General features: G+C 39.1%; 2 protein-coding genes and 1 long non-coding RNA gene across 6 annotated transcripts in view; 2 read left to right on the top strand and 1 right to left on the bottom strand.

Annotated features, from left to right (window-relative positions):
* LOC117406824 (type 2 lactosamine alpha-2,3-sialyltransferase-like) overlaps positions 1–171 on the top strand; it is a 32,640-nt gene extending 32,469 nt beyond the window's left edge. For all 4 annotated transcript variants that reach the window (XM_059029200.1, XM_059029197.1, XM_059029198.1 and 1 more), the window contains one exon: positions 1–171. This exon is cut by the window's left edge and continues 1,037 nt beyond it. The gene's annotated coding sequence lies outside the window, so the exon portion shown is untranslated.
* Positions 172–14,494: 14,323 nt separating this feature from the next.
* Positions 14,495–52,302, bottom strand: LOC117407538 (collagen alpha-1(VIII) chain-like). The gene is made up of 4 exons (XM_034012675.3): positions 52,216–52,302; positions 45,678–45,789; positions 20,399–20,702; positions 14,495–17,095 (listed from the first exon to the last, which is right to left on the bottom strand). The coding sequence occupies exons 2-4, from the start codon at positions 45,687–45,689 to the stop codon at positions 15,177–15,179; spliced, it is 2,235 nt and encodes a 744-aa protein (XP_033868566.1). The 5' UTR covers positions 45,690–45,789; positions 52,216–52,302; the 3' UTR covers positions 14,495–15,176.
* On the top strand, positions 39,302–50,002 carry LOC131737791 (uncharacterized). The gene is made up of 3 exons (XR_009329415.1): positions 39,302–39,535; positions 40,476–40,569; positions 48,427–50,002. It is a non-coding gene; the product is annotated as an uncharacterized LOC131737791 (long non-coding RNA).
* Positions 52,303–72,089: the final 19,787 nt, after the last annotated feature.

Here is a 72,089-nt window from a genome sequence, read left to right as displayed (position 1 = left end):
AGTGCAAAATAATTGCATGGCTGCTAGGCAATTTTAATTTTGCATCCGCAATTATTTGCACTGCGCCTATTCTTACATCTACCCCAATGTGTTGATTTGGGGACATTGAAACTGATAGTTTAAATATAATTTTTCCATAATGACATACAAATGATCGTGACTGTACTTTAATGATTTGAATGGAAGACATTGTAAAAACAATTGTTATTAAACTCTATTCCTAATTTGATGTCTTTATTTTTACATCAGTTGCCTGCAGTCTGTTTTGTTCTACCGAACAGAGCAGTCAGTGTGATTACATGGATAAAAGAATGCCAGGACACCTATTTCAAAACTCATGTAAACACATTCGTTTTCAGAAGAAAACATAATACCAGTAATAAATAAATCAATAAATAAGAAAGAAGTGTCTATCCACCTGCCTTTAGATACTTGTTTTATAACATGCTTTTACCATGTTTGATAACCACTGGCGTCTGCTAAGAAATAAAGCAGTTCTCTAGACAACTATTTAAATGTGACATTCACCTTGTATCCCCAGAAACTTTCAATGACTTGCTAAATAATAACATAACTTAATTTTCATCACAATTAGATAACCAGTTCTCTATAACTCACACACTAATGTTTTTTTTTTGTTATTTGGTGTCATAGTAACGATAGCTTACAATATCTTATCAAGGTAAACTGAAAATCCCATTGTGTTCTCCTTCCAATCGTTACTCTTCATAGCACAGTACACATTCTTTAAATACATTTTCTTCAATGCTTTGTCTTTGTCTACTTTAACCTAATAATCAACCTATGTTTCTCATATGTGATTAGAACGTTAGTTTTAAAACAAATAACAACAGGCACCTGTTTTCTCATATCTGTAGTTTGACCACATTTATAGAAAGGGAACAAAAATCTATTTTACTTGAGTGTGCTTACGAGAACCTTAGATCTACCCCACTGAGTTAGTTTTTTTTGTTTGTTTTGTAAAATTGAAGAGGTATTATTATCCTTTCAATGGGATGGGTGTTAATTATAGAATGGACTGAAAATAAGCCTTTTATTATTATTATTATTTATTTCTAAACAGACGCCCTTATCCAGGGCGACTTACAATCGTAAGCAAATACATTTCAAGTGTTACAATACAAGTAATACAATAAGAGCAAGAAATACAATAACTTTTGTTCAAGCAAAGTACAAGTGTGACAAACCACAATTCAATAATACAGCAGATAATAGTGATAGTGACATCAGGATATGATTAAATAGTGATAGTTACATCAGGATATGATTAAATACAAAGTACTACAGGTTAAACACTTGGCAGATTACAGTATTCTGAAGTACAGGATTAAATGCAGTAAAATAGGGGGCAGATAAGAGCAACATAAAGCACATTTACATGAAGGGTGATAGTGTCCCAGTATACAAACAGAGGAGTTTTACAGGTGCTGTTTGAAGAGGTGAGTCTTGAAGAAGCGCCGGAATGTGGTCAGGGACTGGGCAGTCCTGACATCTGTAGGAAGGTCATTCCACCACTGTGGAGCAAGGGTGGAGAAGGAGCGGGCTCTGGAGGCAGGGGAGCGTAGCGGAGGTAGAGCTAGTCTTCTAGTGCAGGCGGAGCGGAGAGGTCGAGTGAGGGTGTAGGGAGAGATGAGGGTCTGGAGGTAGCTGGGTGCAGTCTGGTCAAGGCATCTGTAGGTTAGTACAAGAGTCTTGAACTGGATGCGAGCGGTGATCGGGAGCCAGTGGAGCGAGCGGAGTAGTGGAGTAGCGTGGGCGAAGCGAGGCAGAGAGAACTGTCGTGGAAATTCTAATAAAAGGAAGAGAGACTGCGAGTTCCAAACACACAGGCCTTTATTTCTTAAGTTTGCAAACTGAAAACACTCTCAACACACAGGGTGCTAGATAATCATCGAGCAGTGTTCCAACATACAGAGTTAGATCAGTTTCTTATATACCTTAAAACTGTCAGCAAGGCAGAGGGTTAGCCAATGATGATTCAGGTATTAGGAGAAAACTTATAACTATGCATACGTGGCATAAAACTAAGCAAGCAGATAAAAGGATGGGTGGTTTGGGTATACGTGTAAAAAGACACGTCTGGCTCATCCTTTTATCTCACAGCCGCATTATGTCGAGCCAGTTCTATTTTCTGTAACAGAACACCAGGCGGGCAGCAGAGTTCTGGATGAGCTGGAGCGGACGGGTGGCGGACGCAGGGAGGCCAGCCAGGAGGGAGTTGCAGTAGTCTAGGCAGGAGAGTACCAGGGCCTGGACCAGGAGCTGGGTAGCATAGTTGGTGAGGAAGGGTCGGATTCTTCGGATGTTGCTCAGGAAGAATCGGCAAGTGCGTGCCAGAGTGGAGATGTGCTGGGAATAAGAGAGGCAGGGGTCCAGGGTGACTCCGAGGTTCTTAGCTGAGGAGGAGGGAGAGAGTGTGGTAGATTCCAGAGGAACGGAGATAGAGATCAGAGGAGGAGGAGGAGGGAAAGAAAAGGAGGTCAGATTTAGAGAGGATGAGTTTGAGGTGATGCGAGTGCATCCAGAAGGAGATAGCAGACAGACAGGCAGAGATACGGGAGGGGGTGGTGGAGTCAGAGGGGGAGAAGGAGAGGAAAATCTGAGCATCATCAGCATAGAAATGGTATGAGAAACCATAGGATGTGACGAGGGGGCCCAGGGAGTGGGTGTAGAGAGAGAACAGGAAAGGACCCAAGACTGACCCTTGGGGGACTCCTGCTGAGCGAGGGCGAGGTGTGGAGGTTGCTCCATGCCAGGTTACCTGGTAGGTGCGGTTGGAGAGGTAGGAGGAGAACCAAGCCAGAGCAGTGCCAGAGATTCCCAGGTCAGCGAGAGAGGATGTAGAATAGAGTGATCGACAGTGTCAAAGGCAGCAGAGAGGTCGAGGAGAATTAGGACAGATGAGAGAGAGGCAGCTCGGGCAGACTTCAGTGAGTTAGTGACAGACAGGAGGGCGGTTTCAGTGGAGTGAGCAGAGTGGAAGCCAGATTGGAGAGGGTCAAGCAGAGAGTGGTTGGACAGGAAAGCAGAGAGCTGGCGGTGTACAGTCCGCTCGAGGGTTTTGGAGAGGAAGGGTAGGAGGGAGACCGGACGGTAGCTCTGGAGGGAGGTGGGGTCGAGGGTATGTTTTTTGAGGAGGGGAGTGATAGAGGCTTTTTTGAAGGCAGAGGGAAAGAGACCAGAAAGTAGAGAGGTGTTGAGAAGGGAGGAGATGAAGGGAAGTAGAGCAGGAGCAGCAGCTTGAAAGAGGTGAGTGGGGAGGGGGTCCAGGGCACACGTGGTGGGTTTGTGACCCTGGAGCAGGGAGGAGAGGTCAGAGTCTGAGAGGGGAGAGAAGGTGGAGAAGGAGGGTGAGTTAGTAGGGGATGCAGTGGGTGTAGGGGTTGGAGCAGGAGGGAGAGGTGTTAAAGAGTTTGTGGATATCTGAGATTTTAGAAGAGAAGAAGGAGGCAAAGTCATCAGGGGAGATAGAGGAGGGAGGAGGAGGGGGGAGGGTTTAGGAGGGAGGAGAAGGTAGAGAATAGTTTACGTGGGTTGTTAGTGGAGGCTTGGATTGCAGATTGGAAATAAGTACATTTAGCAGAGGAGAGAGTAGAGGAGGAGGAGAGGAGAGTGTGGTAAAGGTCTAGGGCAGCAGGGAGTTTGGTTCTCTTCCATTTCTTTTCAGCAGATCGCAGTGTGATTCTTGCTGAGCGGAGCGCAGAGGAGAGTCAGGGTTGGGGAGGGGAGGGGCGAACAAGTCTGGAGGTGAGGGGACAGAGAGAGTCGAGGGAGGATGTGAGGGAGGAGAAGAGGGTGGAGGTAGCAGAGTCAACAGAGAGTTGTGAAAAGGAGTCGATAGGAGGGAGGTGAGAGAGAGCAGTGGAGGCAAGGACAGAGGGGGACAGAGAGCGGAGGTTACGACGAGAGGTGACAGTGGGGGTAGGAGGAGCAGGGAGAGGGGGGAGAGACAGAGAAAAAGAGATGAAATAGTGATCAGAGAGGTCCAGGGGGGTGACAGAGAGGGTGGAGGGGCAGCAGGCCCTGGAGAAGTTGAGGTCCAGTTGACAGCCAGCTTTGTGGGTAGGAGGGGATGGAGAGAGACAGAAGTCGAAGGAGTGAAGGAGAGGGAGGAATCCAGCAGAGTGGGTGGGGTTGGAGAGATGGATATTGAAGTCACCTAACAGGACAGTTGGGGTAGACAGTGAGGGGAGGGAGGACAGTAGATAGTCGAGTTCATCTAGAAAGTGAGCGAGAGGCCCAGGGGGACGGTACAGTACAATTAGCAGGAGTTGACAGGGAGAGGTTAATTGGACTGCATGAAATTCAAAAGTATTAACAGAGAGTGAGGAGAGGTCGGAGGGGACAGAAAAGAGTAAGGAGGGAGAGAGGAGGAGACCAGTCCCACCTCCCTGTCCAGTGAGACGTGGGGTATGGGACAGAACGTAGAGAGAGGACAGGGCAGCAGGAGTTACAGTGTTATCAGGAGACAGCCAGGTTTCAGTGGGAGCAAGGAAATCGAGAGAGAGGTGGGAGGCAAAGGCAGAGATGAAATCAGCTTTGTTAGCAGAAGAGTGACAGTTCCAGAGTGCACCAGAGAGTGTGCGGGAGGGGGGGAGAGGCAGAGGGATGAGGTTAGAGGGGTTGGAGGAGCAGCAGCAGAGAGAGGGCAGAGGACGAGGACGAGGACGAGAGGACAGAACAGGGATGCGAGAGATAGTCATAGCAGGACAGGCAGTGGGGTGGAGGGTACAGACCTGACTAGTAGATGGCCTCTACCAGAGCTCTGTTAGGTTTGGATCTATTCAAACAGCGTCTCAGCGCAGGCCTCCCCTTGCTGGACTCCCACAGCTAGACTCCCGGCTCTTTTGTTGCTGGCTCTTCGGTTTGCTGGCGCTTCTTGCTGGCACCGAAATAGGCTGCTGGATTAATGTTACAGCTGTGTGGCAAAAGAACCAACTAAACTGTGTGGAGACCAATCAAATGGCAAATCAACATCTAATCAATTTAACCACTCACCTGGTACTAATCACACACTAACTCAGCTAATTCAAAACACCAGCTTACAATGTTACCAAATGGAGTTAATTTAAAATTACTTGAAGCAGGAACTTACCTGTCTGCCTCAGACCCTGGTTGCCTGTAGACTGATCACTAGTAGATTCCCTCACTTAAATAAGTTCCACCTTGCTTTGCAAGGGAACTGGCACAGCTGCTAACTGCTCTGGAGACAATAGTTTCACACACTTCAATGGGATCACACCACTACAGGAGTTGTGTGGAGACCAATCCAAATGCAAACTACTCTATTCAGGTTAATTAACTTATAACTGAGATGTGTTTATGTTTACACTGTTACAATCCAAAAAAAAAAAGCTAAAATCATTTAGTTTCAATTTAAAATAATATTTTATTTGCATTGTACACCAATGTGTTTAATGCAGCAGCATGATTTATTTTGTGTTACCAGTAGGCTAAAGTAAAAAGAAAGTGCACTAGGTATTCATTTGATTTCACTACTGTACTGTATACTGTGTAGGCCCACTGTACAGATTTATATTTTTACATAATGCAATGTGTAGCCTACCCAAAACACATTAGTGTTATTTCAGCACAATGATTTATATTTATAATAGATCGAGAACTGTAAATGTATGTGTGTGCGATTTTATCGTATTGTTTTCAAACCCGACACCTCCTTATGTCGGACAAACATGTCCGGTTTAGCGGGGGGCTACTGTATTATCTACTGTACTGATGAGATCCAAGGTACATGTTTTGCACCTGTTTCAGTCAAACCACAGAATTGTGAAAATGCCTGGCTTGGTCAGAATGCAACACTGTATCTCAAATATCTAAGCTTTCTAAACTTTTGACACTATTAGTTAAAATATCCTTTCATCCCTTCATTTTTGTGAGCGGAATATATGAGGTATTTGCTAAAAACAACAGGAAAGGCTCTCATCACAGTTCTTCATAATTTTGGTGTATGGTTTGATTTTTATTTAGGAATCAATTTTTTGTAACCTCGACATGAAGTTCTGCATACTTGACTGCAGCATGTACTGTAATTAATGTTGGTATTCACGGTACCAGCAACCGGATCATTCCCTGCAATGGCTATTTTCGCCAACATTGTGTCATCCTTTCGTAAAGAAGCAGCTTGAACCAATTTATCCTGAAATCTCAAGCTTTTAACAGTGAATAGATGGCAATCACCATGCTTTTTCAAACAGTTACAAACTATACATCTGTTGAAATCTTGTGTTCCGACCCCACTTGATCTGGTTGAGGGTGTTTTTCGCCTTATTGGATGCTTGCTAAAGCTTCTGATGTACTTGTTGTTATTTGGTCTTTAACATTATGTAATGTATAGGTTTTGTAGCAGCTTTTGTGCCAGAAAACCACCCTACTGGACAAATCTTCTTGCTGCAACCTAAAGAACGGTTCATCTCGCCTCTTTTCTGCCACCAGTAAAAACCTTTCAATTGCCTCCTTAGTTGCATTGCTCAGGGATTCCTTTGATTGTATTTGGCACCTGATACACCTTTCCCAGTTTGTTGTACTCTTCTTCTTTGCACTTGGTTCTCCACTGTTTGATTTCATTCTCCTACATATAAAAAATGTGTTTATTGTCACATCCATCAAAACAAAAAATAAACATTAAACTGCTTTTAGTAACTCCTAAATTAGCATCCTGCAGGGTTTATTATTGTTTGTGTGACGCTTTCAAACTTTTGTTTTGTTTTCACATTAAAAAAAAAACAACTTAAGTTTTATTAATATGGCCCTTAATGTCTAACGTACTGTATAAGTAGAATGGAAATGTAACTTGTTTGTTTAGTTTAGCACTGGCTTATTACAGTAATACTGGCTATCTTGGATGGAGATATTAGGCATTACTCTAATCGGAATTATATATATATATATATATATATATATATATATATTATCAAACCATAAGGAACATACTGACAGACTGAAAACCTCCTGAGCAACCAAATAAACCACAAAGATAGCAATTAACAAAATAAAAACTAATTGAGATATGATCATTTCGGTTTTATTTAAAACTCATCTAGTGTAGGATACATTTACTTTTTTTAAAGGAATGTCTTCATGATTAATAAGCATATCAATATGAAACAAACTTACCAACTCTTTCAAAATGTACAGCTGTCCCAGTTGTATGTGCTGGCTTGGCAGTTTCTTCAGTTTATCTTCAGAACTTTGAGAAATATAAATGTTTTGCTTCCACGTTCTATAGAACTCTGTACTGTAACACTGCTCACTTTCATACCTGGGTGATAGGCAGCTGGAAGGTTAAAAGTATTTTCCCTATCTAGTAAGAAACTGAACAGCAATGACAAATGTTTTTTAACGGTTAGATTTTGCAATCTGAATTGAAGACTTAGCATGTTACATATACAGGATGAAATACTTTATGTCCAAGAGCATAGATAATAGTATCTAAAAATGTCTTCTACCTCTGAAAATATTGAAAAGCATGAAGTTTAATATAATGGAGAAACAAAGAGTGTTTAATAGATGTATAACTTGCATAGATTTTAGGTAATCAGAATACTGTACATTTTCATGGAATGTTCATAAAATGACACATTCTGTTGTAAAAAAGGGGCAGTTTTGACACTCTAATAACTAATATTGTTAACCTTCTTAATCACTTCTAGCTCTGGCAGAACACATCTGAGGCTTATCTAAACTCAGAAGGTCCAAAATCAGCACAGAACATGACTTGATGTAACCTTTGACCCCTAACAACAGCACATGAACATATTACTCATAACTGTGACATATTAAACAAAAACACAGGCCTTGCTGAATGCATTGATACTACTTTTGTGTTAATTCAGCGTGTAAAACCCCAGTTATTGTCATTTGTAATACAACCTCCATATAGTTTTTAAAATATTAATTTCAGGTGATTACATGGAATATGGTCTGTATTTTTTTATTTTTCCACATTGCCAATGACGTACCCACCCTAGATGGATGTGTTAGGACCTAGTCTATCCCAAAAACACCAAAAGATTAATCTCTACCGGGGGTTGAGGTTCATCACCAGATTTGGTGCTCAGATGATCGTCTAAATCAGTTCTGTGCACATCAGAGATAATTGTTTTTATTAATATGTTATTTAGATTTAGGGTTGCCACCTTTTCCACAGACCAAACGCGGACATATTTCTCAGTCAGCCTAGGTTTATCAAAACTGCAGTATACTGTAATACAGTTTAGCACAATACCACCAGATCAATAATCGTGCTCTTGATATTTCTAGCAATCGAACTTGCAAGCAAGCGAAATAGTGGCTATATCATGGTACGTTAGAGCTTTCTATACCTGAGACAAAAGTAGCTGTGGTGATGAGTAACGCCGTGGTAAATCAATACAATTTCTGAAGCGACGATGCTGTCTGTTTATATTTTCACAAATAATGTTTCCAGACAGTCACCATAGAGCCCGTTTTTGACGGTCAGAATTATTTTACAGCCGTTTGTTAATAATAAATATTAACAAACGTTATTAATACATGTTACAAACTAAAACAAACAACGACACTGTCGTTTTTTTGTCGGTAACAAGACAAAGTGAGTCCAAATGTACTCAAATTTGGCTCGGGTTTTTTCAATGTTACAAATGGCTACAGCTAAATATTCAAACATACATACATACACAGATATATATGTGGTTTAATTATCATTATATATCGTAAGTAAACCATATTTTATTGTAAAGGTTATGTATTTATTCACACAGGTAAATTTAATGTAAATCATTATTCAAATGCCTGGGGCACAGTAGAATATACAGATCAGTAACTTTTGGCTGGTATTAAATTTGGCGCATTTTCTACCTTGGTAGATTTTGACGGTTTTTGAAATCACTACCACGTTCACAAAATAAAATGCAACACCGTTTTGTATTTCTACTTTTAATTTTTTTTTTTTTTTTTTTTAAATTCAAATACATGTTTACTTAATGAAATCTGTCTCCTAAAACAATGTCACTGCAGCAACTTGGGAGAACAAAGCCTTCAAATGTAGCTGCAGTATACTGTTTATCGTTTTTATATGGCCCTTAATTTTAAGATACCAGTAATTGGAAAGGATTACTAAATACAGTACGACAGTAATTTGCTAACTCTCAGTTTTAAAACTTAGCTATGGTTCACTAACATGACGCAGTGGAATGATCACAGTATCATGTAGTAATTGTAGGACAGTATTGTCACGTGTGAAAACTTTAACCATTAATCAGAAACGAAAATGGTTTAAATTTAAAACTGGTTTATAGACCAGCAAGCACTGGCAAAATCAGATCAGTTTTATAAGGTGCAAAACATATTGTTTAAGGACTTTGCGATACCAGAACGGTGAGTGTTTTAATAGCATGCATCTACAATGTATCGACAGTAACAATCCAATGCAAATTTGCAACATTCTTCTTACAGACTTTCTAACAAGTCTGGCATAAACAATTTTGGCTGCTACTTAATTAACCCCATCTAACAACAACAACAAAAATACTGCTTAACCTTAAAAAGAACAGTCGTACAGGTACCCCAGTAGCAGGCGCAGTTTATCACATTGTCTCGGTTTCTGATCGCATCATCAATTCCAGATTTTCTAAATCCATTGATGGAATTTTTTTTCCAAGCAAATTGGCCTCATCACTCACTACCATTCTCATATTCACTTTGACATCCGACACTTTCTTTCCCTTGTCCAGCGTTTCATATCAGTCTGTCAGAGGGCGGGTTCTCGCACTGTATTACACGTTCTGATTGGTGGAAGCATTATTGGCGATCCAATCAAAACCGCCAATAAAACAAACATAAATTCCACGCCAAACTTTCCTGGTATACGGTATGTTAAAGAAAATATGAAAGGAATGTTGGTGTTTCTTATGCGTTTCACGTAAAACCGGTCAAACCCGGACAGGTGGCCACCCTATTTAGATTACATCAGCATTTAAAAAGCAATAGTAATAATAGTACTTCAAACTGTTTCATGATCTATTTCTTTCCACATAAAGTGTGTCGTTGTCGGTAATGGAGGCATCCTAAGAAACAAGACTTTAGGTGCCCTTATTGACACTTTTGATATAATAATAAGGTAATTGAGAGCAGCTTTATAAATGCCGGTAAGCAGTTGTCTGCCAACATGTACATGCGGCACTTTCTCTAAAGACCTGGTCACACCACGACCACAAGGCAGGCTTTGGAAATGGATATGGTGGAGTTGGTTGCATGCACTGTACAGTGTGCCACAATTGACAGATTCCATCATATAGCGGCAAAACTGTTTATCCAATTGTCATGAAACTACCGTAATAACATTGTTTAGAATACGTTATAAAGAGTATCATATTCTGGCGACGTAGGGAGGTGTCTGCCTGTCCTTTCATCTATCCGTGTGTACGTCACACTTACATTCATGCATATTTCTGGAGAATTGATTATCACATTGTCATGGAACTTGGTTAGTCGTATTCTATACCATTCTGTACATACTGTTGATAAAGGTCATGGTCATCAGCCTTTACATCGTACTGACAGCTCGAATGAATTTACAGCTGTGGCATGGGATGCATGTTACTGACATTCATGATTTGTCAGCTACAATCACTCTAATAGTTAAAGATCATGAAAAAATAAAAATTAAATGTATAATTTCCTTTTATGTGTGTGTGTGTGTGTGTTTTGTTTTTAATGATCTTTTTAGTTTGAATTTAACTTGCTACATAATACCATCTGGTGGTCAAATATTGTAATTTCACCCAGTGATTGAATGTGTAAAGACACATCCAAACACATGAAAACCAATAGGACAAGCAGACGAACTGGATAAGCTTGCCTGCATATTCTTCTGCATGTACAGTATAAATACATATATACATTTGTAGCACCCTAGCTCCTTTAAATATGTAAACAATAAAGGTTTGATTATGCAAACCACTTTTTTCTTTCTTTTTTTCTTTCTTTCTTTCTTTCTTTCTTTCTTTCTTTCTCCCTCCTTCCCTCCTTCCCTCCTCAGGATAAACAGTGGTCCTGTGCGTGGGTACGAGAGTGATGTTGGGAAAAGGACCACGTTCAGACTGTGCTATCCTGCTATCTTTAAAGATTCCAGAGATGCTGATCCAGAGACAACTGTAGTCATCATCCCATTTAAACCACATGGTTTAAGGTGGATGACTGAAGTACTACTACACAAACCAGTGGTAAGACATACAGCATATTGTAGATTACCAATGGAAGCTATCAGAACAAGTATGTTATGTGACACATATCCAACCTCTCCCAGCAGTATTTATGGTACATTGTTAGAGCGAGAACATGTACACTCCTAAACTAAGATACAGTTTTTGTTTTTATGTGCTGTGTCATTATTGTGGTAAGTATTAATCACCATGGTAACAGACAGCAGCTCTATTCCTATGCAGCCAATACAGATAGCCACTTGCAGCACTACAATTTACAACAGAAAATTGGTGTAAAATGCAGTAAATTGTTCTGTAAAATCCATTATTGACTCTGGATTTTTCAGAGGGCATGTTTCACCTTCTGTGTTCTACGACACGTAATGGAAAAACCCTATTCATGACATAAACCATACCACTTTCAGTTTTTTAAATTGAAAATGGACTAAATAAAGGTTGGTAATTAGAAAATAATTTTTAACTTGTATATTAATAATAATTAATAATAATTTACAGGACTGCAAGTGTTTACTTCTACTCGTGCTAATAATACCCAAATGCACAGATATTCGCTATCTTATAACCCTATGGCTATAGTAAACTGCAATATACTGTTCTCTGTTATCCATGCTGTAAGCTGGCTTTTGCGTTCTGCAGTATTTAGGTATAGTATACTTATGTCCCATAACAAAGGAAAAGCAAACATTTGCTAGGAGCAAGGAAAACATGTAAGACCTCTTTAATGTATACAGCTATGGACAAAAGTTTTGCATCACTTAGAATTTTTGGATTAAGACATTATTAAAAAAAACAAAACATAAAAACAACAACCATAATTTAGATATTTTATTTAACATAATGTAATCAAAGAAAGTACAAACTGATGTCGCAAAAGTCTACCGCAAGCCATAATAGTAATACAGTATTTTATGTTAGAGTGTCAGTTTTTTGTTAAGTATATGGAAAACTACAAAGCGGTATGTAATTCAATTTGTTAACGTAACATTATTCAGCAGGTTTCATTCGACTTTATGAAGCAAAATTAGGATGATGCAAAACTTTTGGCCACAGCTGTACATTGTTTTGTATTTTCTAGCACATCAGAGGTTTCTGGACAAGGCCTGCTACAAAGCTAAGGGTGCTGAGTCCTTTATACGTGAATAAATCAGCCCAATGAATATCTACACTTTCCTGTATATTTCCCAGCTGGCAAGGTAAAAAGAAAGATGCTAGTGCTAAAGCAGAGTGTTGTAGCAAGCATGCTGTATGCAAGTGTTAGTATAGGGGAGATGACACAGTTTAGGGGATAACGGAATTGCTGCTGTGTGTTACAAGGTAATAATGGAACCCCCGGGTCAGTGAATCCCAAGAGGTCGAGGGCATTATTTGAAAGAGGGAATTCCATTATTAGCACATAAAGCACTGGAAAAGCATGATAAAGAATACAGTTAGAGTGGCCATGTGTAATATATTCGGGTTTATGTGTCATGGGATATGAATGGTACTTTCATTTTTAATAGTAAGTTCATTTTGATATGTTTCATATGTTTTATTGTTTGTGTCTTCAGATACCAACACACCCAACATCAGGAATTATTGCAACTTATCTTCAAAATTACCTGCACTATTATGGAAACGAGACAATGTGTAAGATGACAAAGGTAGATTATTTTAGCATTGTGGGTAAAGGGGGTTGAAGTTTTATTACATTGAGTTCTGTTTGAAACAAATAACTTAAACCAATTCAAAATAATTGCGTAAAAACCAACAGTTTATCGGGTTATACCCAAATCCAATCCAAAAAGGTCAATGGGAGGTTAGATAGTCAGTGATACAAGTTTGGAAAAAGATTAAATTGAAGAGGTTGTGAAAGACTGACATGATCAGTGCATATTATAAATAAGAACTCTGAAACATATTCAACAAGGATCCTAAAAAGTAACAACAAAACTACTCAGGCTTAAACATTGCTTGACATATTGCAGGCCTTGAAGCTTTTGCTCACAGGGCCCATGGATTGAAATGTTCTTCCTTGAAGTAATTGTTGTGGCTCCCAAACCTGCCTCTTATTCATTAGTTAATCACTTATGGGGGGGGGGGGGGGGGGGGGGGGGGACAACAACAACAATACACAATGCACACCATAGGGTTAATGAATCCACTTTTAATAAAAAAAAAATGTAACTTAGTAATCCACTTGGTTATAAGTTTAGCACCATTGTAAGACATTAAGTATTATACACAGATTTCTTTCTTTTTTCTTTTTTTAGTTTTAGTTTTTATTTTGTCTTGAGGCCTATCTGCCCTTCTGCTCATATACAAATGTAGGCAATCAGTAGTCAAACAAATACATTACAGAGATAAATGTTGAAGCAAACCCTTTGGTAACTAATTTAGCATGTCAATGGAAATCTGGACTGTTCCATATCACTGTAACACATACAATTCTGCAACACTTAAATACTGGTGTAGTTTAACCCCCACCCACCCCCCACCCCCCCCCATCACAAAAAAAAAAAAAACAATGTTATTTGGCTGTGCTATGCACAGCAACTGCAGCCAACATCTTTCAACATTTTCTAGTATCTTTTTTAGGTAGCCATCGTTTGGAACATTTATATTTCAGAAATTACTAGCATCTTCTGGGAAAATGAAAAACACAGTATAAGGGGTACACATGTCAGCGTGCCATCATTCTTTTTGAGTAATTCACTAAATTTGACTTTTTTACATATGTGGCTGAATCGTAATCACAAAAATAACAAACTGAACAAAAAAATATTCTAGGCTGACTACACTGGAGTCAGCACGGTGCACTGTGATTCATAGCTGCTTCTCTTAACCCTGTTATTGATACGCCATGTTATTTCAGCTGTTACAATGTAAGTCTGCAAAACATGGTAGAGTCAGAAATGACTAATAATCACTGACGGGCATGAACAATGACACCTAATGCTTGTACTGCACAATGCAATAGCTCCTTGTAACCGCTGTTAATACGGCTCTGAATCTCTCTCTCGCATCTCATCATTTAGAATTACAGATTAAGGATTTATGACTATTGAACTGATGCTTGCCTTTCTGGCTTTGCAGAGTGAATCGTCATTGGTGTTCTTATTTTCTCTCTCTTGCTTTACAATAAATTCACATCTATTCTTCTGTGGTGTGACACTGAAAAAGCTGCCTTCCATGTTTTACTTTGTTTGACCAGAAAACATTTCCTGTACCCTATTGTGATAGCCACTTTAAAATACCTGCAGCTACATTATATATATTTTGGATTTCTTTTTTTTTGCACTGGACTATGTACTTCAAAATGTCTTTGAAAAAAAAACTATGCTTTTCCTTCTTCTTCTTCTTATTTTTAAAAAGCCCCATACTTTGTCCTTTTTTCTCAATATACATTTATGGAATGTTTTTAACTACTATCTGTCAGTTTGTGCCTTAAAAACAAATCTTGCTTACATGTATTATTAAATATCCAATGTCCACCCTGTGATGTAGTTTTTCATTTAATGTTTTTCACCATATTCTAGTTTGACTGGAGTTTTCAGTTGTTTTTTTTTTCCTACAGAAGCCAAAATGCATCTTTTCACAGTGAAACAGGATCTGGGATTTTACTTTCTTTAAATTTGGAAGTACTGTAGACTCTACAAAGAGTTTGTATGAAAAGTGAGATAATATGCAACTGATTAGATGTGCAGTAAGTATGTTCTCAGTTGAAATAGAGTATAATGTTAACTTGTAGTACAGTTTATGGTAGCATTGCGTAGTTTTACTTCTCATGGGATACTGTAAATATGTACTGAGTACTGTGACTATAAGAAGCTGTGCATATATGAACTTTTAAACTCGTACATGACATTGTAAGACATGGTCCAATCGTAACTGTAGCTTTCAACAGTATAAAAAATGACTTTAAAAATCTATAATTGTGTACATTTTAAACATTTTTTACATTGGGTATAATAAATACCCAGAAAAAGATGAGTGAACATATTGGCCTGCATAGAGTCCTGATGCCTGTTCTGATGGCATCTGCAAGTACACTTTGTCTCCTGGCCTGAGCGGGAGCACAGCACTGCCAGAGGCTTGGTCAAGGAAGCCCTTTTTGTACTCGTCATATGTGTACATCACTGGCTCATTGTTCCTGTACAGTGCTATCCAGATGTTGGCACCTTTGCAGTGGACATGGTAGGCAAAGTAGTATATCCCCGGGATCTCGCAGGTAAAGAGGCCGGTCAGGGGGTTATAATTCTGCCTGCCGTTATAGAGGAGTTTGTCGAACTTTACAGGGGACCCCACATGGGGGAATGGTGATGTTAGCTCAGCAGTAAAGGCAGGCATTTCCAGGAGGCCATCATTTTCCCCCATTACTGCTCCGTGCTTCCCTTTCTTGTAGCCCCCGGGTGGGGTTTTCACGCCGTCCAGGCCTGGACCCATCTCCGGCATGATTTGTCCGAAGCCTGGTGCTTGGGCAGGAGGGCCAGGTGGCCCTGGAGGGCCAGGTTGGCCAGGCTGACCGGGCTGTCCAGGCTGTCCAATGCGTCCTGGTTCCCCTTGAGGCCCAAGGAATCCTGGAGGTCCTGGTTTACCAACACCTGGAAAGCCGGGCTGACCGGGAAGACCTAGTTCTCCCTTTGGTCCTGGTAAACCTGGAGGCCCAATTGGACCACTTGGGCCCTTAAGTCCTGGAATTCCACTTGGGCCCTGCTGACCTTGTTCACCGGGCAATCCACTTTCTGCTTTTGGTCCTGGCAAACCAGGGGCCCCAGGAGGACCTGGCAATCCTTTGTGCCCATTATCCCCTTTGGGTCCTATTGGGCCCGGTAAACCCCTTTGTCCAGGCTGGCCTCCTTCTCCTGGGAACCCTGGTTGGCCTGGCAAACCTGGTGGGCCAGGCTCTGCTTTTGGACCCATTTGCCCTTGTGGCCCCATTGCCCCACCCTCCCCTTTTGGACCTGGAAAGCCAACACCTCCTGGCGGCCCCATAGGACCAGGCAGACCAGGTGGACCTATTGCTCCTAGGGGTCCTACCATTCCAGGAATACCTCCATGACCCTTTTCTCCTTTAGGCCCAGGTGCCCCGGGCATGCCGCCCATTCCTCGTTCTCCCTTTGGCCCAGGAAAACCTGGTTTGCCATAGCCAGGTAAACCAGGGCCCCCTGGCAAGCCTGGTGGACCAAGTTCTCCTTTTCCTCCAGGGAACCCTGGCCGACCTGGTAACCCATCATGCCCTGGTTTACCAACGCCGGGAAGGCCTGGTGGTCCTGGTTGTCCTCCTTGTCCTGCTGGTCCCTGTAATCCTGGCTCTCCTGGAGGCCCTGGCTTTCCAAGCCCTCCTGGGGCTCCAGGGAGTCCATTTAGGCCAGGTTTCCCTATCCCTGGGAGACCGCCTTGACCTGGTTGACCTGGTGGACCCACTGGCCCTTGCAGCCCTGGTAACCCTGGCAGACCAATGCCCTTTTCACCTTTCGGCCCTGGCAATCCTGGCAGCCCTGGTGGTCCTTTGTGCCCCGGCTCGCCTCTAGGCCCTGGTTGACCTGGTAATCCCTGGCCACCGGGTTTCCCAATCCCAGGCAGACCTGGTGGCCCTGGAAGTCCCTGTGGTCCTGGCATACCCATTGGCCCTCCCTCTCCACCAGGGCCTAACTCGCCTTTTGGACCTGGAAATCCCATGCCGCCTGGTTGACCTGGCAACCCCGGCATCCCAGGTTTCCCAATGCCTGGATATCCTGGGGGTCCTTGCGGGCCAGGTTTTCCTGGTTGTCCTGGTAAACCACGGCCTGGCATTCCAGGGGGGCCCTGTGGTCCTGGAAGACCCTTGTGGCCAGGTTCTCCAGGGGGGCCCATCTCACCCCTCGGGATAATACCTGCGCATGAAAAACAAAATGGTCAGAAAAGCAATTTTTGGTAACAATCTATCCTTTAACGGTGGTCATCCATTGGCTGTCCAATACCAGTCTCCCCGATTCGATTTGGCATCACCCTGATGTGGAGCGTATTCACCTGGTAAATCCTTGAAGGCCAAATGGGCAGATCAGTGTCACCCAAAAATGACCCTTTAATTAGTTCCATGCTATAAAGGGTTGCATTATAATAAGGGAACACTGGATGCCATACTATGCATTATACAAGCTATGTTGGTCTGTTCTATATAGGGAGCTATAGTTTCATTCCTGTGACCCAATTTGCCAAACTGGCCAAACATTCTTAAGTAAACCATATTAAACCCATTTAGTTTAAGATCAAACGTTCCTCCAGAGAACTGGATTCTGTATAGTTGAACATTCCAAGGATATCTGCTGAATTTACTGCAGTTTGGAGCCAAATTACACCTTCCAGCTTAAACAGGACATTTTACAAGAAGGGGTGGCAGGGTCTGGCATTGTCTAACACAACGCATTTAAAGTTGTTCATTGACCATACTGTATATATTATACAGTAGATGAGAATAACACAGACCATTTGTTGGCAGAAATATGGCATGATTGTAGCTGGATGTGTATTTACTTATTAAAAAGCAAGTAACTTCAAATGTGATTTTAATGTTTTTTTTTTTTTTTACATTCCCTAATTATTTTATGGTGTTGGCAATCGTTCTGCACAGTTCTTGGTTCTATTGCACCAATATTGAATTATTATAATTTTATCTATATTTGCCTTTACCTGGATTTGCTTTGATCTTGGCTGGAGAATCCTAAGGGTCAGCGCCGAACAGCCTTCCTCATAACATTCCAATCATGTGACCTATATTTTACACTGTTGGCAAATTGCCCACTCCACAGTAAATGCATGATGCAGGCAATGAACACCACTGTTTACATAAAGAGTATAGAGTGTATATATAGAGTAGGTGGGACTGGCAGAGTTAAAAGGTCACGTTGTCACATGGTTTGAATGGAATGAGAAAGGTTGTTCAGTGTTAGCATGAAGGATTCTTGAGACAAGCTCAAACCTGCTCAAAATCAGGTGCAGACAGATTTAGAGAAACATATTACAGCAAATGGTCCAGAACCACCCAGAATGAATACCATAAAATAATAAGAGAAATGTGTAAAAGAAATTGAACCGACATTTGAAGTAACTTACTTTTTAAAGTTAACGGTGGTGAATTTGCATAGAAAGCTGGAAAGGGATTACTGTAGAAAGAGCCCTTCCTGCTTATGCAAGTCAGTTTCAGTCACGATTGGCAAGACAGCAGATATCAGTCATATTGTCAGGTACGTCAGTCCCAAAGCTGCACAAATTACAGAGGAACAGTATAACCCTTTGCTGCCCAGTGTCCAGTATATTTGATATTGATAAAATAGGCGTTAAATAGGTATGGGAACAGTAAAGCAAGAAGTGTAAGGTGATACTTTGCGGCATTAAAGAACAGTACCCTCTATGGGGATGCCCATGGTAGTCCGACACCCAATGGATTGTCCAACCCTTGTATTTTCTTCTTGATTAAAAATCAACTTGGGGTATCTCCATAATGCATTAATTCACTGGCAAATGCACTGGACTTTATGCATATGCAGGTCCACAGTATGTGTCAGTAGCAGAATGGCCCTGCATGACTAATGATGCTGCTGCTGTTGAGTCTGTGCAGCATGCAGAAAAGATAGACAGTCAGACACTTCCATCCGACATCAAGAAACCTCTGCACTTAATAGCACATAATCCCTCAAGCTAAAGCAGGCCCCTAATAGCTTGAACAGTAAAATATGTACTAAATGACTGAATCCATCAACAAAATTTCTGTAAGATGTGCTGATTTACTGTAATAAAAACTCCAGTGTGCTTTGTAACCTGCAGAACATTTTCTTCTGACATTCTAATTTACTGCAAGAAAAGCACCAATAAGTTCTTCTCAGCTTGTCCTGGGCATTCTTTTCAGGCTCCATCATTGTGAATAATGACACTTGGCAGGAACAACCTTACAGATAAGGGAATATATATATATATATATATATATATATATATTACAGTACAGAATGTTTATTTTCCAGTGTGCCTTTTCCTGTAGCGCTTGCAATTGCACGTTTTACTTTTGTGTTTTCGTTAGCTAACGTACGCACTTCACTCCTATATCACGCTTAGAAAAGCCCTTGGTTTTTATTCTTCAGAAAGACGCAGGATAACATAACCTCCCAAAGACAGCACATTGAGTGAGCTTGTTGTTTCTGGGGGGTGCCCGGGTAACTGAGCCTGCCTCCCCGTATGATCGTGTCTGTTTGCAAACAGCACTTTTTTTCCCCCTCTGCCAGCTCTCATTTAAATAAATACAGTACATTTTTCAGGCTCTGAGTTGTAATGGAATAATCTACATGTATACTGCCAGGAATATAGAAGTTTACTTTTTGTTAAAATGCTCTAACATTAAGGTGCAACATGTCAGTAGCGACCATTCCATTTTTGGAAACCTGTCATTTTAGAAAAGATTGTTGTGGTGATGCTCCATGAATATTAAGGTAACCATCTGTATTTTGTTCAAATATCTACTTGAATTATTGATAGATTCAACACTTACCCTATTATTTCCATGATGTGTCACACAAAACTTTTTATTTATTTGTTGCTATTAAACGTAATCAGTTAAACTTGGAGTTTAATCCCCAAACCACACAAAGAAAGTTTCTCTATCTACAGAACCCTTAAGAAAGCTCCTATTAAAGAACACTGGCATCCCTCCTGTCTCGCCTTACTGTTAAACTCACACTCTTAAGGCTTACAAAATATTGGTTAGAAAATAAGAATAATCAAAGCTTAAGTGGAAATCTAATTACCACATTACCGTAATTTAAAAAGGCTGAATCAACAAATCTTCTAATACAAAACAAGCAACTCCTTTTTATGCAGGCCCAGTTCATCTTGAGTTTTGTTAATTTCATTCTACCCTCCACCTGGGACAATGGAAATATCTTCAAAAACAAAAACCATTGCCCATTTGTAATGGTTCACTAAAGCTCTGAATACCAGAGCAAGTGTTCTGTTCCTGGCAGACCTCATTAACTGTTTTACAGTAGAAGCCTGCTACAGTAAACTGCTTTCCTAGTGTTCTGATTAGTATAATATTTAGCTGTATGTGCCATAAAATGAACGGTTAAAATAAATGGAATAATGACATAGCGTTAATGGAAGGATGCTCGAGGGTTCTGTTGTCGGGTCGGCATTTTCACTGCTCTTACCTTTAACATCTTTCCTTGGCATTTCATTTCCCATAGGCAGAGGCACCTGGGGTATCTCCTTTCTGTACTGGGGTATCATTGGGATCTCCTTGCCGTACTGCATGTGGGACATGTCCTTGCCCGGGTGCTGCATGGGCAAGCTCTCTTTGCCCACTGGCATGTGAGGTAACTGTTGCATCTGGTGGTGCTGCTGCTGGGGTATCTGTTTCATCCCATAGTACACCCCAGCGAGGGTCGTCCTGAAAAGGGCTAGGTGGAGGGCCACAGCGAGCAGCCGAATAGGGACTAGTGGCATAGTCATGACCTGATATGAGGAGACACAAGATTTAGGAGATCTGGTGAGTGTTTAAACCAGGATAAAGGTGAAAGATCATGTTATTTTCCCACAAATGTTCCCTTTTATATGTGACCCTCAACCACGCAGGTACACATTCCTGATAAAATCAGCCAATTGGCATTCAGTTGTTCTGTTTACATTGATGAATTTATCTATGGCAATGGCTTGTGGCAACCTAGAGATCAATCACACTTAACCATCTAGATCCTTAGGATTTGACAAGAATATACATAATTTTCTGTACCAGTTAAAACTCAATAAAAAGAAAGTAAAAATTTGTTTTGAATGCCAATAAGAGGAACAGAACTTGACTTTTTTGTTGTTGTTGCTTGATCTAACACGCTTTTTTTTAAAGATACAAAAAATATACAAAAAATTATAAATCATAGCAAGGGGGCTTATTTAAAAAAAGTTCTTAGAAGGGAGTTTTCTGCCCATTTAGCAATGAAAATTGGAACATAAAACCGAAATGAAGTGACGTGCACCTGCCTAATAATCCAATCCCATATAAAAAATAAATAGCTCTGACATATTCTGTACAGTAATTGCATGTCTGCAACATATTTAAGCCAGAATTTATTTTCTTAAATATATTTAAAATAAGTCATGTTCAAGTAATATTAATGTTAATCCTTGGTGTATTATTTCTTTATATGTGAACATACAGTATAATAAAACAGTCTACAAAAAGCATGACTGTTTTAAGCAGCAAGTACTCCTTGCTGAGTACTTGCTCTGGTCCTGTCCCTTACTATTAGTCTTACAGTCAATCTGCCACCTGCAGGGCTCTGTTTGTGTAGCAGGTTTCACGCCAGAAGCTTACAGCGGCCAAGAAGTCTGGTCACATCATGGGCTCCGTATAAATCAACATTCAACAGCCAGCTTATAGCACAATAACATTCCCATTTCTTCAGCAAACAAGTGCCTGTTCTTAACCTTAGAATGCTTGAGTCACGTTCATAACAGTAATGCAGTACTAAAATGTAATATAGAAACAAAGACAGCAACAACATAGATTATTCAATGTAAATTCCTGTTACTAAAAGCACAGCGTTATACAGAACACGCAGGACAGGGAGTTAAAGCAGTTGCATGTCCATAAGTCAAGGTCTCTGAATTTTTTAACAGTTCAATTCAGCAATATTATCTTTGACTATCACTCAGCTTCACATCACAGTCCACCCCAAGACTAATATATTTAATATTTAAACATGGTTTCCTTTATTCCTACTCAGGTTATTAGTGTTTATTTTTCACAGAACAAAGGGGCCTACATGCTGTGCAAGCCAGACCGTTCATGATTTAAAAAATATATATATATATTTTTTCTTCAATTTTCTAGCTTAATTTTTTTTTTTACTGAATTCTAACAGGAAAAATACATACTTTCCTGCTTTTCACCTGAAAGAAATGCTAGTTACAGAAAGCTGGGATTATTGTAAAATGACTGGTACCTAAAGTGTTGTGGATACACTGCTGCTATGGATACGGTCCCCTGTCGGGTAGATGAGATGAGGTTAAAAGCTCTATAAATAGGAATGCAGAGGAGCCGGCTCTTTTACATAGTGGTTAAGATGCTCGCACCCAGCCTCCGCCCTGTTACATATGTAAGAGATATACAAACATTTCTTGCTTTCATTCTATTCAATGGGTGCGGTTTTAAGTAGGCTGTAAATAACAGGCTTTACTTTATGTTTTTTGTAGAAAGGCTAGCAATATTCAATTACAGACCACTATTGCGTTTAAAAAATCAAAAGTAATAGCAATAACAGGAACAATTCAAGATCTGCAATTTCTATTTTAACTAATAGTTTGCTAAATAAACAATAAAAAATACAACAAAATCAGCATCAAATGTAGAGCTATATAGGAGGCATACTGTAGGGATTTCACAAGCCTCTTGTGGTGAAAATGGGGAAGTGCACCTTGTTATCTGAGGTTGCACAGCAGGGGTATATTAGGGAAGCCAGGTCGTTTACATGGTGTCTGTTTCTTCACAACCAGACTAACCAGGGATGGATACTGTCTGGTTAGTTGATTTTCTGGAAAATTTTCCAACTCCAAGAAAGTAACATGGATGCATTGACCGAAAACTATTGGAAGATGTCAGCTTTCTCAGCTGTAATTGCACAACTCTGAAAAATAAAGAGCTAATTATTCAACTACAACATTTTATTGAGACCAGGCAGTGCTGGTTAATGATAATCAACATAATAAGAACTAGGAAGTATCTTAAAACATGAAACTGCGTATCTCACTTCAATTTAATTTTTTGGAAAGTTAACTATATTTCTCAAGTCTTATTCCTGGTTGTGAAGATGTCAGCAGCCATCATTTGTTGACCAGGAAGTTCTAATTCTATTCCAACCATCCAGTCTTCTTTCTGTCATGTACACTGTGTACACTGGGATCAATAAGCTACTAACAACCAAACGAGCAAGATGGGCAGAAAGGCCTCCTCTCGTTTATAAACTTTCTTATGTTCTTATGTTCTTAAGTTCTTAGTAGTTTCATTGCCACCTCTGGGACTGAAATGTAAGATGGAAAGCAGTAGGGTTGATCCCAATATGTTTAGACAAACTTTCTCTCCAAAGAACACAGCCGTGGACAGATACTTGGGAGGGGGTGTAATCGAAGTTAGTACATTATTATTATTATTATTATTATTATTAATAATAATAATAATAATAATAATAATAATAATAATAATAATAATAATAATAATAATAATAATAATAATAATAATAATTAGAAATCTATTACAGAAATTACAAAGCTAGCACATTAAATCTGCTTTGTTGACCATTCTGTTATGTATTTATTTATTTCTTTCTACTGCGAAGCTTCATTTCAAGAAGGGTTAGGAAGACACTAAGGCCAAGACAGGCTGTGCCATAAAATGTAGACGTTAAAACTGAACATTTTTGGATAGTTTTACTAAGCTGTTGCTGAGTTTAAATAAATAAATACATTTGCTTTTTACTTTCCTCATATTTTCAGTTCCAAAGTGCACTCTAAGTGTTTATTAGTCAGATATAACAGTTTATTATCAAATTATTTCATGACACATTATAAGTGTAATGCTTCATGCCAAGTTATAAAGTAATTATAGATAAGGTTTCTTTCTAGGTTTTCTTAGTAACATGCATATTCTAAAACAATGTATTGCTTTAGCCTGTTTTATTATTAACTGTATAATTAAGCCAAAATCCTCTGTTTTGAAGCATTAGCAGGTATTGCAACGTTTCCCATGTGGTATAATATTGTTTATAACATTTTTTATAACCCTGCAACAGGTGGAAGGAAGCTGGAGGGTGGAAAAAATGGCCTCCCAACAGACGTGACCTCAACAAGATGGCGCATACATTAGGTATAGAGTATGGTTGTGGTGGCCATCTTGGGGAGGTCGGCTATACAGGTGTGCCAAGTTTCCTGCTAGTTAAGACCAAGAGGTTTCAGCAACAGTTTATCGAGTAGTGATTGGCTGTAGCGGATTAACTCAAATCCACGACTCAGCCTATATTTGTTATACTCCTCACACCCCACCACAGGTACATTTATAATATAAAACTGAATTATTTTTTTCACCATAATGTTTTACTTGGTTACTCACTGTTCAGTAAATGGGTACACATCACACAATTTTCTCCTCTGGCCTTTTAGTATGACGATCCTATTTTACTTTTTTTAGTACTGTATAAAAATGGAGAACAAAATACAGCAAATGTATGGTACACCTTAGCATTGGGAAACTCAAAACCTCTGAGTAACAGTTTATTTAAAATGCTGTCTGCCCAGTAGGAGACAGGGTTGCCACTTTTCATTATAATAAAAATGAAGGGACATAGTTTTTGACATATGCACTGCACTTTGAAGGAAATTCCTGACTTCCCGCAGACTAATTTCATCTAAGATTTACCAACATCAGGATGAGGTAGACCTAATAATTATTTTTGTGTCACATTTTCTGTTTTTTCAGTCCCTCCCATTTTTAATCAGTTACATATTAAAATATCTGTGTTCAGCTCAAATTAGTCTAACCCTAATAAAATAATAACAAACACATAAAACAGCATTGCGTTATTCAGCCAATGTTTAAAAAAAAAACAAAAAACTGCCAGCACTGGGCTGTCGGTTTCTGGTAACCATACAGTCAAACAGCAGTGTCCAATCTAAAACAGTGCAGACAAAACCGAGCTCCAGCATTTCCGGTCTGGGAGTTGCTGCAATATTCACAAGGGCATGGATTTCAGTAATATGCTCAGTGAACTCCAATTGCAGAATTCCAATTGCTAGTTTCTTTCTTTTCCTAATTTCTTATTTTTGTTTGGTTAGAAAATACAACACGGCAGTTAAATTCCTTGTCATTCATGGGGCTTCCATGCAAGTTTTCTTTTGAGAAAAATTTCTTGTGTAAAATGTTTTTTCGGTTTCAGTTCGCTCAGTTTATTTTACTCGAGTAAACCGGGCTTTTCACCCGACGTCATGCAGGTGAATGGGAAAGGTGGGGGTTGATATGTAAATTAGCTATGCGTAAAGAACTTGGGCAGTTTTTGAAGATTGCTAGTGAATTTTGTGAAAATGCGGTTTCCATGCGCAGAGAACTGGTACACGAGTGAATCTAAGCTGCTGTAATAAAGCAAAATACCTCGTACTGGGTTGGTTAATAACGTGTTTTACTGCTCTTGCCCAAATTGTTTTTCCAATGTCATTAGTGTGGTGTCATGTCGTTAATAGTGAATACTGTTTCAACTAACACTGACAGCTGCTGAGGAAGCATTCAACACAACGCTTGGGCAAATATGTCAAGTGGGCACTTGAAAGGGAGGTAACGGACTGAAGATACTGATGAAACGGCCTGAAGTGCATTAGTTTGTTCCCAAAATTGCCACTGATTGCTGTATCCTGCACAAACTCTTATCAACAACAAAATGAGGTGTTCAGGAATCATGCTGCCTGTGAAGCACACGGGGACGGTCACCAGTGTTGACAAGTCTTATGAGAAAAAACAAAAAAAAGCGGCACTGCCTTTCTAAACAAGCCCAAAACAAGCGCAACCCATGTTAGAGTATGAGTGGTTATGCAAAATCCAACCCATGACTCTCAGAAACAAGCCCAATCCCACTTATTATAAGCGGACTCGGCAACTGGGAAAGTTACCTCAGCTGCCAGTTTTAATTGGACAGCAGCGATCTTAGGCTCGTCCTGTCAGAGATTCTTTCCTTTCTTATAAGTTGTGTTAAATATTAATGATGCAAACAAATAAAACACAATCAATACGTTCATTTGCAATTTTATTTGGCATCAACAACAAGGGCGGGAGGTGAATAGATCTATTCAGCGCAACCTGGGCTCTGTCAAACAACTGTGTGGACACAATGTCTACGAAGCACCTAGCAACTAAGTGAGCATGAAATGGGGCTGCTGGTGTTCTGCTAAAGTAGAGGTCTTGGTTTATAACAGATTTTTTGAATGGCTGGTGAATGTATTCTTCATTATCACCCCTGGTGCAGTGAAGCTTCCTCTTATTACCTGGGCGGAAGTGATCCTAATAAACACCCCTGCCACTGTGACCATATAAACAACACTGACTGAGGGGTCCTCAGTGGAATCATTAAACATAACTTATGAAACATTCATTATCAAGATTTTATAACAAAATCTTACCTACAGTGCAAGCGATATTGTGCTGTTAGTTATTGTGCTGTGCCTATGGCATGTTAGTTATTGTGCTGCAGTCATTACTGGGATCTCTAAAAAAAAGATTTGAAAGGCTCAGCCCTCTAGTGGAGATGTAACTGCATTACAACTTCATACCCAATCTTCCTCTACCAGGCATCAGGACAGGACCATCCTACAGTAACTCCTGCTGCAATCTCATCAATGTCATAGTAAGAGACACAATTATTATATTATATATTCAAGCACTTTTTTGCAATTTATTAGCAAAAATAAACAAATTAAATAAAATAGTGGCAATCTTCAAGATTTTAAGGGAAGATGTAGCTTTCCCTGCTACAATTACATGCCTTCAACAAAACACTACAGCCTACCACCTTTAACTGGCCTTTCAATGGCCTTTTATACACACCTGTATAGTTACCAAATTTAATAATTTATTAATTAATTGGCCAACCAATCAAGGTGCCAATTTCCTTCATTCCAGCCACATTCTCACATGTCTGGAATGGAGGGAGCCAGGGACCAATTCACATTCAGGGATAGGGAAGTTTGGTCCTATCCCTGCCAAACTGTAACAAAATAAACCAGTAAATCAATCATAGTGAAACAGGAGACCCTGTCAACATATTCGGTTAAGTCCATTTTGATTATTTAAATCAAGTTTGTAGTTCGGGAACTGATTTAGGAAGGGTTTACTAGTTTATTATAAGTTTTTAAAGCATTGTTTCATCTAAGCAAATGGTTATGAACGCTTTACACTTCACATTTTGTGAATAGGAACCAATATCTCAGTAATCAGAGCCAGACGGGCAGTAAAAAAAAAAAGTAAAAAAGTAAAAAAATAAAAAAAATAAAATGGTACTTTTAAAATAATATAAATACTGTATAATCTTTGAGTTTAACAGATCATGGACCCTTTCATTCTGGTATGGAAATGATAAATCGCCTGGTTTCTTGAGACTAAGAATAAGGAAAAACAATATAGTAAAAAAGTATATAAAAAATATATAAAATTGATTAACCCTTCTGCAGCATACCAAAAAGGTGCCAACAACCTATACCAGTACAAAATGTATTTTGAGAAAGGACACATCTCTACTGGGCAAACCAAAGAGCAATGTATCTAATTGATATTTGACATATCGGGTGTTGATATATCTCTTGTGAGTATTCTTGTATTAGATTGAAAATTGGAAGGTTTAACAACCACCAATGGGGATTTGTTGAGCGACTTTGGCTTTGACCTCCAATCCAATTCAGCTGGTTCAATTCCACAATTAGTGTCCTGTATTATATTGGGAAAAAATAAAATAAAATGAATAAAGCTGCTGTATAATTCAGTTTTCATTTCTGTATTTTCTCAGAGAAGAAACATTACTAAGAGTTCACATATTTTGTGTTTTACATTTCCATATTTTATTCTAATCTAATTATGCTAAAGTCTTTCAGTGTGTTCAGTGCGTAAGTTAAGATCGTCCGATTATTTATATAGGCAAGAGACATGTCAAGATTATAAAGGACCTCTACTAATACACTTCAACTTTTGCCATATTTGTGTCAATTATAACACTCCAATGTCATCTGTACACCTTAGAACTGGGTGTTTTTTTTTTTGCTTGTTTTTTCTGGCATATGAACTTGGAAGAGTTTGTCTCATCCATAAAGTCAATTTACTTTGATGGCTTGTAAATATATATAAACATTTCCAGGTTTTGTTTCAGAAGACTGTTAGCACCATTTTAAAAATAAAAACAAAAAAAACATTTAAGAAACATTTTTTATACCCCTGAGGTCTTAGGAATTTAAGAATTCCTTCTGGCCTTTCTCTGCTAATTGTGACTTTGCTCACCAACTGCAAGCTAAATCTCCTCATTCCATCAGTTTTACTCCCCATTCAGTTCATCCCTTATCACTGAGAACACAAACAGAGGCTCAGAGCAAAACAGAAACAAAACAAAAGGGAAGCATCCAGCACAATCCAAAGAAAGCCATCTGGAACTAGCAAGATCACAAACAGGCATAACACCAAAGCAAGGAGCATGCTACCTCCAGGTAGCAAACAAAAATGAATATATGGACATCAGAAATCAATGAAAGGAGGAGCAAGCTGTTAATCAGAAACAAAATACCATTACCTGGCAAGCTGTAGATTTTACAATACTGAGTATGAAAGAGGACGATGAGGATCGGACACTACAGAAATGTAGGTATGCTGTAGCTAAACCTGCCCCCACTATATCCCCATCACCGGTAAATCAGGGATATGCATACTGAGGATAATAATGCTTTATAATATCCTTATTAAGATAGTTTTATTGTTGTTGAAAGTAATTGTACAGTAAGCTTTGAAATTAAAAAACGACCCTTGGCACTCAACGCTGATGAATTAATCAGGACATTTTGTAATGTAGAAGATCAAACTGTGTATGTGCAGTATATATAATGTCATGTGAAACACTCCACATGCAGAAACCACCAACCTTTTCTCCCTTGTAATTCAAACAGTTAAGTATTGACTCCAGATGTGAAAGGGTGGGATTGAGACAGCTCCAGTTCTCAGCCCTTCCTTGTTCAAACTTCACTTTAGCTCATGAAAAAGGCCAGAGCTGGCAACTTGCGCACATGCAATCACTGACAAACCATGAAAACACGATCAGTGCTTTCTGCACTTTGAAAAAAACCTGCTCTCTTTCAACTTTCTCAGAGATGCTGTTAAACTGGGAGGCAGAAAAAGCAGGGAGGAAAACATCTTGCAGGGAGTTAAATTTCGGTCACCTTATGCATCAAATGTTCTAAACGTTCATAAAAAAGAAAGAAAAGTTATCTTGAGTTCATCAAAAGACTGTCTGGTCTTCAGTTTTGTGAAAGTAAAATAATGACTAGTGCTGTTGCCCTATGTAACAGGGGAGATCTGGACTGACTATCTGGCACATGAGTGGTACTGCAGGAAGAGGGCAGCAGTCTCGTAGGATCCACCTGTCAGTCAAGGCGATGACACAGAGAGGTGGGGAAGAGGATGTGTGGGCTTTCCCTCTCTCTGAGTGGCTGAGAGGCGGGCCTTGGGAGATTGCTCGGCCCATAAGAACTGTGCTTGGTTGTGCATTCGGGTGGCCGTGTTCGGAAATATACAGTGACACTGGCAGAAGACGCCAGTGTAAAACAGGGACCAGGCAAGCCCGGCTAAGGGAGACAGCCTTCCTTAAAATAATTTAAAAGAAATAATGACATACCCGAGGGGACGTGTGTAGGTATACGGGGAACTCTGGCCACCCAGTGTATAGAAATAGCTGAGCGTAGGTTGGAGGCCCGTACTGACTGGCTTAGTGGCAGTGGGGGCACTGTGTAAGCAGAACCTTTATTTTGTAGTTTTATTATTGTGTTTTATTTTCCCTTTTCATTTTGCCTTTTGTTTTCATTATTATTTTGAGCACCTGTGAGTGCGCAAGTGTGTCTACTGTTTACCAGTATTGGTATTCCTGTGGTCCTGTGTACCGTTGTCGGTACCCAGGCCACGGACAACAGCGCCCTCTGCGGGCTAAAAGACAAAAGAGCCAAATAATAAAACTGGGCACCAGTGCGGTGTTTCCGAATAAAACTTCTTTCTCCCGTGTGTGTCAGTGAATTGCCCACCACCCTTCCACACCCTATTTAAAGCAGATGAAAATGCTCAAGAGACATTGAATCAAACTGTACCACAGCAGGGGGCATGGTGGAGTTGTTCTTATACAGGTGCTGTCATTTGAAAGCCAAGGTCACAATTGATGGATGCTGTTTTCATTCTGTCAAAGACAGACATGGTTTTATATTCTGTGCCTTGGCCAGAAACAACTTCACTCCTCCACTCCAGTCACAGGGATGAGCGCACTGTTAAGAAACATGCCTGTACTAAAAATACCACTTTTGCAACAAGCTATGAAAGACTAATTTAGACTGTTTTTCAAAGTCTGTTTCATGAATATTCATAAACCTGTTCCAGACTCTAGTTGGCATCTTTAACAGCAGTCTAGGAAAGTCTGATTATTTAAAGAAGGTGCCTCCGTATTAATTTTTTTTAGCATACTGCACTTTGCTGAATAATTTAAAAAATCTGTACGTGGCCTGCACAATACAGCACCTAGGACAAATCCCTAAGCATCTTCATATTCTCATTGTAAATACTTATCTAGCACCTTGTTACTGGTATGATCCCCATGCTGTTTATAGTTGCCCATATGGTTGTGTTACATATGATCCCAGAAGTTTGTTTGACCAGTAATATACATGGGGATTTTAAATAGTTTTTTTTTCTGCCTGTGTTTTATGAAGCTCAAAAACATAACCCTCAGGGGATAAGAACAAGCCCCTCCAGCCAGTCTCAATGGAATTGCTCTACTTCCATTTGGGTTGCTTAGCTCTAAATATCAATGTGTTTTATGAAGCCCAGATCACTGGAATTAGGAGGCAAGAATTTTAAGGGTCTTATGAAGCCAGATGGGAAACCAAGTGCGATCTCCTGTCTTTAACTCCCTGAGAATACAAAGACATGTCACATGACCAACTGTATGCTTAAAAAAAACTTAGCTGTTCAGGTTGGCTGTAGTGCTTTATGACATCTAAAAGATCATTACTGTAAGCACAACAAACCTGACCCTGAATTCAAGTATTGAACAAGCTGTATCAACCACACCACTGTGAGGAGGATGCTCAACATCAACAGGTTCTAAAGGTGTTACCTCTTTACCAGGACATCATTGGATGCTATAGTTACTATACATTGTTGATACAAATAATCATGGTCTTATGCATAAGGAGTAACATATGAAGGATAAAACAGGCAATACAGACAATAATATATACACTATAGGAAACAAAATCCCTAGCTAGAAACGAGATTCCTGGAATTCACCTCCTAAGTTGTTGGCACAAAATCCTGCCAATGTCTCAGTAAACTCAATAACATAGTTTAACAGCAAGGCTGTGTTTATTTTGCACACATAATGACACAGAGTTTCATTTCTGATCGTTAAAAGGAAATGTTTGCCTTGGAGAGACTTTTTCCTTTGAGAATCCCAGGACACTTGTTCCAGTAAAGCGACCTGACAACCATAGCATTTGCAGCCTGTCAAAAATTGAATTAGTGGGCTTCCTCTTCACAGCTCATTTGACACAGAATGCAGACAAAACAAGATGTTTGCACAGACTAACACACAAAACTGTAGCACTACTGGGAAAATGTTATGTAAAAAAAACATGCCAGCTACAGACACAGCCTAGTTTTTTGTGGCGGGAGACCAAACCTTTGTACAAATAATCGTTGACCACAAAAATAAGCAAGATTATTTTTATTTATTTCTTTTGCTGGTCTAAAACATGATGTTCTGATTTAATGGAAACCTTCATTTCAGGCAGTTACTTTGCACCAAAATGTCCTTTATTAAGAAGCAAAATAGATTTTAAAGCCTCAGTATCAATCGAGAAGGGGAAAACACCCCTAAATGAGTTTATTTCAGATTTAGGGACACTGAGAGTTTTGATAATATTGCAATCATGGGTACCTAACCTTGTTACACTCTCCTTTGTGCTGAAAAGATCTTAAAACTGTTGCTACTGGTACCTAAACCTATAGGTCACATGGTATACCTGCAGGAAGACCATTTGAGTAATTCTGACCTTTAGCATGGGAAGGGATTGATTAGGCACCAGGAAGGAGAAAAAGCTGCTTGCATTACACTCAAATAGAGGCAAGTCTTCTTAAAGTAATCAGTGGGAGATGGGAAAGAGGGATGTTCTAGTTAAATGATATCTAAAGGCATTTATTATACATAACTTTTAAGAAAGCCAGCATGCTGCAACATCATGTGTTTTGATTAACCAGTTTTATCACTTTATGTCAGTTCATTCAAACACAGATGATAACATGTAATACACATTCTGGCACGATTACATCATACTTGTAATGTGCATTGAGGCCTACGTTAAAAGTTCATACATTTTATTTTATACACATGAAAATTAATTCTAATTCACACTAACGCAAGCTTCAATCAAAAGTGAACTAAACCTTCATTCCCTCCACTGTCAGGCTAGGTATTGGGCCAACACAAGAAATGAATAAAGGTCTGCATACTCAGCAGCTCATCAGAATGCCTGCCCAGAGTTCAGAAAGCAGATGTGGATGAGAGACAGAGCAGAGTAACGGATGAAGCTGTTCTCTTGCACATTCCCCTCCCTGGGAGGGATTTCCCTAGCAACAGAAAGCTCCAGATGCACATCTTCGCAACAGGTACAACACATGTGTCTTGCTATATCCATTATCTTACAGGGAAATATCATTTTAATTTAAAAAAATGCATATCACCATGGCTAAGCTCTTCCCCCGACAGCCAACATTAAGATTTAAGACCACTTTGAGCCAGTCCATGACTTTTGCATGACGGGTCGGGCAAACTCTAGTCTCATTAACAGCACATGTTATAAACTTAATCACTACAATAATAATAAAACTGTGCTCCTCTGCTAAATGAAGTGCATTTTGTTGTAGAAAGCTAATTTACTGGGACTATTGCCATTCTTAGATGACTGTTATTGGGTTGAAGATAGACCAGATGATAGTCCAGGATATAAACTACCTCTAAACTCTAGTGGATGAATCCTGTGACCTGGTTCATGATAATCCATCAGTGTTCTAGCATGTTCCAGGGAGATTGTTTTCTGAAAACATAATTGCATTTTCTGAGAAAGTTATAATCTGCCATACATTTGGACTCCAGACAGCCATGTTGTTGATGATATCACACATCTGCCTATAATTTCCTCAGGTGCATTAGGTCATTGAAGTGAGTTCTGTGGAGAAAACTTAGGCCAATTTGGTCCATCACCGAACCCGAACTGTGGGATGACATCATGCACCTGTGCATGTGTTCTAGGAATGCGATCTCTACCTTTTTTATATGGAAATATCTCACAAAGTACAGAAAAAAAGCTTAGTAATTCATTTTACAGAATTAAACCTCATAGGCACGTTGGCTCTGTAGTCTGAAGTCAGTGTAGATACAAAGGGATATATCACTATCATGCACGCTTCCAAAAGTTTCTGTATCTAGAAAATAGGGCTAGCATGTGCTCCTCCAAGCCACACGCTACAGATTGACTTCATAAGATGTTATCTCGAGGTTTGCAAGTGTGATGTAGGGAAATATACAATGCAAGACATAGGGAAATATACAATGCAATGCTGTCGCAGGGAACAGGTTTGATGTTATAATAATAATAACTAATACAAACTAGCATTAGTACTAAATAATGTTTTTTTTTTATTAAATTAGTCAATAAGAAGTCTTTCTCAATGTCGTGCAACAGTAACGAGTATCACAGCCTCAAGAAAGACACACTTTTCTGAAGACCATGACTTGCGGTAAGTGGTTTCAAATAGCAACAACAGTTCAGTACATAGTTGACCGCAACCGCTGTTATGTGTGGCTGTGGAATATATAATAGAAATAGCTGAATTCGCCACTTGTCTTTTATTTCTAATATATGTGGATGACATTCTACAATGGACTTACTGAGTAAGGTTTCTCTAGACATTTTCCAGTGAGTTTCACTGAGAATACTTTATGCTATTAACAGGTACAGTACTGTTCACTGCTTAGCTCTGAACTGTTTTATTTTATCATTGACTCGCTTTTTAACGTCTCAACACAAGAGTTAAAAAAGCCAACGACTGCCCCAGGCTAGATTACATGCTAATTGTTATAATGACCTGTTGAGGCAAACAGAATGTGATATTGTAGACAATATCCCCTTTTTTCTCTAGGATCTTAGGCTCTGATCCAAACCTGTCACAAAATCTAGTGTTTGAAACAGAGCTCTTACAGGTGCTAGGATGTCTTTGGAAACAGCGGCGCCCCTTTTAATTTTTTTATTTAAAGAATGTTATTGCGGCTCTTTAATCACACACAATAAATCACTGATATCCTGTTTAGCTTCTAGCCTCTTTAAAAAAAAAAAAAAAAACTGACGCCCTTTCTAAATTAACAGTTTTTTTAAACATTAAACAAGGTTGCCAAACTTGCCACACCTAAAATGAAATAGTGTTATACAGCATAACAATTCAGTTCAAAGATCTGTACCCATAAAATGTCCCTTGCTTTTTTAGAATATGTACACCTTTATTCCTAGTGGTTCTAATTGCAATCAGAGGTCTATGCTGCTCTGCACTTCAAGCTGCCTGACACAGACGTATGTAACCTATGCTGCATCAGTCTTTATAGAAGTAAGAGCCATCGCCATCTCTCTGGGGTTTTCTTTAGTTTTACTGGCAGTACACTGCTGTGTGCTCGATGCTGCTGGTGCTTATTCATTTCAAGACACTGAAATCTAACCTATGTGGTCCAGTGGTTAAAGAAAAGGGCTTGTAACCAGGAGGTCCCCGGTTCAAATCCCACCTCAGCCACTGACTCATTGTGTGACCCTGAGCAAGTCACTTAACCTCCTTGTGCTCCGTCTTTCGGGTGAGACGTAATTGTAAGTGACTCTGCAGCTGATGCATAGTTCACACACCCTAGTAAGGTGCCTTGGATAAAGGCGTCTGCTAAATAAACTAATAATAATAATAATAATAATATGTAAATGGAAGGCTACTGGAACTGAAGAGCAGTGCCTGAACTCATAGTCAATGCATCTAAACAGGCTTATCAATTTAAAAATATATATTTGGGTAATTGCAATGGAACGACTAAGAATGAGTGCAAACATCTTAACAAGGCAAAACAATGCAGTTTGAAGCGAGTTAACCTTGTGCTACTTGTCTCCTGTGCAAATGTATAGGAATCCTGTGAAGTATCCCCTGAAACTATCTCAGGGATAGAGTCAGAGGCTGAAGTGAAGCAGTGCAGAACTGGAATGCTCTCTGTAGAGCAATTTAATTATTATTGCAAAAGCCAAAGGTGCCCCTGGGAGGTCAAGCCTAATTTACCATAGCAAGAGAAATTAAACTTTGAGTGAAGTAAGCTGGCCCACTGAGGACGAGATAAGGTAACTTAATTGCACTTCTGTTCATAGTGGTATGCAGATGGAACTCAATGGTCTACATTACTGTAAAAAAACAAAACAAAAAAGACCTATTATGATATTATGACTGCACTGCTGCCATACCGAGTCACGCACTAGACGGAGGGGCTAATGTAAAAAAAAAAAAAAAAATCCTTGGAATAAAGTGCTTCTTTAAAGTATTATTAATGTCCTGCTAGTTATAAATGGGATTTCTACAGACGAATGCAAAACAAGAGTTTGCTAATTGATGGTGCTGGCTTTCTTCCCTGCAGTTCAGTCTGAACCGCACTTATTACTGTAGCTTGTGTCTGCGCTTTTCCACCCTCTGGTGGTGTAAGACCCAGTTCATATTGGGATTTAACAGTAGAGACTCTAGTTTAGTGTATTAAATAATGTAGTCAAGAATATGAAATTGATCTAATTAAAGTTACAATTTGTAGCTTTTAATATTACATGACCTTCCAGGAGTTTCCTAGTTTGGCATTGCAGTACAATTTACATTAGCGGTGAGTGAATTGTATAAACACATTGAAAGAAATACAGGACAAGCTCTGTTACATGTTGAATAAATGTTAGTTTGCTGAATATTTGCTGGAGTCTTGGGGATTGTTTATTCCAGTAAATGAGGGAGTTGTTTAAAAAGTTTCTAGCATTAGCTTTTGCGTTCAAGAAAAAATGTGTCTTTTTGGCTGTATTAGAATGAATATTAACAAAAAAAAAAGAATAAAAAACTCATATAATAAAATATGCATCGTGGGCTGCACAAAATATGTATTTTTAATATTCAGTTTTAAAGTATATGAGATTTTTTTAATTTCATTTCATTGCATTTTCTTTTTTTTTTTTTAATCAGTCAAAGTGAAGTAGGTATTTTTAATTATTTAAAAACAATACCCAGCTATCAGATGATAACATGCACTTAGTCAAGTCAATAAAAGCTTTTTTTGTCCATAATCAGATCAAAGGGGTGCCAGGTGTCGAAAAAAAAGCACAAATATATATTTTTTCCAGATTGAACTTAAATATTTTTCTAGATTTAGCTCAATACATAAATGTTAACAAAAACATATTTAAAAGTTTTGAAATGTGTACTTTTAGATATTGTTTATAAATATTGAAAATGTGTATCACAAATTCAACATTTAAAGTCAATATGACAATTAAATTTGGAAAAAAATGCTTCAGTCTTTAAATCTTTTTTTTTACACTTGGCGAGTCAACATTTAGCTGACTCTTTAAATCTGTGAATCAACAAATAAATCTGTGAAAAAATATATGGAACTTAAATCTTTTTTTTTTACACTAGGCATCCAACATTTAGCTAACAGATAAATCTCAAATACATGACCTTTCAGCATTTTAAAGTAACTTAAATCTTTGTCGTTTTCAAGTAAATCTGAAAAAATAAATCTGTTTTTTGCAAAATAAATCCGTATTTTGCAAGCTAAATCTGAAGCTAACATGTAAATGAGTGTCCGCCCATTTAAGTGGGAGAGGGGTCTGTGTCTGTGTGTGTCTTACTGATTCTCTGATATTGTAATCCACACCACCAACGTGCTGTGAATAAGGAAATCAAAGGCATGTCAGTAGACAGCATCTATCTTCGGGTCTGTCCATCCATGTTTATCAGTCTTTATCGTAACTCTTGTTTTTATTTAATTTATCCTATTATTTATCCTGTGAAGTATTGTGTGCTATAAGTTGTTTAAACCTTTAAACAGACTTTTTACAGGTCACTGGATTGTCTCATAACATTTTTTTTTTTTTTGCATATTGATGTAAACTCATTTTACAACTATGTCCCGTTATCCATTTCTACAGTCTGGATGGTTCCCATACACAATGGGATCTGAATGAGTTGCAACAAGGCTGGCTCACCCTGTGAATGGATGTAGATAATAATACCTCAAGTGACTCACTTGTATTAGCCTCAACATAGATCATACACATTTTCCATTGGGTTATGTCAGCACAAGAAGTCTGGAGTTCTTTGTTCTTTGTCTGAGTATGTACTTTCACAGAAGGATGGACTATGTCTTGCCAGCTTCGGTCTTGTTTCAATTAGGGAACTTCCCTGCAATTCTTTCCCTTATTATTATTATTATTATTATTATTATTATTTATTTCTTAGCAGACGCCCTTATCCAGGGCGACTTACAATTGTTACAAGATATCACATTATACATTATTTCACATACAATTACCCATTTATACAGTTGGGTTTTTACTGGAGCAATCTAGGTAAAGTACCTTGCTCAAGGGTACAACAGCAGTGTCCCCCACTGGGGATTGAACCCACAACCCTCCAGTCAAGAGTCCAGAGCCCTAACCACTACTCCACACTGCTGCCCTAGACACAGCTCCAGACCACAGCAGTACTAATGTACAAAAGGCCCTCTGAATATCATTCAGTTCACTAGTGAGCATGTTGATGAAACAGCCTAGCATCTTACTGTAGAGTCTGTGTTAAGGTACGTGGCATGTACTGTGGTACCGTAGGGTGAAATTATCCACTTCATTTATAGTACTTACAGGCATTAAACTATGACATCATTACGGGCGTCTGAAATTAGCCAAAAGTTAATTATGTAAATTGTGACATATTCTCAACTGGAGAGTCTGTTGGAGCTGCACAGACTGATTATTCGATTATTTGGATGAAGCTCTCCACAGGTGAGGGTCATTGGTGTTCATTGGGCTAATTTACCATTCCAAGGGAAACAGCTGAAGAAAACAGCTGCTTGGAGATGTGATGATTGCTGTGTCTAAGAATAGCAGCAGTTACCACAAATCCAAGCAACTGTTTCTTTCTTGTTTCATTTTGAATGGTAAAGTAGCCCAATCAACACCAATGGCTCCCATCTGAGTGTCAGCACCTCAATGGAGCGCAACCCGAATAATCGTTTCGTGCAGCAATAGATTCTGTGACTAACAGGAACTTCAAGCCATCCATTTCTAACTTATTATGTCTTCAATTTCAGTTTTACTAAGTTGGGTGGCCTATATACACTACACAGATGCTGTCTTTGAAAATGTGTGACCCAAATGTGTGACACAATATAAGATGATAAAGATAGGGACTAGGTAAGCTTTGGGAATAATTAGCACAGCAGGGAGTGTTCCACAAAGACAGCTTCAGTGTTGGGGGGATTTTAGGTTTAGAAATCACTGCAGTACTTTGTGCTAATACAGTGTGTAAAAATAGATGAACCAAAACATGTTACATTACAATTATGGGACATCCTTTTATTAAGTGGGCCAGCTACCAGGTTTATTGCTGTCTGTTTTAATTGACTTTTGGGTATCAAAGGGTTTCATTGAGGTAGTTCCAAGCAGAATGAAACTGGCCCAAATGAAAATCATCTGTGTTAGTATTTATTTCCCTTTTACTCTGCCTTACTCCACTTTGAATACAGTCCTCTTTGATGTGATTCCACAGAAACCTGAATACCCCTGGTGCAGTACTTGGAAACCACCACTCTGAAGAATTTACACCAGCCAAATTCTGCTGGGGCAATGATTCTACGCTGTTTCGAAAACAAGGTAATCTTTTCTAAGGTCAGTAAGACATCGTTTCCTCTTGTAATGGAGGAATGTAGAGCCCCGTGTTTTCGCAAATACGAAATAGCACAAAATAAAACAAAATGCAACATATAAAACAAAATAAAACTAAATGCAAATATAAAATGAAATAAAATGAAAAATCATTATAGAATTACATTTCGAAATTAGGAGGTTATACAAACAAATAGTTAAAATAAATACTTAGTTACCCATCACTCATCAAAGTATTTGATAATCGCAATTTGGATATTTTCCCAAATGTTATCGCCCTTTCAAGAGCACTGATCACTGTTCCCATGACAACCTGCAGTGTGGAAAGGCTCTTCTCTACTAGGAATCGGATCAAGACAGCAACAAGAGCATCAATGTTCACAAGTCGCCTCAATAATCTGTCACTGTTGTCATTCGAAACGGAACTGTGTGATTCACTGGACTATGACAGTATTATTGCTATATTCAACAGCAAGCCACAACGCCTTGTCATGTAGGGGGGTGGAGCGGAAAGAAGAAAACATCAAAAGGTATTTGCTTGTTTATTAATACAGATTAATAAAGTAAATTTATATACGATAAACATCAGTAAAACCACTCGCTATTTTTTATTTTCTTACCAAAAATAATCATTTAGAAATCATCTCTAGTTTGTGTAGTTTTTATACTTGCTGTCTCCCGTCTCCGTTCCGCGAATGGCTGGGGGTCACTGTCAGTCACCTCAAGTATACGGTGACAGTTACTAGTTTGATTTGAAAATGGGGCCCAAGAGAAAAACACTTCATGAATATTGTGCACAATACCCTGCCGACGGCTAAAGTCTCCACGTCAGGACGAAGCGGGCCCGTCTACCTTGCTTTCCAGAATGCTGAAGCAGGAGAGGGGGGCTCAGACTCCAAATAATAAGTGCAAGTTAGTTCTGTTCAACTATCTAATGTTTTGTTCTGTGCATATTATTTTTACTCTTAAATTTATGCAATAAAGGTCTGTGTAATACACTTTATATGCTGCGTTTACTATGGTTTATTTGAGACCATTTTTTAAATGTATAGCTCATCTGTGACCAAACGTTATTTTAATTAGAAGTTAAGTATGATAAAGGGGTTTCCTAAATGAGACGTTTTTCAATGGCATAAAAAATATTGTTGCATTATGTCAGTACTCCAAATGCATACAATGAAGAAGGAAGACAACCCATGTGCTGTTAAAGATTTATTTGCCACTTGACTCTCATTCACTATATAAACTATAACCATACCTTGGCGAGATGTCATTCCTACTTTTTTCAGTAAATATTTTAAATGCCTTTTCCTGTGCAAAACAGACATTGCTTCTGTCAGCTAAAGTGGATGAGATGGAGTTGGAGTAACTTTTTTTCCATGGCTCCTATCTGCTCTTCTCTACAGTAAGTTCAAGCGGTGCATGACTTCCTTCAGACAAAGCTGTTTTTTTGTTTCCTCACACACTAAGATGAATTGTCGGCCACCATCATTACCAAGAAGTGACCTGAGATCCTCAAGACTCCAGTGTTGGAGATCTGTGGTTGGACATATTGTGTATTGAGGTAGGCTGTATCCTTTGACTTTTTTTATACAATATAATGTTATTATAAACCACACTAATTATCCCATTAGAAAGGCCCTTGTCTGAAGTAAGCAAGTGACCTGTTTTTAATATATATATGTCAATATTTACATGTCAACTTTGGAGTAATGTTTGGAAATCGCCCCCTTGTTATTAGTTTTCCACCATGATTAACTTAAAGTCTTAATCCCTTCTGCACTTTTCCAAATAAGCTATGTAGATATAGAAATTGAGTATGTTTGAAAAGGCACCAGAACTGCATCTACAAAATAATAGAGTACAACAAGGAAGGAAAGCATCTTGAACCTCGTTCCTGTGATTACTCAAAAAGATGTGTTTTGTCAAGTTGTAAAACTGATCTGGCAAAGAAGCTGCTTCTACACATTGCTACAACTGTAGCTTTAGAATCCGTTGCTTTTTTGTAGCACAACAGAAATCAATAATATAACCCATTTAGCGCAGTGAATTAGGCAGTGGGTTGAGAACCTCTCTTCTCAATCTTGGTTCCATAATAGACTTCAAACACAACATGTGTCTTGTTGATGGATCATGTGGGTCCCTTTGTGAAGGACAAGACAATGGGATTCAATTGTTAAAAACTACCTGCTGAGATTGAAGAGCATCACGGGTCATACTGTGATAAGTAATGCGCCTGATCCCTGCAGGTGAGATGAGGTAAGGGGAACACTTTTAACTACCGGTACAAGGGGAGAAAGACCTTTTTGTACAGTGGTATTGTGGCAAAGTGGTGAGTGGATACAGGTGAGTGCAGTGCAGGTACAAATCACACTGACAATTACTGACAGGTGCAAGGGTGTTTATTTATAAATTACTACAATGTCCAGAGCCTTATGGCAAACACCTGTAAATAATAATGCTGGAAGTGATTACAGCGGCGTGTATAACTTCGGTTTTGTAAAATCCCATGGGTTTGACCCTCAACCAAAAAGTCCAGTTTTATCACCCACACAAAACACAAAGACACAGACACAGTTCCTACGGTGCGTGATTTAAGTGCTTGTGGTGAAAAGACAGTTCTCAGTGGAAAGTGAAGTGCTGGTGTCCGGGTTTAATGCTGGCCTGCGGCTGCAGCTCTGGTTCGTGTTAGTCATCTTTTAGACAAACGAAACAAACAAACAACATTTACAAGACAGACTAACAGAACACTCACAGTTATTACATGCATGGAAACCTTTTAGGTTCTTTCCTAACCATTCACAAAAGGAACAGATCACGTACGCTATGACCCCTATTTATATCCTCGCTCATGACCCCTAGGTTAACGAGCACATCCGCTCCTCCAATCCTCAGTTGTTAGCAATCTAAAACACCTGCATATAGTATTTCACACAACTGCACTACAAAAATATCAGTAGGCTTCCTTATAAATTGATTGGCTTCTTCACAGAAATGAAATAATTCCACACACAAAGCAGCCTAAATGACAACAACCTGACCTTAATTTCAACCATTCAGTTGATCTAAACTGTGGCAGATGTAAATACCACCACTGTTTAAATTGTGAGAGAGAGAGAGAGAGAGAGAGAGAGAGAGAGAGAGAGAGAGAGAGAGAGAGATGCACTGAGTTGCTCAGGTAGACACATTTTTGTACTGTGTGGTGAAGAAGGCACTAACCGAAACGTTTATCTACTTGACATAGTTTTACCTTACAACTCTGATTTTTAACTTATGGATGGTTAGAACTGTTATTCTTCCTTACTGATTTAGGATTTTTTGGGATAGTGCAGCAGGGGATACAGTATTGTATTAATTTTCTTTTTAAACTGATGTTTGGAAACAGATACCTCCACCACAGTATCTTAACATGCTAAAGAGAGTGTGACAGCACAAAAACTGGCCAAACTGGCCTAGGCAGTGGAAAAGCATTCACTCCAGGTATGAGTCATAGGCCTACTGTTCAAAAAAAGTTCCCAGTCCAAAAAGATGCAAATTCCTAACTGTCTCACCTATTTCTCCCATTCCCTTGATTCCATTAAAAATCTGCACATTTTCTTCCACGGCTTGTATAGAATTGTTAGTAATGTTAGTAGCATACACACCCCACAAGAGCTGCACATACCAAACTATAGATATCAGTGTTATTAAGTAGAGCAATATTATTATTTTTATTTATTTATCCAGGGCGACTTACAGTTGTATACAAAATATACAGACCTGCATCTTATGTGCATGTCAAAATATAAGTGAGACATACTGCAGGCGAGAAGGACAAGCTCCTCCATGCATTTTCTAATCCTGGGGCCCGTTTCATAAAATTCCTGCGATTGTGATGTGGTTGCGATAAATTTGCGAGGACACAGATGTCGTTGCTGCATGTGTTTCATAAATCACTTTGCAAGTGCCGTCTCTTGCGATCACTGTTTTGCGATCTGCGCTCAAAAAAATCATTTACTCGGTAATCCACTTTGAAGCCCAGTGACCGATTACACAATGGCAGGGGTGCAAAGGAAAACTATTTTTTTCAAAGAAGAAATTGATACAATTATAGAAATGGCTGGCGAACACAAATCTGTTCTATTTGGAAGTTGTCTGGAAATTTAACTAACGAAGAGAAGAAGAAAAAAAGTGGCACATAATCAGGGGTGGAGCAGAGAACGTTACCTGAAATAGAAAAAAACGATAGATCTAGCAAGCAGAACGAAATTAAAAGAAGGGAAAAGAAGAAGGGAGATGGAAAAGAAGAAGGGAGATGAAAAAGACCTCAAATGAGGAAACAACTGTCTAAATATAATTGGTTAAGTAGCTGTTGCTGGTATTGAGAGCAAAACAAGGTTAAAACTGATTCATAAAAAATCCATTTAGATTTGTTTCTGTTTAAATCTAAAATACGTTTGACCACCCTAAGATTAGTTATCTCCCTTCTTGGCAATCAGTACTTTGATATTAATTTGGAGTCTGAATATGCATCAAGAGGATCTGACTAGTAGTTTTGGCTAGTAGTATGAGCGCCCTTGTATGTTCTAATAGGATCTGCAATGAAAATTGCAACTTGCGGCTGCTGTCTGGCTGTCGCAGGTTTCTGGTGAAAGTTTTATGAAATTCAATTTTTTATTTGCGAAGTGCTTACAATTGCGAGTTGTCGCAAATCATTTTTATAAAATGGCTCATACTCTCCATAATACTTCTATGGCAAGTAGATATAGTAAGCGTTTCTCTAGATATAAGTAAAGACAAGCGTAACATGACCAATAAGTTGCCACCAGTTCCATCAAAACATTACACACAAAAGACAACATTCCTCCGCCCAGGAGAGCAACCACCAAGAAAAGGTGTTAAAACCAAGCCTCGCCCAGGACAACTAGAAGCTGCTAGAGACTGGAAAATGCTGGCAGATGTTGGTCAACGGCTTATTTTTCCACCTGAGATTGCTATCACTAACCTTTGACCAGATGTTGTCTTGTAGTCTGGAAAAGCATGCCTTGTTCACCTGGTAGAGTTAACAGTGCCATGGGAGGATGCTGTAGATGAGGCATATGAGAGGAAGATACTGCGGTATGCTCAACTAGCTGATGAAGCGGAATAGCGAGGATGGAGAGTCCGGGTTTACCCAGTGAAGATGGGTTGTCGAGGATTTGTGGCACACTCTACAACCCGGTTTCTCAGAGACCTCAGATTCAGTGGCCAAGAGTTGCGTCGCACAATGAAGAACTTATCTGAAGCAGCAGAGAGGAGTAGCAACTGGCTGTGGTTGAGACGGAAAGATTCTGGCTGGGGATCTCAAGCACAATAGAAAGAAAGAAACGCTGATGTACGGGTAAGTAAGCTGGGCTGAGTTGAGTGGGGGGCGGAAGGGGGTGATGGTGGGACGCCAGAATCACCATCGAGCCCTCTTGAGATGCTGTGGGCTAGTCGACAAAATACAGAGGATGGAAGGTGCCCACTTGAAGACCCCAGAGATGTACCCAATTTAGCTCAATCCAGACGGTTGTCATGCTGATGCTCTGGGGAGACCACACTGTGGTTGATCCCCGGAGCCAGCATCGCAGCCGTTGTGTGTGCTCATGCACTGGGGAGGCAAAATAAGCTGATCCCTGGAGCCAGCATTACACTTCAGCCATCAACACCAGGCAGAAGGATATCTACATCATCAGATGGAACGAAACGCAAATGGATGGAGACGCAGATGGATCACATTAGTTTACTGTAAAGCTACGTCTTAGTTGGGGCTTATCTTGGCGAAAGCAGAGTTCAAATCAGCATGAAGTTTTAACATCTACTCTCGTAATGGAAATCAACATGTAGGTGTGGCATAGATGTAAGATCTGAAAGGAGAAACACTTATTTATTATTTCACAGCTCTTTTCAAAATGTCTGCTCTAGGGGTTTGAGATCTGTCCTCTAAATCACTGCAGGAAGAGCGATTAACAAATAAACAAAAATAAGCATAACAACAAGTGCTCCTGCTTTTCTGTTCCGTGCCACACCATGGATCGTTATCGCTGTGTTACCTGTTTCACAATGTGGGCAATAATCCTTACATTATCAGTGCACTACAGTGGACATTTTTAAAACAGCTTTGAAACAGACTTTAAAGTTATAAGTGTAAAAGGTTGTCAGGATATTAACAGTGAAAAGAAAAATTACAGCTACATTATTTAAGCAGTTGTAGAAACACGTGGGGACGTGTAATGCTATATTTTTCGGAACCCCGCCACTTACTCTTTAAGAACCATACCATAAAGGTTGTATGTTTGTAACTGAAGCAGGCATTTATTCATTTCAGAAAAAAGGGACTAAAATATCTTTAAAATCCCCCCCAGATATAAAAGTACACAGTTGTGGTTATTACCCTCTGCTCCAGCCACCCATCACAATGTTTAACCATCAGCAAGTGTTGACATTTCATTCTGGCTGTAACATGCACACTGAAAAAATATCCTAATTCATGGGGCCTTGATGAATATTAATAGCCCATATTGAATAAATTGAACAGGACTAAACAAGTAGACTTCTGAACTCCAACTCTCATGAATTATAAACTTGAACACTTTTTAATGATTTAAAAAACTAGATGCCTTGGATGTGATGCCTTGTACATTAAAAAGCAAACAAAAAAAACTGCCTTACCTTGTCTTGCATCTTTGTGGGATTTCTAGTCAGGCACCCCAAAGTGTTCTCATTGAAACTCTCTCTGCACTTACTTTGAGATTGCACTGGGGAAAGCCTCCAACTCTGAAACCTGCAGTGAGAGATAGACAACAATGGGTTTTCAATGGGCTCGTATTTCTATTTGATATAGAAGGAAATCTTTTTTGACTGGATGGCACTGCTGCACAGTGTGCTTTCAATGCCATCTGTCTCCTCTGCTACATACAGTACAATGCAAAAAAGGGAAGATCTAGAGTTACCCCAGAGCAGTCTAGACAGAAGGTAGAGAATGCTAACAAGAATCTGACCTTCAGACTGTGGCACATGGTACTAGTAATCCCAAAATATGGTTATATATATATATATATATATATATATATATATATATATATATATATATATAGTTTAATGTTAAATTGAACACTGCCATTGAAATTGCAGCTTTGAAGATTTACGGGCCCTTTTTTTAGATGTTCTTTCTGAACAGTAGGTGGCGCTGCAGCAAGCGATTTCGAGCAACGTGGTGTTTGATTCATTGTTGTCCTTGTCATTGTCTGAGGAAGTGCAGCTGGACAATCACGTAGACCTTCTTTGCCACGTCTGGCCATATTTAGTTGCACATCAAAACAAACATTTCTCACAAGACCTGCGGCAGTGTCAGGTGACAGTGTTGGGGAAGATTATTATTATTATTTTTTTAATCGTCCTTTGTCATCCGGGAGTAGTGACAGGAGGTATCCATGCCAGATTTGTGGTACCATTTCCAGTGGCAACAAAGATGTTGTTTGCATTTTGACAGTGGCATAAAAAGGACACCCGATGCCCAGCTGTGCTTCGGTAAGTTCGATGTCTAGCAGTATTACTTTTTTTTCACCACTTTAAGTGTTGGTATCTGATTTAGACTCATCCAAAATCTCATCTAGAGTTTGGTTTCCCAAAAGATCTAAATTGATACAGTCATCTTTATTGCGAATTTAAATAGGGCTACCGTTTTTTTTTTCTTAAATTCTAGTGGCGTATGGATGTCTACAAGTGATTCGCCCCATGTGATCTGTTTTGAGCAATTAGGATAGAGCATTTAAAAGACCCATATATATATATATATATATATATATATGAGGATGACAAGTAATTGATAAACTGAAAACTCACTATTTTAATAATGCGCATCTGTATCTCTCTCTTAATGTTTCTCCTTTAACATAATATTTCCCATATTAAAAAAATGAAGACTGTTACAGCAGAATCCTTTTTGAATGTAATGCTTTAGGAGCTAATGCTGTCCTGTACAGTGAAGAGAAAGCTATTGCAACTTGGAATCATATCAAGTACAGGTATGTCGTCCATAGTATGCTTACAACAAACATTTCCCCTCTTGCAATCATTGCTAAGTAACAGAACATAATCTAGACAGCTTCTGACAGCTTAGACGGCAGCCTGCAACAACAACTTCTGACAGTTCTATATGTAAAAACAGACAGCAGTTATAAGACATAGCAGCTGAGAGACTAAATAGAGGAGAAGGTTCAATGAATCTAACTCTTTAAAGAGCTAGATTCTCCATATAAGCTATAACAATACCTGTACGATGTATTGGACCTTGTGCTGTGTCCTTTCTTCCTGGATCACTTGAAATAACTTTCAGTACTTTTTCCTGCATTTTAAATGGCTTTGGGCATTTTCATTTTATCCCTGAAGCTGTAACATTATGTACTTTATGTTTCAGTTCAATGCAAAGATAAGCAATATTGCAGTATTGCAGTGTGTATGGGCATTGCTTTAAGAAATGTACACAGGGAAGAAATTCACCGATGGGCCAGAAGTAAAGAAGAAAACACTGTTTAGACTGCAAAGCTGGAAAGAAATTTTAGAGTGTGAACTAAAAAATAAAATGTTGTGCAGTAAAAGCTTCAAGTTGCATGAGGTGTCTTATAGTCGAGCACTGTTAAAGCATCTGGTGGACTGTAAAACCTCATTGAAAAAAATAGCATTGTTCAAATAGGGCATGTACTATTGGACCACGTTTTATTTTGTACATTTTGTAGACAATGTGCAGGATTTTCCCCTTGACTTTATCGACGGAGGTTTTGTGATGCAAACATGCAGATGTTTGTCAACTGATCATGTAATAATGCTGATATGATTTCCATATCGGAGATCTTCAATTGGGAATGCTTTGGGAAAAGGGGAAAATAGCCATTTGGAGGGGAAAACAATACCTCAACTGCTACGGCACAGGACAAAATCCCGACTAATGTTCTTACCAAATGATCTTCAGTGGCAATGCAGTGACACTACAATAGCATTGTAATGGTTCTGAACATAAGGGTAGCTACACTGGTAGAATGGTCCCATGGTGGTTCATATTGTGACATACCACCATTACACAATAGTATTGCATTGCAGTATCATTGTACCATAGACTGAGCATGCTACTGTACATTTCACCCATCTGTTCTAAAGACATTTCAAATAGTGCAGTGAGGTGTCCTTATATTAACTCTATTTATAAATATGCATTCTTTTATTCTAGAGAAAATGTTTCAAAATTGGACTGTTTTTTGTTTCTCTTCAACTTCCATCTATCCTCCTAGTCCTATCCGTTGTGCTGTGTCCTAAATAGTAACCATAGTTAACACTATCTACACCATGAAGAATTTTGCATAATGCACTTTAATTAGCCTGATTAACCTTTTTTTTAACAGTACATTGAATTCCTCTTTTGCAGAGTCTATTCTACAGACAGTGCTGCAGTAATCCTGTGTCGTCATGAATGATGGGTGTCAAAACAAACAAACAACTCCTCCAGTTAGCTATTGGAAGAAATGCTGTAATTTCTCTGTTCCTGTGATCAACTTTCCAGCATTTCAGCCTGACACAGCTTAACTAATGTAGCTGGAAGCTCAGAGGGGTGAGCAGATCTGCACAGAGCAGAGGTGAACAAAGTGGACCCAGCCATGGTCTTTGTTCAGGCAAATTTTCTAAATTCATTGATTTTACCTATTAAACTTGGAACATACCTGGCATAGAGAACAGACCTACAGTAGCGGCCAAAAATACATTTCTAGCACACAATTAAAACATTAGTTATTTTATCTCAAATTGAGATGATTCCATGTTTAATACATTGCACACAACATGTAGATAACAAAAGGAGAGTATCTCCAGACAATCAGAGATACAATCTGATCCACAGAAGAATGTTCTCCTAAACAGAAATGCAACTGTTTCCAGTTGAAAAGAGTTAAAACGCAGTGTGCGGCATGCTGTCCAGCCAAAAGAAATGAGGGATACACGTCCACAGATCTTTATAGTTGTGTCTGGTCCACTTTTCCGCAGAACAGTTCTCATTTCTGACAGTAATAAGTGTGTTCTAAGTGCTTTATTGTTTTAGGGCCAATCAGACAGCTGAAGACTGTAGCACAAGGTACTCAACCTGATGGCTTTGTTCTGTTTTCTTTCCAATTTTTTTTTTCCCGAGCTCTATATGCTGGATCAAGCTTATATAAAAACAGTCATCATGCATGTTTTATCTTAAAAATCCCGTCAACAAAGAATCCCGTCAACAAAGAAAGTTGCTCCTAAATTAAGAGAGACCAATAATTTAACCTAACAGACTGTCATTGCTGGAATTTCCTGTAATAAAAAGAATAAGAAAAAAGAAAAAATAACAACAGACCAATGACTTTCCAGCAGTGACTTTACAGTTTAAATGCATCAGCGGACTACGACTTTCCACACTGACCCCTTCAGGATGGAGGTGACCTCACAGACTGCCCCCTGCTAAAAAGGGAGAAGTGAGGAGGCCTTGGATGTTTGTCATTCTCAGGCTTAACTGCGCCTGCAGAAAGACAATCAGTTGCTTTAAAGTTATTTACAGGAATGTTCCACAGCACCCTGTAAATCTCCCACAGCTACGCAGGTTTTTAAAGAACCCTTTTTAGGGCACTGCATGGCACAATAAGGCCGAGAAGTCAAGCAAGAGGACATTTGCTGAAATACCAGAAAGAAAAATGCTCTGCCTCAGCAGCATACTACAGTATAAAACTAACACAATCACACAGCATGCACATGTTTTGGTTTAGAAGAATATATAATATTTGAAGTGTGCAGGAGCTTTTTCATATACCGTAACTGTATATACAGTAATGTGGACAATTTATGGAATGTAAAAATGAGTGTATAGAAACAGCATATATTTCATAGATAATATCATCCATAACTTTTATATATTAATAGACTTACATTCAGAACATTCGTCAATGGATTTTACTTTAGTATTATTTTAGAATTTCTTCATTAAAACACGCACACTAATTGATTTGTGTGTTCTATATATTTGACATTAAATAAGGACTACATTCATAAGTTGGCTATTGTTTTTTTTTTAACTGCTTTATTTTTACTCCTAAGCAATAATCAATTTAAATGGCAAGTTAGCAAGAAAATATAGCAAATTACTTAAAACCTCATTTCAACTGAAAAAGAGAAATAGCTAATATTATTTCAATTTTTAACACTATGTCTGTCTTGTTTTTATTTGAAAAAATATTTCATTTTAATTATATATCCATGTAACAGTTACCATGTTACATTTTCAGTTTTCTTTTTTGGCAGTTGACCATTAATACTAAGCTTTACTATGCTTCTCTTTTCATTGTCTTGTTGGTTGCTATGCTTTTACCAGGGTGTAGTGCAGTAAACTATTTTTAAGGGTTGTCTGTCTCACAAAACAAGGGGAGCGCAGACATCTGTGCGGACATCTGTGGGGACTGCAAACAGTAAAGACTTTTCTACTTTAGCGTTGAACCATTCGGTTAACCCAGTAGTAAAATAACAGAGGCAGAAGCTGGGTCTATGAAGGAGATGATCATTCTCAGGGTGAGTCCCTCCCTTGTACATCCTTCCCAAACAGCTGAAACGCTTTGGACAAATAGTTTTTTGCCAATGCCCGCACCAGCACCATGGATGTGAATGGAGCTGGCATGTTAACCCCAGCCCTAAGCCTCCGAAGTCACTCATCACACTGACACGACATTTCAGAAGTACCCGGGAGATGAGCGCCGTTCAGCATTCTCACACACACACTGTCTGCAAGCACCAAACAGAGCCGAGGGTCCCGGTTCACACGTTGCAGATGTTAAGGCTTAGCCGCAAAATTCCAGAGGAAATTGACTTTTCCCCAAGAAAGTGCAGCTGAGGGGAGACCACACCGGAGTTTCAAATTCTGCACCTTTATAAAGCACCTTTGTGGAAGCCGAGTGCGCCAAGAGACCCAGGTTTTTTATGAGGTTAGATACAGAGGTACCACTCCACATGCTATGGGGTCAAGAAATAAAGCCTTCTGTGAAGCAAGACAAGAAAAGTGACAACCAGCCCAGACCTGGGGTTTGTGCCAGGAGGTAACTAAGGGGAGCCTGAGCAACAAAATCCTGTCCTTTTGTTACCAGAAACACATAACAAGACAACAGCTGATGAAAGCATGCAATATAGCGGAAAGGTAACAGTATACAAAAATAGGTTTTAAATCAAATGTTGAAGTACAGCTGAATAGGGTGAATAAATGGGCTGGAAACACACAATTTGCTTACAGAAGACACACAAGCAAATCTTAAGATTAGTCTAGAATTATGAGTATTTATCTATGCGCGTGTGCATATACACAGTAGAGGTAACCTTATTTTGCAATTATCATTAAGCATATTTGTAATTTCATTCATTCTCAGAACAGAACTTTTTATCAGTTACAGCACATATGAAGATAATCATAAAAAAAACAAATCCTTCCAATATAAAATCCTGCTGTTCTCTTTTTGATTTTCTGCTAGAGTTACAGTAAATCCCAGAATATTTTGTCCTAATAGATGATTCACATTACCTCAGCCTTAAAAGTACAAAACATGAAATAAAGCAGATGCACTTCCTTTAAATGTTGTGTTAGCATCCAAGTTGCAAAAACATGCACTGTACAGTATCTCCCAAAACACAAGGCTTTCAAGCTTCTGTTAATGCAACACTATAAAACAAGTTACTACATCAGATTATGAATAATGACCAGGAGCAACATCATTTCCAACCACAATGTTTAATGGATTCCATGCTATTGAAATAGAAAACTGTTCAGGTTTTAAAAGTGAGAAAATGTTCTGTATTGACATGACTAGTGTGATAAATCAAAAGAAGGTTCTGCTACCTTTTGGTGCTTTGTAACACTTTGTTCTGTATACATGAATAAAGAAAGCACTTCTCGACTTCCTCATACAAAACAAAATACAGTTTCAAACAGCATATTTCCTTTAAACGGCACCTTTCCCCCAAACCAGCTTCATTTTTTCAAAAGCCCTTGCACTCACCTTAGACCCCTTGGTCATATGCAATAGCAGGTCAGTATAATTTTCATATAGACCCAGAAAAAAAGGTTCCAGCAGAACAGGTGGCACTGAGGGCTGCTGGCTGCAAGCAGCAATCTTAACAGAAAGATCTGATTGGGGCAAAAAATAAATAAATAACTGCTTACCTTAAGCTGTGCGAGGTCCAGTAAGAGAAGCGATCACTGCAAGCAGAGGACTGGAAAGGCACTCTGATCAGCTGCTGGCAGCGTGTACTTGGCTTTTATGTGCAGGTGGGTGGAGCTCCTTCGTCCCTGTTAGGAGGTGGGCAGTCAGAGGGTTAGACATGCAGGCAGGCAGGCAGGCACTGTGTGAATGGGGATGTGGAGATGCGTGGAGTACAGTATGTGTGCTTGGGGTGGGGAAGGCAGTGTGGGGAGATTCCTATTCATCTCATAAGAGTCAAGTTGTTTTTGGAACTGGGCCTTTATAGTTTAAGTCAAAGCTCAACTGTTACTAGCTAAAGTCTGTCCTTAGGGAAACCCTCACCAAGTTTAAAATTCTTCAGTACCAATATTTATTTATTTATTTATTCACCTTTGCTTTTTTGATAATTTTTTTTTAACAATAAATATATAACTAGCAAACAACAAATCTAATCAGGATATATACAGTGCCTTGCATAAGTATTCACCCCCCTTGGACTTTTCCACATTTTGTAGTGTTACAACATGGAATTAAAATGGATTTAATTAGGATTTTTTGTCACTGATCTACACAAAATAGTCCATAATGTCGAAGTGGGGAAAAAAATCTACATATTTTTCAAAACTATTTACAAATAAAAAACTGAAAAGTCTCGATTGCATAGGTATTCACCCCCTTTGCTGTGACACCCCTAAATAAGCTCTGGTGCAACCAAATTCCTTTCAGAAGTCACATAATTAGTTGAATGGAATCCACCTGTGTTCAATTAAAGTGTCACATGATCTCAGATTAAATACACCTGTTTCTGGACGGCCCCAGAGTTTGTTAGAGAGCATATCTAAACAGCATCATGAAGACCAAGGAGCTATCAAAACAAGTCCGAGATAAAGTTCTGGAGAAGCACCAAGCAGGGTTGGTTTATAAAAAAATATCCCAAACTTTCAACATCCCCCAGAGCACCTTTAAATCCATTATTAAAAAATGGAAAGAATATGGCACAACCGCAACTCTGCCTAGAGAAGGCCGTCCACCAAAACTCAGTGACCAGGTAAGGAGGGCATCAGTCAGAGAAGCAACCAAGAGGCCAATGGTAACTCTGAAGGAGCTGGAGAGATCCACAGCTGAGATGGGGGAAACCGTCCATGGGACAGCTATAACCCAGACGCTCCACAAAGCTGGGGCTTTATGGAAGAGTGGCGAGAAGAAAGCCATTGCTGAAAAAAACCCATATCTAATCCTGTTTGGATTTTGCCAAAAGAGATACCGCAAACATGTGGAAAAAGGTTCTCTGGTCTGATGAGACCAAAATTTAACTTTTTGGCCTTAGCGCAAAACGCTATGGGTGGCGCAAAGCCAACACTGCTCATCACCCTGAGAACACCATCCCCACGGTGAAGCATGGTGGTGGCAGCATCATGTTATGGGGATGCTTTTCATCGGTAGGGAATGGGAAACTGGTCAGGATTGAGGGCAAGATGGATGGAGCCAAATGCAGGGAAATTCTAGAGGAAAACCTGTTTCAGTCTGCAAGAGACCTCGGACTGGGGCGGAGGTTCACCTTCCAGCAGGACAATGACCCTAAACACACAGCCAAAGCTACACTGGAGTGGTTTAAAAACAAGAACCTGAATGTCTTAGAATGGCCCAGTCAAAGCCCAGACCTCAATCCGATTGAGAATCTGTGGCAAGACTTGAAGATTGCTGTTCACCAACGGTCCCCATCCAACTTGACAGAGCTTAAGCAATTTTGCCAAGAAGACTGGGCAAAAATTGCAGGATCCAGATGTGCAAAGCTGGTAGAGACTTACCCAAAAAGACTCACAGCTGTAATTGCTGCCAAAGGTGCTTCTACCAAGTATTGACTCAGGGGGGTGAATACTTATGCAACCAACAAATGTCTTTTTTTTTTGTTTAATTAACTTTTGTTTAAATTAAATATTTTGCACCTTCAAAGTGTTAAGTATGTTGTGTAAATCAAATGGTAAAAATCCCAATTAAATCCATTTTAATTCCAGGTTGTAACACTACAAAATGTGGAAAAGTCCAAGGGGGGTGAATACTTATGCAAGGCACTGTATATTTTTATATATATATATATATACTTAAAAAAAAATCTGGTTACAGAAATGTATGAAAAAAACATAGCATGACTAGCATGAAAACACAAAAGGTTTGGAGCAAATATAATGGCTATATTATACTACTAGGAATGTAAAACCAATGTGAATGTGGTACTATTCTACCAATGTAGCCTTTGAGTATCTAACCTTTGCTTTGCCATTTTAGTGCCACTGCATTGCCATTTAGGATAATTTGGCATGTCATCCTTTTCTGCGAGATACAGTAAACAGTAATGGCTTGCCTTGCATTACTCCAGGTAAAATGAGAATACACAATGCATTGTGAGCTTGTGAAAAGGGTGTGGAACAAACAGGACACAAATCAATCCGAAAAGAATGGCATGTCAAATAACAAGGTTGATTAAAACAAACCGAGTATCTGATTATGTCAAACATTACTTGATAGCTCGAGATAAGAGAAGATTTTTTTTTTAATTTAAAGTCTGCTTTACAAGAAATAAAAATGTGTTATAATCACTGTTGAAACAGGAACCTACACAATATGGTATCGAAGAATGTATTGTATTTCTCTTATCTTCTGTTTAAGCAGTGGGATCAGGTGATTACTAACATGAGTCAACAGATAAATAAACCCTACAGTAAAATCTAACATCAGGAAACAAGGGGACCAGGCCTGTAATAGCATATGCTTGAGATGTGCTCATAAAATAGACAGTGGGTTGACTGGCTTAGTAGTTTATTATTAACCTTCAACATTATTGGTTAAGCTTATTCAGTAACTCTTAATAAGCTGTAAATGGTGTGCTAGTGCACCCGATCGGACTGTAATCAATGCACTGAATCGGCGTTATCTTTTGTCGAAATTATTTTTTTATATTTATTTTCTGTGAACATTAGTTTATGGATAATCGTGTTTGCTTTTAAACCAATTAAATTGTTACAAAACAATTATTATTATTTAGTGTGGCAATGCGCCCCGCCCCTGTGTGCATTTGTGTGTTTTGTGTGTATGTTGCGTGTGTAAATGTTGGTGTATAGTCATTGGTACACGGGATATAAACGGGTCTGTGTTTCACGTGTATTTAAATAGTGTATATTTGTATTTAGGCACGGGATTGCACATCACGCACGTGCATTTAAAATATAATATGTGAACACGGGGTTTCACGTAATGAATTCACGTGCTGGGATTCAAGTGAGTAATTAATTAGTAATTGAATCCCAGCACAACAGTATATATAGATGCACGTTTCTTGCACTAAGGGTTGGTGTTCAGTGAGTGGAGAACGGGATTGGAGACGGAGGTAATAATAATAAGAAGAAGAATAGTTAAGTGTTTTCACTCACCGTGTTTGTTCGTCTGTCTGTCCTGCACCGTCTGTTTAGTGTTTAGTCGTTTTGTATGTCTATTTATTTTGGCTATAGTGCCGTGTCCAGTGTTTTTGTCTGTTCCAACCTTTTATTTTCTGTTCTGTTTATTAAATGCTGAACGCGATCACGCGTTCAGCCTCACCAAAACCCCATCTCTCTGTTTATTTATTTCCTCCATCTGGTCTGACGCCACCCACTCCGGCCGTCTTTGTGACACGTGGTGTCAGAAGAGGGATAGCCGCGCCTCCAAGCGTCAGACCAGGAGGGGTTTTGTTTAAAAAAAAAAAAAAAAAAAAAAAAAAAAAAGGATTACAAATATTGTTTTTGGGGGGGAAAAAAAAAAGAAAAAAAGAGAGTCAATGGCAGAAGACGCCATCAAACTGCGGGGCTGGTTCCTGGAGAATGCTGGGCTGGAGGCCCAGTCTCTGCCCATGGTCGTCCGGGCTCTGTGGATGATGGACTGTGAGAGATGGGAGGCATATCAGGAGGAACACACCCCAAACACCTTGGAGGAAGGTGTGGAGTTTGTCCTCAGCTACCTGGAGGCAACCATAAATGGAACAGCAGCCCAGGTAGCAGGACCACCAGCAGAGGAGTACCTGCTGTCCCCATCTCCACCAGCAGAGGGTGAATGCCTGCTGGTTTTGCCTCCACAGCCCGAGCGGGAGGAGCCTGAGCGTCCACAGCCCGAGCGGGAGGAGCCTGAGCGTCCACAGCCCAAATGGGAGGAGCCTGAGCGTCCACAGCCCAAATGGGAGGAGCCTGAGCGTCCACAGCCCAAATGGGAGGAGCCTGAGCGTCCACAGCCCAAACGGGAGGAGCCTGAGCGTCCACAGCCCAAGCGGAAGGAGCCTGAACGTCCTACGCCTGAGTGGGAGGAGCCCGAACGTCCTACGCCTGAGTGGGAGGAGCCCGAACGTCCTACGCCTGAGTGGGAGGAGCCCGAACGTCCTACGCCTGAGTGGGGGGAGCCCGAACGTCCACAGCCCAAGAGGGGGGAGTCGGTGCGTCCACAGCCCAAAAGGGAGGAGTCGGTGCGTCCACAGCCCAAAAGGGAGGAGTCGGTGCGTCCACAGCCCAAAAGGGAGGAGTCGGTGCGTCCACAGCCCAAAAGGGAGGAGTCGGTGCGTCCACAGCCCAAAGGGAGGCAAGTCGGGGCTTCCACAGCTCTGGGACCCAAGCCACCAGCAGAGGGGAAATGCCTGCTGGTTCAGCCCCAAGAGCCGGAAGGTGAGGGGTTACAGGCTCAACCCCCTGAAAATTTTTGGGGGGGAGAAGGGCAGGATGCTGGTGTCCCCCAGCAGCCTCTCGCTATGCTGCTGAAGGCAGCACGGCGTGCACATGCCCAGCCGCCACAGCAGAGGGAGCCAGCACCGCCAGGAGCAGAGGAGCTGGAGCTGCCTCTGCTGCCTCCACCACCTCCAGGAGCAGAGGAGCAGGAGCTGCCTCTGCCTCCGCCACCACCACCGCCAGGAGCAGAGGAGCTGGAGCTGCCTCTGCCTCCACCACCTCCAGGAGCAGAGGAGCAGGAGCTGCCTCTGCCTCCGCCACCACCACCGCAAGGAGCAGAGGAGCAGGAGCTGCCTCTGCCTCCGCCACCACCACCGCAAGGAGCAGAGGAGCAGGAGCTGCCTCTGCCTCCGCCACCACCACCGCAAGGAGCAGAGGAGCAGGAGCTGCCTCTGCCTCCACCACCGCCCGGAGCAGAGGAGCAGGAGCTGCCTCTGCTGCCCGTACCTCCGCAGGGAGTACGGTGGCCGGAGCCCCAGAAAGGGGAGCTGCCGGCCACGAAGGGGGAGGAGGTCTGGAGACCACCAACCCCAGCAGCAGTTTCGCTGCCGGAGATCGTGGGGGAGGTCCGGAGACCTGCTCCCACTGCAGCTTTTTCGCTGCAGGAGTTCTTGTGGCCGGAGCCCCACAGGAGGGAGCTGCCGGCTACGAAGAAGGGGGAGGTCGGGGGACCACCTGCCCCCGCAGCTTTTTCGCTGCAGGACGGGACCAACAGGCTGTCAGCCGTGCCACTACCGGCAGGGGTGCTGACAGCATGGCCAGCCATGGGCCCACTGAAGCCTCCCTTCCCAGCCCGAGACTTTGTCCTGGACTGCTGGGTTTTTAAGGGGGGAGGTGGCCGTTGAGGCCATGTGTGCTGCGCACAAGGGGGGGTATATGTGGCAATGCGCCCCGCCCCTGTGTGCATTTGTGTGTTTTGTGTGTATGTTGCGTGTGTAAATGTTGGTGTATAGTCATTGGTACACGGGATATAAACGGGTCTGTGTTTCACGTGTATTTAAATAGTGTATATTTGTATTTAGGCACGGGATTGCACATCACGCACGTGCATTTAAAATATAATATGTGAACACGGGGTTTCACGTAATGAATTCACGTGCTGGGATTCAAGTGAGTAATTAATTAGTAATTGAATCCCAGCACAACAGTATATATAGATGCACGTTTCTTGCACTAAGGGTTGGTGTTCAGTGAGTGGAGAACGGGATTGGAGACGGAGGTAATAATAATAAGAAGAAGAATAGTTAAGTGTTTTCACTCACCGTGTTTGTTCGTCTGTCTGTCCTGCACCGTCTGTTTAGTGTTTAGTCGTTTTGTATGTCTATTTATTTTGGCTATAGTGCCGTGTCCAGTGTTTTTGTCTGTTCCAACCTTTTATTTTCTGTTCTGTTTATTAAATGCTGAACGCGATCACGCGTTCAGCCTCACCAAAACCCCATCTCTCTGTTTATTTATTTCCTCCATCTGGTCTGACGCCACCCACTCCGGCCGTCTTTGTGACATTTAGTCAATTCGTTTTAATTCCGTACATGGTCTTGTACTACACTGCCTTTTTTCTTTATATATTTACGGGAAACCTCGCTTAATATAATTTTAGGAAATTACATGTCAGCACTGTACTTGCATCCAGAGCTTGTCTGCTGATGAAAATAAAAATATGGCTAAAAACAAAACAGTATTCGGTTCAACAGAGACAGTCAGTAGTTTAAAAACACAATTCTCTTCAACGTCCCGTCCTGCCTATTGGCTGAGCGTCGCAGAGCAAGCTGGGGCGGTACATCCAAAATTCAAACTACACAGAATAGACACGGAGCATTTAACTTATTTGTTTTTAAACTACTGACTGTCTCTGTTGAACCGAATACTGTTTTGTTTTTAGCCGTATTTTTATTTTCATCGGCAGACGCGCTCTGGATGTAAGTACAGTGCTGACATGTCATTTCCTAAGATTATATTAAGCTAGGTTTACCACCTTGTGTATCTTCAGGACTTGTTGGGGGTGGAAATCTGCAGTGAAATCTACAGAATGGCACATCACCTTTGTGAAACATCATTAATTGAAGCAGTCTGCAGGTGAAACCACATGTCAAAGAAACACATACTAACGGATTAACCTTACAATACAAATAAATGTTTGATATAGCGAGAATGAGAGAAACTGAATATGTTGTGTTACAGATTGCAATGGAAAACACATACACACAAAAAAAATCAGAAAATTGTGTTTGGAGAATGGACCCAAGGGATATTTACACTGCATTATGCAATCAATTAAAATGATCAGATCACTTCTACAAGACAGTCCTTGTCAAGGTGGCCGATAAAATTTAAATTTGAAAAACATTAAAAAAGAACATACACTGAATACATAATACTTTATTAATCTAAACATAAAGTCACTAACCAAGGGTGAACAGGGTTATTACCAACCTCTTTATTTTAAACTCCTTTCAAAGCAAGGTTAATGTGCAAGCTGGTAAAATGCTTTAAAAGAAATGATTTATGCAAGTAGGGTACGTGTCACTATTAATAATAATAATAATAATAATAATAATAATACAATGACATGGACAAACCAGAGTTTTAAGAAAACCTTTTTTGGGGGGGGGAGGGTGGGGGCGACGACAGGACACCATTTAGAAAATGAATATGGAAGTAGATACTCCTTAAATCCCTGTGCCCATTTGCAACAGAGATAACAGAGATACAGCAGATGTTTGTACATTTTTTGTTAAACTCATGTAGCATTTAAGGAGGAAGAAGGGGTGGTGGGTATATGTGAATAAAAAGTAGATTCCTCTTCTCATTTTAAGTGCGTGTTTTCTCTTCCTGCTCCTGAATCTGTTTCTTTTACTAATGTTGCTAAGGTAACAGTTCCCAAGGCAGGCAGAAAGGCAAGAATTTCGGTCCAGAACAAGTTCAGTCACAGATGTCACCAAAGCTTATCCATTAAAACAACAGTGATTCCAAAGTATGGAAACAAATCTGTCAAAATAATATGCATAGAAATGAAATCTGTAACTACACTATAATAACATGGGCATGCATTATTAATAACAATTAATAATAACAATAACTACAGACTATATATCCAGGATAGAAATATACAAACACTGAAATACAGAACTTTGGCAAATGACAGGACAATAATATGGTATAAAGTGCAAAAAATCACAGCCAACATTCTGGACAATGTTGGTTTTGTCGATTTTTTGTTTGTACGAAAAATGGCTTGGAAACTAATCCAACTGAAGGAAAGTATAATGGAAAAATTTTTTAAAGTGGGTCAAGCTTCAAGCAAGTAAATGCATTTCAAAAGAAATAGGTCAGTACTGTTTTTCTTAGCAAGCTGGATGATATGTATAACTGCAACATCTGATCTGTTCCAAACCCATCATCGCGAGATACTATTTCATATTAAAACATTCTACATTGCTAGATAGAAACGAGCAACCATTATTGAGGATGTACATTTCCTGATTACTTTATTATTACACTCTATTAAGGCTCCAGCTACTGTATATACACTATTTTTGAGGTTGTTTTTCTTGTCAGAGTTTTGGAAGATTTGAAACATTTGTCAGCCTACTCTTGATCACAGATGTGGTTATAATATTTATGAAATGTGGAGCGATTGAAAGATAAACACAGCATAATAAACCATTCGGCACAGCCTTGAGGGATGCAGGGTGTGCAGTCAGGGTAGCACAGATCTGTGTCCTGGTTGTGTGCAGTTGCTGTTCTTTGCTGGAGATTCAACAGGGAGCAATGCATTGACTCTGGGTTAGGGAGGCAAAATCGGTAGAGGCAAAGAGTGTCACTTGTCTTTGCTACAGCAGCCCCTACTAACCAGGGGCTCAGTGAGCTCAAGCAGACAACTGCAAAGCTGGTCATTGCCCATGAGGTGCCAGTAGTTTGTCGACATGCACTGTGAAGTTTGAGGGTGTAAAGGGGAAATTAGCATGGTTGTAGGATGCCTACCGACCTTCAATTCTCCGGAGCTGTTGAGGGAAAATAATTTGGCATTCCAAATTAGGAGAAAAACGAGGATATAATAATTTATAAACTAAATAAATAAATACAAAAATAAATAACAATATAAGACAGTGTTTTCATAAGATAGCGTGAGGATGTTATAATGTAAATGTGTGACAAAATAAAACCCAAAAAATAATGAATTCATTAAAAATGTGCAGAAAAAAGGTGCAACAAAAATACTTTAATTGACGTTTAAATGTCTCCATTGTTATCATAGAAGATATGATATCATAGAAGTAAGTGGAAATGTCAGTAGGCACTTTTGAGTTCTTATGGCTTTCTTTTTCTCTGAGGCTTTAGTTTACACGATGCCTAAAATCATGAGTCCTGTACCGACAATGAGACTGACAGACAAAATAAACACTGAAAAAAACAGTACTGCTCAGCAGATCATAACAATTGACTCAGGAAAAAAAGATGTAAAAATAGGAGCACATTTGAATTTTTATTAGAGGGAGGAAAGGTAAGGACAGTAAACCAAAAGTAAGAACATGTCATTTGAAGCACACGTGTCCTTCAATATTTAAAACATCTGCTAAAACTGGAGTGTAAGATAATTCAATCCTCACAAAAAATGTCAATCAAAATACTATGGTAAATAAACAATTTTAAACCCACTTATATCAATGTTTTGCAACTAGGGCACAAAATGCAAGAAATTGCATTAGTAACAAAGCAACTACAGGCATGTCCTAATACTGAGTTCTTCCTCAGGTGCATAATGGTTTAGGACAGGAGTGGGCTTGCGGGTCTGCTCTGTAGAGCTGTCAGAAGTTATAGTACTAAGTGGTCATCATTCTGGGTCGTTTCCCTGAAAGTGTTGACCTTTAAGTAAGTTGCAAGCTTGTTTCTTTAAAATAGGCAAGCTAAAATGCTAACAATAAAATAAAATAAAAATAAAAAGATGTGCATGGGTATAAGAAATAAATTGTACAATTTATTTTATTTTGGGAAACGTCAAACCAATACAGAAAAAAAGGAAGCACAGTCACAATTATCTGATAATCACTGCACACGCCATGCTAAGAAACACATTCTTAAACAACCGCATTCAAGCCAAATCTCTGTTTGTTTAAATGTTCACAAATGTCTTGCAACTCCCACCATCTATATTTGATTCTACACAATGCCTCTCTTAAGCTGTGTAACTAATGGTAATTTGGTATTCCACTGCAAAAAATGTGTCTTTTTTTTCTTCTGCCTTCTGTTCTTTGCTTCTGGTCTCTGTGATATAGTTAAAATATGTCCTGCGTTTAACTTTGTAAACTCATTTTAGGATTTTAAAAACGTCAAAACAATCAAGTATGACGATACAATAAAAATATCACTTCCACCAAAAAGCTTTCATTATTGTAGTGCAGAACTGGTGAACTAAACTTATAAGCACTGGCAAGATATCTTGAACAGTAAATCAGTACAGTAGACACTCATATTTAGTTACACTTTCATAGGTCGGTCTTAATTCATACAAATGGGTGGTTAACCAACTACAGAGGCATTATCATACTGGTGTTAGGTTGGAGAGCTATCAGTACAGATTCACTGGGCTGTATTTCATCAAGGTGCAGCAATGGCACCCTGAGGAATAGCAGTGTGAAGCCAGCCTCTATAATATAAAGGTTACATTCACAAAGGACTTGCCGCTTATGGCAGTAAAGAGTATTATACATACATTATTTGGCCTGGGTTTGAATCAGGCTCAAGTGATAAGTAAAATGGCACACTAAACATTATAAAACCACAACATAATTAGGCACAATTGTCAATTTTGCTTGAGCGATTTTACAAGCGAGACCAGGCAGACTGTAAATTGATTATGCCAAACAGATGTTAACGTACATTAGGGTGTTTCTACAGGGAAGAAAACAAACATTTATTTTTTGGAGGTTTTTTTTGGGGGGTGAGCTGAATGTGTATTCAAAAATACACTAGTTTTTGAAACCACAAAAGGTCTTTGTATTCAGACAGGAAAACTTGTATTAATGTGTAATATTCTGATACACAGAATTATACACAAAATATTTAAATTTTTTGACTGTGTGTGCTTGGAGCAAGCCAAACCATACTTTTTTTTGAGCAGCCCTTTGGGGTTATATATGTTGAAGATGAAGATCACTTTCTGTTATTGCTGGATGAAGAAAATATAGATTTGTCAGCTGAAGAGTGAATTATTCAAATTGATACCTGCTTGTATTGAAATGTACAGGCTTCAATAATTGTGTGAATAATAGTGTCTGTAATAGTGATATATTGCTAAAGTCTACTCAACCAATATACACTCTCGTTGGCATTTTGCATTGCTACAGTTTGGATACAATCTTGATGTAATTCAAGCACTTATATTTTCCTGTTCGCTGTGCGCAGTGAATGGAGTCGTTCCTGTAGAATCCAGAGATGCCAGTGGAAGATTGATGGCTGGGAGGTGGGGTTGTGTGCTTGTTTTTGTAGAGTGTATACTGTACAGTAGCACGAAATTCAATATGTGAGGGCTGTGTATTGCCCCTGCAAGTGAGGTGGGAAATGAAGCATTTATAATTCAAATCAGTCTTTTTATCATAAAAGATAGATAGAGAAAACTGGGTGTTCCATGCATAGTGGGAGCGAAATTTCTTTAAGAAATTGGAGGTAAGCCCCAATACCGTGTATCTCCAAGTTATGGCAGTGCCAATAGAATATAGCTTAACTTGAACCACAAGCTATATAACTTGAACCACATTTGAAAGGTTCTTTGCTATAAGGGACATTTATATTTGTACACTGTTTATGCATAGTTAATTGTATGTTGCCATGTTGTGCACACAAAAATTTCGTAGAGTAAGAAAAAATATGACTTGGGTTTGATGAACCGTACAGGGAGACGTTGATTCTTTCTTTGAAATTTGTTAGCGCACGAGTTGGGGGAATAACACAGCAGTAAAAGACAAAAACTTGTCTGTTTTTTTTCAGGGAACACAAAAAAGATACAATGTCAAAAATACATATCTGAAAGGATTGTGTTTTAAACTGAGTAGGCTTCCATTTAGATGTACTGTAGTTGGTTTTGTTGGTACAGTACTATATTTTCAACAGAAGTAGTATTATAATTCAGAACGATATGATTCTGAAAATATCACTTGCCAAAAGAGATGACTGGACATGTGAACTGTAATACAGTACACACTTTTTTAATCCGGTAGGTAAGTATTGTAGCAGTGTGTAAAATTCCCCATTAACGACACAACAGAAGAATGAAATCAAAATGTTACCCATGCACAGAACTGCTTAAAACGTAAAAGGCAATGCAATTTAGAAAAAGATACAAAAAATCAACACCACCAGTTTCCAGAATTAAAACAGAATCCAAAGTCAGTCTTCAAAATTGCAGAATATGGTGCTCGATAAAGCCCTAATTTCACAGTTCACTTGCAAATGAAAATGCACAACAGCAACTAAAGATCACTGATTAAAAAAAAATTAAAAATGTATCAACTTTTATAATAAATGATTAACTTTTACATTACTGTGCCTTGTCTCGTTCACTTTGTTTTTGGAGGAATGCCATGCCTAAAAAAAAGGAAAAAGAAACCGTGGGCTGTGACGGTTAAACAAGTCAATTGTAACATTGAAAAGATGGGCTTTGTATCAGAAAACTGGCGACAGAGTCGGATATCATTTGTGACGGGTAAGTGCATTAATTTGTTATATATATATAATGGGAATTGATTTTATTCTTAATACGAGGGCAGGAAAACGCGACTGATGTGTATGTGAGTGTTGTATATCCAAGTGCTAACTGTATATAGCCATTTTAGCATGCACAAAGACATAAGCCTGATATATGCTCCTTGCAATGGAGCCGGCTCTTTTGTACAGCGGTATCGGTGCTATGCTTTAGTGCGAGAGGTCCTGGGTTTGCACCCGCCCTTCGCCTGTGTGTGGATTGCCTCGCCCTGTGTGATGCGCCTACCTGCGGGAACTGAGGTTCGCTACAATATATGTATTATTACTGTATGTATGGCAGAGACAGGGTTAAAATCTTCCCTGCCAGCATAAAATTGTATTATTGTTAATTGTGTGCAGCTGGTAGTATTGTAAATTGAAGCCAGCTGCCATGTATTTAAGGTCAGCGAGCCAGTATAGTCGAGGCTGCTGTGTAGAAGTAAACAGAAAGTGGTACTCTGTGTCCGAGCAGTCGTTTTGTAAGTACTGTGCTGTGTTTATTTTAGTAAACCGTGTGTTTTCCGATAAACGGTGTAGCCGGCCCGTTTAAAGTCAGGGATTTTCCTTAAAAGTTTAGTTAGTACTCCTTGGTGGAGTTAGGTTTTTGTTTCTGTTTTGTTTATTTTATATTGAAAAATAAAAGTGCGCGACAGCACTGAACTTTCATTTTCTGTGTCGGGTCAGTGTTTTAAAAGGGGCAACAAACCTTTTAAAGTGTGTTGGCAAGTGAAGGGACTGTTTATCCTTCACTATATATTTCCTTACTGTTTGATTTCTTGTATTATCTTTGGGATAATGTCTTTGATGTATTTACAGACAGTGATATGGTAGCACAACTCTGAAAGTAATTAAAATATTTATAACAGAATTATCTCTATCAGTTTACAGAATACATTTTTTGCAATGACAATACAAATTAAAAGCCAATAAGCTTGTATTTATTACTGGCCGTGTGCTTTCAATAGTGTTTCAGAGCACAGCAATGCATTGAGTAGAGTTGACCCCATCTTTTTTTTTTGTTGATGATAATATGTATTCTGTTTCTCTGTCATATTCTACATGAATATGAATAATACTATTTTGTATATGTTATATATTATAGTTTAAAGGTATTCACCAAGATACTGGTAACTAAGGGAGTTTAACCATACAATACACAACAGTAATTCTTCAGTTTTAATTTGGAGGGGGTGCCATCTCAAATGCTGCATAGGGGGCTAGTTAACCTAGCGCCGGCCCTGGAAATTTAGTTTTGGATTTTCAAAGACTGAGGCACAGCTTTGATAGATGAATACATTAATGATTAGATAGTTTGGCCAAAGAGCTTGGTCTTTTTATTTTAAAAAAATAATTATGCAGAGAGCGTGTAAGACATTACCCTGGTTTGCCGTGTTATACACCTCAGAAATATCAATGGTGACCAGCAGCACCTCATGACTGGCAATTGGGAGCTCTCCAATCAGCACCACTCCCAACAGCCATTCCATACACCATACTGAAGAAGCTGTAGTCGCTGGCCCTCATAGCTATACCAGCAGGGATTTCAATTCTGACCCTGCCAGAACCACAGGTTCTCTATTAGTCCACTGAAAAAGGCTCTGGGACTCCAGCATAAGTAGCACTGGTATTGTTTCACACATCACACATTCATAAACAGTCCAAACGAAAACTCCCAAATTACAAGGTTTTCCATATCAGGGGTGGGTGCTCTCCTCCTACCGAGCTGTCCTGCAACTGGAACCCTGCACTGGGTAAATCCTATACATTTCTTGGACTTGACAACTAGGTAAGATCTGTCTTTATCTTTGCAGCATCTGAGATTCAGGGCCGCTCAGCTTCTACAAGCCTACCCAACCTGGCAATAAACTCTTGCTGCCTTTGACTGTATCTCACGCAGCTTGTTTACCTCAGCTTGGACAGAGTGGCCACGGTTGCCTTGAATGTCTGTATTAAAAAAAACATTTTGTAACACAAATCTAGTTTCTTGTTTTTAAGAATATTTCTTGTTTTAGTGAGGTTTAAATATTTTATACCAAACTTAGGGACAAGATAGAGTGCTGCTTTAGTTTACAACATGTAAATAGAAAAAGACAGAGCCTTTGTGCTTCTGCAACTACATTTTGTTTGAAATTCATAAGGTTACTTCAGAATATTCCACATCTTGAGGCTTATTTAATGAGGAATGTCTGTGTGCCACATAAACTGTCCAATACCTATTTAATTAGGCTGTTGTGAAAGACACTTTTTGGGCATTGTTTTATTGTAAATTTAGCCAGACCTTACCTTGCGCCAGAATTACAATTCTACAGTTCCACAAAAAAAACATCTGGAGAACAAGAGCTCATTATATCAATAGGGCACCACAATTCATCTTGTTAAATTGCAGAACTAGGCCGGGCATTTCCAAGTCTACTTAGTTCTTTACATCGTGACAATATTAAATTTGTTTTACTTGATTGTAAAATGTAGTCTAAATCAAAGAAATACATTTATTATAAAGAAATATCCCAGCATAAGAACTCTATAAAGTTTTAGGTTTTTATCAAATGTGAGTAAATTAATAAACAAACAAACAAATAAATAAATCAATACCAGTATGTTTGTGTTTACGATATGTTTTGAGGTAAAGCTATATAGAACAGGGTGAAGTAGACAAAACTGATGAGGGCTTAAGCTGAAGCGTTTCTCTATTTGACAAACTTTCTTAAAGTTTTACATCAGAATGTATTGTTTGAAGTTCTGGATGAATTCCTGACTGCATTACAGGGTACTCTTTTCTAAATGCGTACATTTTTGCAAAATTAGAACTTATTCATTTAAAATACAATACAGTTGGCTCACCTAACAGCAATTGTCCCATAAATATATTTTTGAATCCAAGACTCAGTGGTCAATCTACCCTCCATGAAAACCAGCTGATGAGCAGTAAACAGCCCCATAGTTAGAGTTTCAGAGTGAATAAACATCAATGGACAGCCACAGGTAAGTAGGCCACATTTTATCATCAGTAGTCAAACAGTTATGTAAATAAGGATGCTTTTTAACATTGACATGGAACCAGTCAATGTGTTTGTTCATTGAAAACTTGCATCCGATTGCTTAATTTAAGAATCACTACTAGGTAAAGAGTAATTAACTGATTACAAGCATAAAGATGAAAAAGAACATATCATCAACCCAAACCCAATGAACATTCTGACCCTGTACAGCATGTCTATTACTATTAAGCCAAAACTGCATGGCATGAGTCCCACACAGAATACATTGTCAAAATGACTACATTACATGATATAAAAATACAAATGAGAATATTTAAATGAAGCTATTTAACAATCTCATGAAACTTTTACTAAGCTAATGGGCTAGCTTATTGAATGGCTGGTTAATACCAAAGACATATTGTATGAGAACATTGAAGAGCATCTGGGTCTTAAGATAACTTTTTAAAAGTCTACTGTATCAGCTAATCTCTGCTTCTGCCAGCTAACATCCCGGGACAAGATGACAGGTACGGTAAAGTGCCAACACTTGAACAAAAAGGAATTAATTCAAGTTGGCAAAAGACTAGAATTCTTCAACAAATAAGGAACAGTTCTTTAAAGGTGTAGTGCTCTTTACTGAGTAAAGTGAATATAAATATATTTGGAAAAATACCAACCTCTGATTGGTTAAACAGCACCATATGACCATACGTGTATATATATATATATATATATATATATATATATATATATATATATATATATATATATATATATATATATATATATTAGTGTATAGCATGGCTTTCATACTAAGGAGCTGCTTCACACTGAATAAATCACTACGCACCACTGCATACTGTTTACTACAATTTAAATGTAGATTACAATTTAAATGTAGATTTATTCACTTTAGATGCATAGTCTTTCTGATGCAAACCAAGTGTCTTTGTCAAGGAAACCAAGGACTGGGAAAAATATTTAATTGATACCGGAAATATCTAATCCAATGTTGGTGGCAGCCTGGCTAGGTGACACAGAGGGCTGTCCCAGAAAACCATAGAGCCTGCAGAAAAGTGATGACAGATACAAGCACTGCTGACTATAACTTGGCTGCCCCAGTAACATTTTCCCCACTGTTATTTCTGCTAGCAGCATTTGTTTTCTCTTGTTTTACTAATTGCTCATAAATAGTGCCTGAATATTAGAACCATGCTACCTGACCCAAGCCAGACGGGTCGGGTTGGGTGTAGTTTGTATATTATAATTTGGGCTCAGGTTGGGTCGGGTCAGTGTGTTATCAGTGAGTGGATTATGGCATTTTTAATTTTTAGTACTTTTTTCTTCCTATGTGTGCAAGTGCTTCCTAAAACTAATGTCCTGCTTCCTTTTTTGCCTGTCTAAAAATATCTGCATGAATGGACATCTAATGTGCACGTCAGTTAACTAAAAATGTGTATGAAGGAGAGATTCTCTACATTAAAAATATGGAGGCTGATGTAGCAAAAAAATATCAACAGGAGAATGTGTAACAGTAAACTGTTATCACAACTCAAAAAGACTTTTGGATTAAAAAGAAGGCCACCGACTTTACAGGAAGTCATATCGTTACTGTTTTAAAAGCCATAGTCATGGTGTAATATTTGTTGTTGAACGTTAATTTTGCGGTTTAATGTGATATAGGCTTCTCCAAAATGAGTATGCAAATTTTCAAGAGTATCTTAATGTTTGGCTATTTATGGTAACAAAGTTTTGAAGAAGCCTGTTCTTGTCTTCTTTTAAATCGTGCAGTGTTGGATTATTAGGAAAGGAAGTAAATGAGATATGATTAATTGAGAGTGATATTTATTATTATATTTTTTTATGTTTTAACTGGAAATCGGGAATAGATTCTACACGGAAGGTACTTAGTTTCAATAGTGGATGTTTGAATTATGATATTTGAGGAGATGGTCGGGTCGGGTATGCAAATATTTCAAAGGTCTCGGGCTCGGGTCGAGTTCGGATTTGTTTGTTTGGTTTGGGTTTGGATCGGGTTTTAAATTTAGGCCCGACTTCTACTGAATATTAAATTTTAAAATGACAGCAAATAGTATGGAGAAAATCTTACCAGATAGTCATCACTCTTTCTTGGGCCCTAGTGCATAGTTGAAGTGTCTATATAATAATAATAATAATAATAATAATAATAATAATAATAATAATAATAATAATAATAATAATTACTCTCTTGGTCTAAGAGCCATTATTCCTCACATCTCTAGTCCACTGTGCTTGGTTATGCTTTCCCTTTGATCTGTCTTTCTCTGCTGGTGAAGATTCTTCTGGAGCTAGATAAAACATTCCTTCACATGTCAATAAAAGACGAGACCATTGCACTCTTCAAAAACTGGACACTAAGAGCTATTTTTCAAACAGAAGGAGAGACTGTTATGCTAGACGTAGCATTGCTATTCCCAAAAGAGTGTTCGACAAAAAAAACAAACCTACAGTTTGGAGGAAGTATGAGAGTATGAGCCTCTACTATAGTGTTCTAGAGGATTCCTTCTCTTTTTCTTTATTTTTTTCCATGCAGGGTGGTCTTAATTCTGGGTGGTGGAGGCCAGGTGCGTTCTTGTGCTTCATTCATCATCATCATCATCATCATCATCATCATCATCACCATCATCATCATCATCATCATCATTCATGCCACCATGCTTTCATCATTCATCCATTTTTTCAACCAAAATGTAAATATGACCTAATGTGAAATATGGCAGCACTGTCTAACTAATACTGTGTCACGTTTTGTGTTTATGTCTACTTGTAAGCTTGTAAGTTTGTTTTTTGTGTCCTTATTCATAGTTTATGCAGTGTTTCTAAACCTGCAAAATCACTATTATACACATTTTATGTGATTTTTAATTTTTACATTTTTACATTTTTTGCTTTGCTTTACCAACAATGAATGTGCTGGTATGTGTTTTGCAAACATATTCCAACCTGTTCTAATTACAATAAGGACATCTTCTGATCTCTTAAAATGAATTAAAAAAAAAAAAAAAGACCAAGCCTTGATGCAGAGATACAGTACAATTTTTATTTCTGAAGTCTCGTCATACTTCATTTATCAGAGACAGATTTGTTTGTGTTAAATTGTGTTTAAGTGACTTCAATATGCAGTAAATAGGGCAACCAAAAAAACCCCAAAACCAAGTCATACTTTTTTGACAAAAATAAAAGTTCCAATTTGGAGAAAGAAACTCGGATTTGATGGTGACAGATTTGTGGTTTTATTGACATGATTTGACTTTTAAAAGAAAAACTTTCTGGTGACCCAAAAACTTTCAGCCCATTGTAAACCATAGAATGCAGTACAGGGAACCAATGCCTCCCACCAGAGAAAGGAATCAGGATGAGTCCAATGTCTTAGTCACATGATACAGATCACCAGCTTTTTCACATTTTATTTCATGTTTACAAACCTTTCAATTGACGATGCTATTCCCCTTACATCATGCACCCAGGGATTCTTTGATTTCATTCCAATAAAAAAAAATTATAGTTTGTATTGATTTTATATAGAAAAATCTCTGCAAAAGTAGTAATGTAGACTAAAGCTAAAAACAGACTACGAACTGCTGTTTTCACAGAACCCAGTTAGCACTCATCTTGGGCTGCTTTACAGTAGTTGTAGAGCAGAATTAGAGCTAATCAGGGTCTGTCAAACAGCTACACATTTTTTATTTTTTAGCAGCTATTAACCAGTAGGGTTGTTACTGTTTTTTTGTTTTCATTTTATCCCCCACCCCAACCCCTATCAGACAATTAACATAATATACAAAAAACACTGATCACATTTTTTAAAAAATACTGTACATAGAAAGCTTCCAACAGCAAATATTTACATTTTCTACAATATACTCTGTTATTAGATTGAAAGCACCTCACAATCTCCAGTTCCATTTACTTTCCAAGATTATCTTTCCCTGTGACCGGTGTTGTGACAGGGCTGCGAGACAACTCTTTGCAGGCAATGAATGACAGCTTCGTTATCTGAGATTATTTGGCAGATGCTTCCCTTGGTTTCCCTTTCATGCTATTAGCAGTCTCTTCTGTCTCTGAATGATATCAAAGAAAGTCTGCACTTGTAAAGCATTTAATGCTAGAACCAATGTTTTTAATTTTTAGATTTGGGACAGAGACAAGCTCAAGATTGGTTTAATAATTGATTCTGTAGCTTATCAAATCCCCTATTGATTGGCTTCTGAACACATAGAAAAAGTGTACAAGTTCACCGGTAGATCTGTTATGTCAAGTCACCAGGGGATTTAAACTTGTGCTAAGAATGCAAATGTTTTTCTTGTTTGTCCAAATCAGTAATGGAAAAGTTGAGATATCCTTCATACTTTT

Source organism: Acipenser ruthenus, chromosome 8 (genome assembly GCF_902713425.1).
Source record: "Acipenser ruthenus chromosome 8, fAciRut3.2 maternal haplotype, whole genome shotgun sequence".
Classification (NCBI taxonomy): domain Eukaryota; kingdom Metazoa; phylum Chordata; class Actinopteri; order Acipenseriformes; family Acipenseridae; genus Acipenser; species Acipenser ruthenus.
The sequence above is the reverse complement of the archived record's forward strand: the minus strand, read 5'-3'. Positions and strand labels throughout refer to the sequence as shown.

Bases quoted from the DNA above. Each gene is read 5' to 3' on its own strand.
- LOC117407538 (XM_034012675.3), bottom strand. The intron at 17,096-20,398 runs GTAAGAGCAGTG...TTTCATGCGCAG, and splicing joins GCCAAGGAAAGATGTTAAAG to GTATTATCCCGAGGGGTGAG.